At 29.1% G+C, this 60,948-nt stretch overlaps 1 protein-coding gene across 1 annotated transcript; it reads right to left on the bottom strand.

The window, feature by feature from the left end:
* Positions 1 to 408: 408 nt before the first annotated feature.
* On the bottom strand, positions 409 to 35,835 carry LOC107456241 (uncharacterized). Its single transcript, XM_087158496.1, has 3 exons — positions 35,398 to 35,835; positions 4,611 to 4,766; positions 409 to 1,397 (listed from the first exon to the last, which is right to left on the bottom strand). The coding sequence occupies exons 1-3, from the start codon at positions 35,482 to 35,484 to the stop codon at positions 876 to 878; spliced, it is 765 nt and encodes a 254-aa protein (XP_087014622.1). The 5' UTR covers positions 35,485 to 35,835; the 3' UTR covers positions 409 to 875.
* Positions 35,836 to 60,948: the final 25,113 nt, after the last annotated feature.

The following is a 60,948-nucleotide window of genomic DNA, read 5'->3' as shown; positions in this document are numbered from 1 at the left end:
AACATCTTAGATCGACTTCGACTACTTAATGTTTTTATTTTGAAATTCATCCGTTGTAATACAAAAATGGATGTTAAAAAACCATTCTATGAAATATTTGAGTTCTGGTTTTAAGTGAATCATAGTAAACTAATTTTAACTTCTTTAGAAGAGTGAAATGCTTTGTTTGCATAGGTACTTTTGCCAACTACAGTTTTTTTTCTTTTTGTAGTTACCAAAACTGGCACAATATGCAATTCTGTTTGCTGTATGTTCCCATTATAAGTCTAACGTCACAACTAAAAACTTTTATTTCAACATTGCTAAGGTAAATGTTGTTGGTAAGGTAAAATTGATGTTATTTTTTTGTTACTATTCAAACTTCGGAAAAGATAAGACGTAAACACGTAAGAAACAGACGTACGAGTAGACATATAAATATTTTTATTACATTGTTAATGGATTAAAAAAAAAGATTTGTGAAAATTAAGGAAGAATGAATGATGATGAAGAGTTACAGCAAAAATGTCCGGAAATTATGTATGGCAAGAAGTGAGCTAAAAAGGTTTTTATTTTTATTTTCAGCACGCATTTTTTTAAAGTTTTGTTCATTTAATATAAATATGACATTTACACGGGCTTCAGAATACACCACGTTATGATACTAATAGTGGTTGTTTGAAAACATTCATTTAAAAATTTTCTTATTAAATAGCGCCATCTGTTGATGAAAACAGTGACAAATTTCAAAATTCGATGGGAATAAACAACTGGCTTCCCAAGCAGAATCCGTAGATTTCCTAGATCTCCTTCGGTTTTTCTTTACTTGATTTATCAAATCATCGGCTTATTTTTTGACATTTGGGAAATAATCCGCATCTTGAAATTCTTATTAATTAAAGTATTTCCATGTGACGTTTCAGATGTAGAGCTAAGTGATCAGATCTCGAGAAAGCTTTCTCGCAGTTCGCACACTTGAAAGGTCGGTCTCCGGTATGTTTTCTAAAGTGCCTGGTGAGCTCGTCAGAACGAGCAAATTTCCAATCACATCCACGCCACGAGCAGGCATAGGGCTTCTCGCCAGTATGTGTCCTCACATGAGCTTTCAAGTGTGAACTCTTTGTGTAAGTCTTTGTACACCCGGCATGGGAACACTGATGGTAGGTCACTTTTCTCTTCGATGGTCTTCTGCCTCGTCGTGCTTTCTTGAATATTGCAACAGTTGGTTCAACAGTATCGAAATCACTGTAATCAGCTGTTACAGATTCTGGAAAAGTCCTGTGGTAACACTGAAATCGTGAATCCACACTGCTTGACTCCGTGTTTCCGGACATGGAATTTTTGGATGTATCCTGAATGTTTGCTGAAGATGACGGTTCAAGGGTAACGTAGCTGTTGCCTGGCGTTATGAAAGTGGTCTGAAATTGAAAAAGAAAAAGCGAGAAATTAGTATACCAAGAACTATTTAAACGTCCGATATTTTTTGTAAGATTGTTAATAATATTACTATTTTTTTTTAAAGTTTATAACATCAACTATAATATTTAAGTATGATTCACCCTGACTTCCTCATGACGCTTTTCTAAGAGTTTCTTCTGTCTATGCTTGCTCCTGAGTACTCTAACAAAACTTAACAGGCTACATACCGAAGAGACAAGCGCTGAGAAAAAAGCATACAGGTGGCGAATACCTATACTTTTGCGTTAGAATGCGCAGAGGCGATGCACGCATGCTAATGCAAAAGTATGGGAATCTGCCTCTCCTGTGTCTCTTACTTACCGCTTTCTTCCTCAGTGTGTGGCCTGCCTTAAAGGAAATGGTTAGTTGGTAAAGTAGATTTATACAGTCGTCATTCTACGGTTATATTTCAGTGTCTCTGTCATATTTTTGTTTATTCTGAATGATTACTTCAAGAATGATGATTATATTAGTAACAGGAAGGAACAACATGCACTTTTCTGAGTGTGATTAATTTCAAATTTAAGTTTTTTTGCTTCATTCCAATAAAAATTATTGGAAAAAGATAGAATTGCGAGAATTTATGTAAGTGTTTCGAAATTATTTCATTTCGTAAAATCATGTAGAAACATGAAATTTTCTAACTAAATTCAAATTCTTTATTTTAGATTTTAGTTCTACTATAAGTGAAAAAGGTGTTTCTGTCAGATTATAAAATCTTCCATGAAACGAGAAAATAAAATAAAGAAATCTACAATTACAGCGCTTTTAGGAACTTATTCTTTAGTTTATAAGGAGTAATGGTGTATGTGATTCATAATATGCATTTTATAAAACATTGAATTAAATTTTAACTACAAGGAAAATGAAGAGAAAAAAAAGTATTTAAAATAAAAAAATAATTTTCTTTTTGTTGCAAAATGCAATTTTTTGTTCATTAATACACGACATTCTTAAAGAATAAACAGTTGAGAATTTAATTGAATTAAAATAAAACTAATAATGAAACGATTACAATGAAGTACCAAAATTCAATTAAACATAATAAAAGAAAACCATAAGCACATCATTCTAATTAGAAGTTAAGCTTTTTACCATACCGGGGCGCTAAAAGCGCTATGGCCAAAGTGTTGCCATTTTAACTCGCATTAATAAAGAAATTTGCCATCTTCTTTATGCTCTAGCATTAGAGTAAAAACTATAACTTCGTTAAAGTTGAATAATTAAACTTGATCTAACTTGGATCTCAAATTTTACTTTAAAAAAATTATTCTACGTTCAAAAGTAACGACTTGTGCAGTAAAGAGATTACAAAATTTATACTTTAGCATGAGTTTTTTTTTCTACACAGGAATGGTGTCGCATACCTTGAGTGATTTTTTTTAAAAGTAATAATGATTCAAATTAAGAAACTGTATTATTATTAAAAGAAAAAATAACGTTGTTCGAATTAAAGGAATCAGTGAAAATCTGAGGGTGGATGGAAGGATGAGAAAGTGAAAAAGCATGAGGCCGGGCATTGTAGAACAACATTTGTGTTTGTGTACGTCAAAAAGATTCTTTTTTTAGAAGAAAAAAAAACTCTTTTTTTTTCTTTCCTTTTTTGAAATTTTTTGTCTTAGAACAGGACATCCTTCTGAAACTAATACCAGTCGGCATTGAATAATCGTACGCTTACTCACATTATTTACCTGAATATACTAGAAAATGTTTTTCTTTTACTTTTAGTCTTCAATGCATAGGAGATGAAGCTTTTAAAAAGAAATTCAAAGCGAGATTTCTTTAAACGAAGAGCATTGCACAATACGAAAATATAGTCCATACACTGTAAGAATAGTTAATTTTGATGCGGGCGGGGGGGGGGTAATTGTGCTGAAGAATCATCATTGCTCCATTAACGATCTTTAGACATGTTTCTACATATCCCCTATTTTAACTAGATTGTTAAAAAAAAATCTGTCATCTTACTAGAAAATTTCTAGGAAAAAGATTCTATACACTTTTCTAGAAGCGTTACTACATTAAACTTAGTACTCATACTATGTTTTCTAAGTTAAATAAAGTAAATTTACTAGAAAAGTTTATGGAATCTCAGTTACCTGGAGATTTTTTAATAATACTTCAGGTTTTCATTCTTACAGTGAAATGAGTTTTCAGGTATATTAAAGAAATTTAAACTATAGAACAAAAATTAATTAAGTTTAATAAAAAAAAAACATGTAACCGTACTTATTATGACCTTCAATGCAGCTTATTTTTAGGATTATAAAGCAACATAATTTTTTTAAAAAATCTACTTAAAAAAAATTTATGATAAATATCTGTTTCAAAAGTTCTGATAACATGAATCTATTTGAAAAAAATTATTTAAGAATAAATGAAAGAAAAAATTAACACGATTATAAGAATGAAAACAATTAACACGAATCATTGGCTTTGAGTTTTCTAGATTTTGATCAAATTGCATATTTATAAAGATAACCTAAAATGATAGTAATAAATATCTATTTAAAAAGTTATAATAATAAAAACGAAATTAGTTAAGCGTTTTAAGAATTATTATAGACATAAAAATTTATACGAATTAATTTCTAAATTTTGCTAAGATAACATTTTTGTGAAAACATCATTCTTAGTTCATTCCATAAGAGTAATTATAAAATAAAACCCTTCTCTTTCCTTCTATCTTTAATACCTATCTTAACGTTAATGACTCAAAAAATAAAAATTGTTTTTTACCAGAAAAAAAAGTAAGTATAAAGCTTTTTAAATGCAAGAAAGTTCTACAAGAAAAATTAATTTCAAACGATGTATTTTTTCCTATTTTTAGCATATTAATTGATAAGATTTTATTTTTAAGTTTTATAACATGATATTTAAATTTATTTTAAGTCATTTTTATACAGAGTTTAATTCTCGTATTTGTTATTTATTTTCAAAATTAATATTAACACGTTTGGTTAATAATAATTACGTCCACTATGTCAAATTTCATTGAAATATCGTCTTCTCTGAAAAAGTATTTTATATACATTATTTAATCGTTTGGTTTATCCTGTCCTATCAAAATTATATAGGATATAGGATGAAATGTGCAAGCTGCATTTCAGATTGTTCTATTGGATTCTTAGAATAAATATTTTTTGATTATTTAAAATGGTAATAGTACATACATGATAGTTTGTTTTGTCATGATATTCTTGAAAGTTCCTTGTTTTAACGAATGTCGATGAAATATTAATATCTTCATCGAAATATTTTGGTGTTCCATCATCTAGTTCAGTCCATGTATAAGTTGAGTGAAATACACTTTCAAGATCATTTAGAACCTACAAATAAGAAAGTAAGCTAATAATTTTTGTCACATTTTAATAAAACTGTGCATAAAGATAATAGAAGTATAGGCGGCACTACAGCGTACAGCGGGGGTCCCTATTCCTGACGTCATCACGGAAAGTCAAGGGGTGCTTATTTCTGCCCGCCTATAAACCGGAAGTTGCTTATTTCTGCCCGTATACTTATTTCTGCCCGCCTGAAACTTCGTCTGCAGCGTCATGGGGAGCTTATTTCTTTTTTTCTTAAGCCTAATATATTTTTAGTTTCGGTTTCTGTTTTTAATTTAGTTTCGTTTTTTTAAATATTATTTAATTTATTAGTTTATTGAGGGTGGCAACACTTATTATTTTTAATATTAGCTTTTAAGGATGGCAACACTTAGAAACTTTGTTATTTGGGGAGATATTGTATATTATGAAGTTATGACGTCATCTCTAATTACATAACACATAACTGATATCATACTTTTACTCTAGTGGCGCCATCTATGTGAGAATTTTAGAAATAAAATAACTTTAAATCTATTCTAATATTTAAATCTGTTTTAATATTTTTATTAAATATAATTAAGGCTGAGGATCGAACTCACGCCATCAAAAAGCCTTCGTGGGTCAGTAGTTGGATATCATAACCACTGACCCACGAATGCTTGGTTAGATACGTGTTAATAAGTTAAACTTTTGTATTCCGAACACGTGTATAAATGAAAAAAGGATTTGATATCGATATCATCCTGCAGTTTAATCGATATATTTTTCACTTAACCTTTGACAGTTATTAAATATTTATTTCTGCACCTCTTAATGTTATTATAACTTTCTCTGAATGGCAACGGTACTGACCATACACGCGTTAATTATTACAAAATAAATAAATGATATCATACTTTCACTCTAGTGGCACCATCTATGTGGGAATAAAATAACTTTAAATCTATTTTATTATTTAATTTAAATATAATTATTGCTGAGGATTGAACTCATCATGTGGTGATAAGAGATAACGATAAATAGAGGTGGCGAGAGTAAAATTTTTCATTCATCATGGATCTTTTGAAGTTCAAACATCCCTTTACAGCTGTCCTCGCAGGTCCAACAGGTAGTGGTAAAAGTTATTTCATAAAAAATGTGATTGAAAACCAAATGATACAGCCTTTCCCCAAACATGCAGTATGGTGTTATGGCGTTTATCAAAAATTATATGATGAGATGCCTAATGTTGTTTTTCAAGAAGGACTTCCATCCGATTTGAATCAATATTCAGATGCATTAATTGTGATTGATGATCTCATGAGTGAATTGGGAAATGATCCTCAATTGACGAAATTATTTACAAAATTTTCCCACCATAAATCTCTTAGCATTATTTTTGTGGTTCAAAACATTTTTCATAAAGGAAAGGAAATGAGAGAAATATCCTTAAATGCTCATTATCTTGTATTATTTAAGAATCGAAGAGATCAATCGCAAATTACACATTTAGGACGTCAATTGTACCCTCGAAAAGTTAATTTTTTTCAAGAATGTTATGCTGATGCCACATCAAAATCTTATGGTTATTTACTCATTGATTTAAAGTGTGATACGGAAGAATCTTTACGCATGCGTACTGGTATGTTTCCTGGAGATACTTATTATGTGTACCAACCTCGATAACTTTATTTCAACTGTGAATTTCAAAGAAATTAGATGACAACTTTAACCATTGTTTTTGAAGGTTTTCAACTTTTATCAACACCTATAAATAGGACAAGCACTCGAAATTCAAATCATTTGAAAGTAAGATGTCTGTATGTAATGAGCGAACATTAGAGCTCATGAAATTGATCTCTAAAACTAAACATTGCAAGTCTCTTTTAAAAAAGTGTTCAAAAAGTGAAATAAAAACTTTGTATGAGTGTGTATTGAATGTATTGTGTGGTAATATACCACTCACGAAATCTCAGAAAAATAAATTAGCTCCTCATAAAGAAAGTTTAAGAAAACTTTCTAAGAAGAAATTGCCATTGTATAAGAAGAAAAAAATTCTTGTACAGAAAGGAGAAGGATTTTTATCATTTTTATTACCTGCAGCTATTTCTGTCATTAGTTCTTTAATTCATGGAGTACAGTAAGAAATTTGTGCTGGTTCCGGAGGATAGAGTGCAAGTAGCGGAACACTTATCACAATTGGATCAACAAATGAAGAATATTCTACAGAAAAAGGACTTAGCGGATGACGAGAAAGCAACTCTGTATTTACAAATATTGCAGAAGTATACGCACTTTTCAATTTCGAGACCGAATAAACCAGAACCTCAAACCGTTCAGGAGGAAATTACGAACATAGACGATTCTCCAGTAGAGTCTACAGAAGAGATCTCTTCAAATATCAAAAAAGAAACTGAAGACTTGGAGGGAAAAATTCTAACTGCTGTTCCAGTTCGATTTCAAGAAAAAGCTAAAGATATGTACCAATTCTTAAAAAATAATGAATCTCTCCTTTGGAACGCTAAAGGTGAAATTATTCATGAAGATAAAACTGTTCCTGGAAGTAATATAGTAAATCTTATCAATGACTTTTTGCGAAATAGAAAATCAGCTCCAGTGGGGAGAAATGTATTTTTGAAAACATTAAATGATATTCAATTTCCATCACATTTAGATGTAAATAAAAAATTGTATAGTAAAAATAAAATTGTTAAGAAACCTATGATGTATGCCCGCAGAAGTGCTTGGGTGAAACTTTGAATAAAATTTTATTTATTTTATTAAAATGTATTTTGTCTTTATTGATCATTTTTTTCACAGGTGAAAAAGTTTATATTATCAAGGAAAAATTTCACCCTTCATTAATTAATACAAAAAGTTTTAGAAAAATAGATAGAATTTTCTGAAAAACTGGAAATTTCCTTTTTGCAAAAACATAAATATTTTCTTAAAAGATAGAAAATTTTTTATAAAAATAAAAATATTTTCTGAAATATTAGAAAGTTTTGTTAAAAAGTTTGAAATATTTTTACGAAACTAGCAAATTTTTAACAAAAAGTAAAAATATTTTCTTAAAATAGAACATTTTTGTGTAAAAACATAATGTTTTCTTAAAAGGTAGAAACATTTTGTTAAAACGTTTGAAATATTTTTACAAAAATAAAAAAAATATTATCTTAAAAGAGAAATTTTTTGCAAAAACAAATATTTTCATAAAAGATAGAAAGTTTTCCTCAATAATAAAAATATTTTCTGAAAATTTTGTTAAAAGGAAATAAAAATTTTACACTTTTGCCTACATAACAATATTTAAATGTAAAATTTTATAATAATGACATGAGAGACACTAGATTTAGTTTCATTCCTTTTTTATTTTCTAAACACAAATCTTACACCATATTTTTTCTTTACAAATTGATACATCTGAAAATCATTTACATATAATTGATTTGAAATATGATACATAGAATAGCCTTGACAGCGTTTGAGTAAAAAGTAAATACAATATTGTCCACATACATTGGATGTAGGTGATTGAAACACTTTGGAATTCCATAGTACGTCCGTGTAGGAAGCGGTATTCACGTTGTAAAATCCGGGAGGTTTCCCATATGAGTCATAAAACTCTAACTGTCTTTGATCATTCACAAATAACGCTAGCCAGTGAGTTCCAGGTTGTGATGAGTCATCTGAAATCGTGATAGCACATGTGTTTTCTCGGAGACTCGGAAGCGTATCTCTTGAATATACGCCTTGAAAGTAAGGTGTTGTTATCTTATCTTGCGATAAAATGTAGAATAGTTGCAATCCATCCATTCTTCAATTTCCGAAATCGAATAAAATATTTCTTGACTTGTTAATTTCAATCAAATTTTCAAATTCGGCAAAAACGATAACGCATACTGTTTTTTCCAGTGATTTGGCAAATTTCAGTTCTAATCTCAAATTGCTATGCTTAATCAGATTTAAATGTTCTCCTGAACATAGATCTGGGGTGAGATTAAATCCAAATAATGTATTTCCGTTCCTGTAGTCTTCTCTGGAAATAAATATTCCTCTATCTTGACCCATTCGTTCCGTTCCATCAAATAAAGTTTGATAAGCACGAATGTATTGATTTTGTGAAAAGTTGAGTTCCAATGGATTATGGGGGACAGGTTGTCCATCTACATACACTCCAATAAAATTTAAATCAAAATGTTTAAAATCAAAAGGAGATTTTGTCAATGTTCCATGAAAAGCTTCATTATCTACACAACCAATAATAACCTTTTTAGGCATTTGACCCGAAAATATATTATCTTGAATAAAAGACATGCTCCCTTTAGGAATTAAATACACTTTGCATACGACTCGATTAATGGGGTATTTTGCACTTGTTTTCTCGAGTGCTTTAGCATGACCAAGAAGCACTCCAGGGTTCACACGAACTTTTCGAATGAATAAAGAGACATGATCCAATACTACTTTAAATCCTTCAGATCCTTGTAGACAAAATTCTGGTTTGCTTCTTATTAGTTTTATTTTCAAATCCACTAAATTGAGTAAAAGACGTTCTTGATGAAATAAATCTGAATGAATGCAGCCAATCATGTCCACTGTTGCGCTTTCTTTGAAAAAAGCAGTTCTTTTATTTAAACCATCCTCAGAATCTTTATAAAATAACTCAGCAGTTAATTGAGATGTTTTGCTATCATATCCATGGTTTAGGAGAGTTTCAATATAGGCCCTATAGGGATAGGTATTACTTGAATTGGAAACTGTACGATCGTTTAAAGACACATCTACTTGAGAAAATAATGAATGTAGAAATAAATTCACAGGTCCTATAACATCATCTTTAGTGATAGCTGTATTGTTCGTTTTTACTATTTTCGCTTTCACATACAATTGTGTTTGACTGAGATCTATGTAATCTTCTACACTTCCAGAGACATGAAACTCTACGGGAGCATTATCAAAAACGTTAGAAAGAGGATGAAATTGTATCCATTGACCATCTTGAATAACTGTTTGAGTTCCAGGTTAAGTAAAAAGTTCCAATTCCGATTTTACGCACTCAGGAGAATCTTTCAACAAAAATGCCATTTTATGGATCAAAAATGTCACGTCCACTCACTTTGCGTGCTTTAGATGAAATGAATCGTTTTTGCTTCTTACGCTTCCTTTTATAGTTTCCTTTCCCGACCATAGACTGCACTTTATCAATAGCTTTTCGTGCTAGATTTTTTCCACTTTCTTTAGTTCTTGTTTTGACGGCTTCCTCAAAGTTTTCTCCAGATAATACATCAGATGCTACTCGAGTTCCTGTTTTTAAAACTTCTTTTCCAATAGTTTTACCTCCTCTTACTAAAAAGGGTAGTGCTGCTCTAAATAATCGACGAAATATACCACCAAGTCCATAGCCCTTTTGGAAATTAACGCCTTTATAATAGGGCAAACCCGAGCCAATTTGACTCGCATAATGATCTTCGAATTTTTCAGCACAACAAACGTACGGTACACTCATCTTGACGTCTTCTCTTCAAATGAATGATTCAAAAAACGCATCGTACTATTTATAGTATTTGTCTCATGCGGAAATGTAAAACTATAATCACTTTACCACTTTCAAAAGGTACGAAATCACCTGAATTCAATCTGAACTCCACATGGATAGTTTGAAAGGAGTGTCTCGTTAAAGGTAAGTATTGAGGTCTATCATAATACTGGCTAATTGTTTCACCATCATATCCTTTTATTCGAACGATCCGCAGTAAAGGAGCTTGCGTATCTCCGACAATTTGTGGTAAAATTAAATCTGAGTAGACGTAAAAAACGGAAAAATTAGACCACGCGTCAGCCACAAATTCGCTTTTCTGGTTACCCGTAATGATTGCATCACGTTGAAATCCTAACAATTCACCTAACTTTTCTAAATGAAGGCTGCAACCTTGAACGGCGTTAATTTTAACTCGTTTCGTAGCTTTATTGTAATTTATTGTAAATCGACTAGGATTTTTAGGTAAAGCAAGTTGTATAGCTGATACAATATCGAACATTGATTCATAACAGCCCACATCAATTGTTTGCTTAACAGTCGATATGATATTACCGTTACTTATCTTGTAATGAAAATAATTGTTACTTTCATTTACGTTCAGCCAAGAATGCGGATAGATGATTTCAGATAGGCCTACTTCCCATTCCGCTTTTAGATTAACTGGTATCGGTAACTGCGTCTTAAAATGGGAAATTTTGTTGTTAGGAAAAAACTGCATGGAGCTATCAGAGGGTAACGTCACATAGAAAGACATTTTTGAGAATGAGTCTTCATAGGTTAAGTTTCACTATTTATACTTTTTGAATATCACTCACCCAGGCATTAAACTTTTCAGGATAACCTAGAAATTTAACAAAATATTCCGTGCTTCCTCCTTTCTTTCTCTTTTTGATAACTTTTTCTACGGGATAATAGACCGAGTTGACTACTTTTTGTAATTCTTCTCAAGAGTGGCGCTAGACTTAGCCCGACAGGGGGGCTAAGATAATTTTGAAAATAAGCAATAATTTTTAATATACGAAAAATAATTAATCTGACATAGACATATTTGTTCTGATAAAAAATTTATCATGATTCAAATATTAACAAAGAAAAAATATAAAAGTGATATCTAAATAAATAAACAATATATGCACATCCATCATAAGATTCTACAGTGTTCTCAATTAAATATTCTACTCAAACAATGCATCTCAAACAATAAAAAATTTATGCACAACTAGGAAGTACATCCTTTGTGCATCCGGAAGTTGTAATATATTGTGTGGTGGCAACTTTTTTTTAGTTTCGTTTTCTCATTTTATGATAATTTTAACTATTTTCGTGATTATTATTTTTTGCTTATTTCTGCCCTCATGAATATTCATATTTAGTTTTGGTTTTCATTTTATTATTACATTTTAGCAGTGGCAACGATTTTTTTTAGTTTAAATTTATTTTTCTGTTTAAAAGTTATATTAAAAGATTAATTAAAGGTTATATCTAATCACTAATTAGTCATGACGTTTAATTACTCAGGTCTCGTGGTGCCATCTATCGATCTTTTCCGATGATATTTAAGGACTTAGAAACTTCAAAATAACACGTGTTGATATCCTCCGATATTGCAAGTTCACGCAGCCCCCAGCATGTTGACCCACGCCCGAAAACAAGTTGTACTAGTAATATACCAACTGAAAAGGGGAAGCATAAAGGGATGAAGCAAAGTGATCAGGATTGAGGGGGTTGTTAGAACCCGGTTCGATCTCCAGTTGCTTTGACTTGTTCATAAGTGTTGTTGTGTGGAGTTGAGTTTCGTGAAATTATTCGTGTACAATTGTTAAAGATTTTCGTTTCTCATAGCTTTATTTAATATTGTTAGATTTAAACCGAATTTATTATATTGTTAACTCTCAATAGAATTTATTATATCGTTAGTATTACTGGTTCCAATGTATGTTATGAAGTAGTGACGTCATCTTTTATTACACAATAAATAGTGGTGTCATCTATTTGGGAATGTTAGAAATATAATAACCTTAAATCTATTTTAATATTTAAATCTGATTTCTGATTTATTAAATATAATTAAGAGTTCCTAATATTGAAGAGAAAATATTCTTGCTGTAATACAATTCGGAAAACTATTTAATACCTTTATAGGCATTACTATTTAATTTTATGAAAATTATTGCATACCATTATTTTTAACAATGTTTATGAGTGTTAATTTTAACTGTTAGAAATAAATTGTTATTAGAGAAAAAAAATCTGATAATTTCTAAAAAATTTTGAAATAGATTATGAATCGTTTACTTTCATCAGTTTATAGGAAACCTGAACAACCAGGTAGTTTTGGAGGTGTTGATGCAATTTATCATGCTGTAAAAGGTAAAGTGGCAAAAAGTAAAATTAAAAAATGGCTGGAAACTAAAGATTCCTATATTTTACATAAACCAGTAAAGCATAAATTTAAACGAAATAGAGTGATCGTCGGTGGAATAGATGAACAATTTCAAATTGATTTAGTAGATATGCAATCTTTAGCAAAATTTAATAATGGATATAAATATTTGTTAACGTGCATCGATTTTCAAGTAGGTGTCACTGTTCGAATTAGTAAATCAAAACTTACATTTGAGAAAGGATATGAAAATAATTGGACTCGAGAATTATTTATCATAGATAAAATAGTTCATCGAAATCCTGTAGTGTATAAATTGAAAGATTTAATGAATGAATCAATCGAAGGTACCTTTTATGCAGAGAAGAATTACAAAAAGTAGTCAACTCGGTCTATTATCCCGTAGAAAAAGTTATCAAAAAGAGAAAGAAAGGAGGAAGCACGGAATATTTTGTTAAATTTCTAGGTTATCCTGAAAAGTTTAATGCCTGGGTGAGTGATATTCAAAAAGTATAAATAGTGAAACTTAACCTATGAAGACTCATTCTCAAAAATGTCTTTCTATGTGACGTTACCCTCTGATAGCTCCATGCAGTTTTTTCCTAACAACAAAATTTCCCATTTTAAGACGCAGTTACCGATACCAGTTAATCTAAAAGCGGAATGGGAAGTAGGCCTATCTGAAATCATCTATCCGCATTCTTGGCTGAACGTAAATGAAAGTAACAATTATTTTCATTACAAGATAAGTAACGGTAATATCATATCGACTGTTAAGCAAACAATTGATGTGGGCTGTTATGAATCAATGTTCGATATTGTATCAGCTATACAACTTGCTTTACCTAAAAATCCTAGTCGATTTACAATAAATTACAATAAAGCTACGAAACGAGTTAAAATTAACGCCGTTCAAGGTTGCAGCCTTCATTTAGAAAAGTTAGGTGAATTGTTAGGATTTCAACGTGATGCAATCATTACGGGTAACCAGAAAAGCGAATTTGTGGCTGACGCGTGGTCTAATTTTTCCGTTTTTTACGTCTACTCAGATTTAATTTTACCACAAATTGTCGGAGATACGCAAGCTCCTTTACTGCGGATCGTTCGAATAAAAGGATATGATGGTGAAACAATTAGCCAGTATTATGATAGACCTCAATACTTACCTTTAACGAGACACTCCTTTCAAACTATCCATGTGGAGTTCAGATTGAATTCAGGTGATTTCGTACCTTTTGAAAGTGGTAAAGTGATTATAGTTTTACATTTCCGCATGAGACAAATACTATAAATAGTACGATGCGTTTTTTGAATCATTCATTTGAAGAGAAGACGTCAAGATGAGTGTACCGTACGTTTGTTGTGCTGAAAAATTCGAAGATCATTATGCGAGTCAAATTGGCTCGGGTTTGCCCTATTATAAAGGCGTTAATTTCCAAAAGGGCTATGGACTTGGTGGTATATTTCGTCGATTATTTAGAGCAGCACTACCCTTTTTAGTAAGAGGAGGTAAAACTATTGGAAAAGAAGTTTTAAAAACAGGAACTCGAGTAGCATCTGATGTATTATCTGGAGAAAACTTTGAGGAAGCCGTCAAAACAAGAACTAAAGAAAGTGGAAAAAATCTAGCACGAAAAGCTATTGATAAAGTGCAGTCTATGGTCGGGAAAGGAAACTATAAAAGGAAGCGTAAGAAGCAAAAACGATTCATTTCATCTAAAGCACGCAAAGTGAGTGGACGTGACATTTTTGATCCATAAAATGGCATTTTTGTTGAAAGATTCTCCTGAGTGCGTAAAATCGGAATTGGAACTTTTTACTTAACCTGGAACTCAAACAGTTATTCAAGATGGTCAATGGATACAATTTCATACTCTTTCTAACGTTTTTGATAATGCTCCCGTAGAGTTTCATGTCTCTGGAAGTGTAGAAGATTACATAGATCTCAGTCAAACACAATTGTATGTGAAAGCGAAAATAGTAAAAACGAACAATACAGCTATCACTAAAGATGATGTTATAGGACCTGTGAATTTATTTTTACATTCATTATTTTCTCAAGTAGATGTGTCTTTAAACGATCGTACAGTTTCCAATTCAAGTAATACCTATCCCTATAGGGCCTATATTGAAACTCTCCTAAACCATGGATATGATAGCAAAACATCTCAATTAACTGCTGAGTTATTTTATAAAGATTCTGAGGATGGTTTAAATAAAAGAACTGCTTTTTTCAAAGAAAGCGCAACAGTGGACATGATTGGCTGCATTCATTCAGATTTATTTCATCAAGAACGTCTTTTACTCAATTTAGTGGATTTGAAAATAAAACTAATAAGAAGCAAACCAGAATTTTGTCTACAAGGATCTGAAGGATTTAAAGTAGTATTGGATCATGTCTCTTTATTCATTCGAAAAGTTCGTGTGAACCCTGGAGTGCTTCTTGGTCATGCTAAAGCACTCGAGAAAACAAGTGCAAAATACCCCATTAATCGAGTCCTATGCAAAGTGTATTCAATTCCTAAAGGGAGCATGTCTTTTATTCAAGATAATATATTTTCGGGTCAAATGCCTAAAAAGGTTATTATTGGTTGTGTAGATAATGAAGCTTTTCATGGAACATTGACAAAATCTCCTTTTGATTTTAAACATTTTGATTTAAATTTTATTGGAGTGTATGTAGATGGACAACCTGTCCCCCATAATCCATTGGAACTCAACTTTTCACAAAATCAATACATTCGTGCTTATCAAACTTTATTTGATGGAACGGAACGAATGGGTCAAGATAGAGGAATATTTATTTCCAGAGAAGACTACAGGAACGGAAATACATTATTTGGATTTAATCTCTCCCCAGATCTATGTTCAGGAGAACATTTAAATCAGATTAAGCATAGCAATTTGAGATTAGAACTGAAATTTGCCAAATCACTGGAAAAAACAGTATGCGTTATCGTTTTTGCCGAATTTGCAAATTTGATTGAAATTAACAAGTCAAGAAATATTTTATTCGATTTCGGAAATTGAAGAATGGATGGATTGCAACTATTCTACATTTTATCGCAAGATAAGATAACAACACCTTACTTTCAAGGCGTATATTCAAGAGATACGCTTCCGAGTCTCCGAGAAAACACATGTGCTATCACGAATTCAGATGACTCATCACAACCTGGAACTCACTGGCTAGCGTTATTTGTGAATGATCAAAGACGGTTAGAGTTTTATGACTCATATGGGAAACCTCCCGGATTTTACAACGTGAATACCGCTTCCTACACGGACGTACTATGGAATTCCAAAGTGTTTCAATCACCTACATCCAATGTATGTGGACAATATTGTATTTACTTTTTACTCAAACGCTGTCAAGGCTATTCTATGTATCATATTTCAAATCAATTATATGTAAATGATTTTCAGATGTATCAATTTGTAAAGAAAAAATATGGTGTAAGATTTGTGTTTAGAAAATAAAAAAGGAATGAAACTAAATCTAGTGTCTCTCATGTCATTATTATAAAATTTTACATTTAAATATTGTTATGTAGGCAAAAGTGTAAAATTTTTATTTCTTTTTAACAAAATTTTCAGAAAATATTTTTATTATTGAGGAAAACTTTCTATCTTTTATGAAAATATTTGTTTTTGCAAAAAATTTTCTCTTTTAAGATAATATTTTTTTTATTTTTGTAAAAATATTTCAAACGTTTTAACAAAATGTTTCTACCTTTTAAGAAAACATTATGTTTTTACACAAAAATGTTCTATTTTAAGAAAATATTTTTACTTTTTGTTAAAAATTTGCTAGTTTCGTAAAAATATTTCAAACTTTTTAACAAAACTTTCTAATATTTCAGAAAATATTTTTATTTTTATAAAAAATTTTCTATCTTTTAAGAAAATATTTATGTTTTTGCAAAAAGGAAATTTCCAGTTTTTCAGAAAATTCTATCTATTTTTCTAAAACTTTTTGTATTAATTAATGAAGGGTGAAATTTTTCCTTGATAATATAAACTTTTTCACCTGTGAAAAAAATGATCAATAAAGACAAAATACATTTTAATAAAATAAATAAAATTTTATTCAAAGTTTCACCCAAGCACTTCTGCGGGCATACATCATAGGTTTCTTAACAATTTTATTTTTACTATACAATTTTTTATTTACATCTAAATGTGATGGAAATTGAATATCATTTAATGTTTTCAAAAATACATTTCTCCCCACTGGAGCTGATTTTCTATTTCGCAAAAAGTCATTGATAAGATTTACTATATTACTTCCAGGAACAGTTTTATCTTCATGAATAATTTCACCTTTAGCGTTCCAAAGGAGAGATTCATTATTTTTTAAGAATTGGTACATATCTTTAGCTTTTTCTTGAAATCGAACTGGAACAGCAGTTAGAATTTTTCCCTCCAAGTCTTCAGTTTCTTTTTTGATATTTGAAGAGATCTCTTCTGTAGACTCTACTGGAGAATCGTCTATGTTCGTAATTTCCTCCTGAACGGTTTGAGGTTCTGGTTTATTCGGTCTCGAAATTGAAAAGTGCGTATACTTCTGCAATATTTGTAAATACAGAGTTGCTTTCTCGTCATCCGCTAAGTCCTTTTTCTGTAGAATATTCTTCATTTGTTGATCCAATTGTGATAAGTGTTCCGCTACTTGCACTCTATCCTCCGGAACCAGCACAAATTTCTTACTGTACTCCATGAATTAAAGAACTAATGACAGAAATAGCTGCAGGTAATAAAAATGATAAAAATCCTTCTCCTTTCTGTACAAGAATTTTTTTCTTCTTATACAATGGCAATTTCTTCTTAGAAAGTTTTCTTAAACTTTCTTTATGAGGAGCTAATTTATTTTTCTGAGATTTCGTGAGTGGTATATTACCACACAATACATTCAATACACACTCACACAAAGTTTTTATTTCACTTTTTGAACACTTTTTTAAAAGAGACTTGCAATGTTTAGTTTTAGAGATCAATTTCATGATCTCTAATGTTCGCTCATTACATACAGACATCTTACTTTCAAATGATTTGAATTTCGAGGGCTTGTCCTATTTATAGGTGTTGATAAAAGTTGAAAACCTTCAAAAACAATGGTTAAAGTTGTCATCTAATTTCTTTGAAATTCACAGTTGAAATAAAGTTATCGAGGTTGGTACACATAATAAGTATCTCCAGGAAACATACCAGTACGCATGCGTAAAGATTCTTCCGTATCACACTTTAAATCAATGAGTAAATAACCATAAGATTTTGATGTGGCATCAGCATAACATTCTTGAAAAAAATTAACTTTTCGAGGGTACAATTGACGTCCTAAATGTGTAATTTGCGATTGATCTCTTCGATTCTTAAATAATACAAGATAATGAGCATTTAAGGATATTTCTCTCATTTCCTTTCCTTTATGAAAAATGTTTTGAACCACAAAAATAATGCTAAGAGATTTATGGTGGGAAAATTTTGTAAATAATTTCGTCAATTGAGGATCATTTCCCAATTCACTCATGAGATCATCAATCACAATTAATGCATCTGAATATTGATTCAAATCGGATGGAAGTCCTTCTTGAAAAACAACATTAGGCATCTCATCATATAATTTTTGATAAACGCCATAACACCATACTGCATGTTTGGGGAAAGGCTGTATCATTTGGTTTTCAATCACATTTTTTATGAAATAACTTTTACCACTACCTGTTGGACCTGCGAGGACAGCTGTAAAGGTATGTTTGAACTTCAAAAGATCCATGATGAATGAAAAATTTTACTCTCGCCACCTCTATTTATCCTTATCTCTTATCACCACATGATGAGTTCAATCCTCAGCAATAATTATATTTAAATTAAATAATAAAATAGATTTAAAGTTATTTTATTCCCACATAGATGGTGCCACTAGAGTGAAAGTATGATATCATTTATTTATTTTGTAATAATTAACGCGTGTATGGTCAGTACCGTTGCCATCCAGAGAAAGTTATAATAACATTAAGAGGTGCAGAAATAAATATTTAATAACTGTCAAAGGTTAAGTGAAAAATATATCGATTAAACTGCAGGATGATATCGATATCAAATCCTTTTTTCATTTATACACGTGTTCAGAATACAAAAGTTTAACTTATTAACACGTATCTAACCAAGCATTCGTGGGTCAGTGGTTATGATATCCAACTACTGACCCATGAAAGCTTTTTGATGGCGTGAGTTCGATCCTCAGCCTTAATTATATTTAATAAATAATATTAAAACAGATTTAAATATTAAAATAGATTTAAAGTTATTCTCACATAGATGGCGCCACTAGAGTAAAAGTATGATATCATTTATGTGTTATGTAATTAGAGATGACGTCATAACTTCATAATATACAATATCTCCCCAAATAACAAAGTTTCTAAGTGTTGCCATCCTTAAAAGCTAATATTAAAAATAATAAGTGTTGCCACCCTCAATAAACTAATAAATTAAATAATATTTAAAAAAACGAAACTAAATTAAAAACAGAAACCGAAACTAAAAATATATTAGGCTTAAGAAAAAAAGAAATAAGCTCCCCATGACGCTGCAGACGAAGTTTCAGGCGGGCAGAAATAAGTATACGGGCTGAAATAAGCAACTTCCGGTTTATAGGCGGGCAGAAATAAGCACACCTTGACTTTCCGTGATGACGTCAGGAATAGGGACCCCCCGCTGTACGCTGTAGTGCCGCCTATACTACTGATAATAATTTTAGTTTTTGCTTAAGTAGTTAGTAGTAGTTTATAATTTTTGTTTAAATATTTATTTGCAGTAAAAATGTAATATCTTTTACTATGCAGTAAAAATATAATGTATGTTTAAAATATTATAAACGTATTTTCATTGCATGGAGTTTCGAGATTTTTGTCACTTTAAAGGATTTTCCGAGGTAAAAATTCAAGATTACATTTTTTTTATATTTCCCTTGTTTAATATGATAAACGAGTGTTAAAATTAAAATGAAAAACTTTTTGTGCAGTGTTACGTTAATTATTAAGAATCAAAAAGAATGACACTGAATGCTATTTTGGAAATATTTTATGTTAGATAAATTTCATTTCGGAAATAAAAATTTATATGAAATTTAGAAATTAAAAATTTGATTGGGGCATTTTATATAGAATGATCAAACTACAATCAATAGGAAAGTAAAGTTATAAAAAATTGTAAATTGTATTTTATTATTCTTTAAGATTTTAACTTCTTTATATTAAGGTTTAATTTTCTGTTAGAAATATTTCAAGCATTGATAAAAGAATTATATTTACATGTAATAGAATAAATAATTTGTGTGTATGTGTCTATATACCGGAACCGTTGGTTCTAAAAATACGACATTCAGCATGAAGGTAAACAAATTGCTAAGCCCGATTTTCGAATTGTTAATTTTATTTTTTATCCAGCGACATTTGAAAAATGGAATTTTCTCATTGGTTTAGAGGAAACCATAAAAAGTAAACTATAAAAGATTCAGTTTTGTCAATAATTTTGAAGATAACATTCAATGTTTGCTAGCTTATAGCTCTATTAAAAAGGTTGCTTATTGCACGTTCTATAATAAAATTTTTTTATTCGTTATGCTAGGTTATCAGAATGATCAAGATAATCGGTGTAGCATAGCATTTCTAAGATTGCTTGAAATTACGTGTTAATTTTGTTAATAGCTATGCTTTTATATCGTATTACTATGAAACTAAATAATTTAAAATCAACGGTAATTGAAATAAAAAAAAAGTTTTGCACTGAAATTCGAAATTAACAAAGAAATGATAATAATTTTTTGAGGATAAATGTAAAACAAACGCCAATAATATTATTTACGCCAATGATAATTAATTTTAGTAATAGTTAGATAAATATTGAGATGGTAAAATAATAAGCTATGTACTAAAATTCAAAATTAATGGAGAAAAGGTTCTAGTTTGAAGAGTGCGTAAAAAATCAACGTATAATTGACGTCAGTAACGTTAATTAATGCTCTTAATAGGTAGTAATTGAAATAATTAAAAAGTAAACTATGTAAATAGCAAAAATAATGAAGAAAATGTGAATATTTGTTATGGAGAACCGTACAAAGTCGCCACACTATTATTGACAATAATGCATAATTTTGGTTGTTGGCATTACTGGCATCATGGAAGATACAGTTTAAATGTTCCAAATATACTCTTATCTAGGTATAAAGTATTTTATGAATAAAATTTCACGCCTATTACAGTTACATCAATACTGTAGATTTTTATGATCGATACTGAGGAAATGAGTGCTTATTACCCCTGGAAGATATAGGGACAAGGGAAAGTAGCTTGATTGGTAAATTTTAAATATCATGTGTTGCCTAGAGCAACAGCAATTTGCCAGATGATACCTAATAAATTTCATCTTTATTTTGATAGGATGAATGACTAAGTACGTGTTTTGCTTAGTCTAAAAACGTAAAGCATCCGAGAAGGGCAACGAATAATAATAAGACAAACTTTGGAATTATTTTAGCTTTATTTTTGTTTCGGTATTTGTCATTCAGTTTTGTGCATGATTTGTTGTGTTGTTCAGTACTGATTTATTGATTCTTTTTTTTTTTTTTTTTTTTTTTTTACCCCTTACGAAGAACAGGTTTTCAGCTAGTTGTTAAATAAAAAGTAATGACGTCACGCAAAAATAAAGAATCGAATCATTCGAAAATTCAACCGTCAAACGATTAACAATCGTTAATCGTAAAACGATAAACTTCTCAAAAGTTCAAGAACTTTGGAGTGGGCTCCAAGAGTTTCGAGTGGTGGAACTCACCCGAAATAAATAAAAATCAATATTTTCCATTTTAATTCTTTCAAAACATGTGCATTTATGAAGAACTTTTAAAATAGTTATATAATTCGAAAAAATTACGATTAGCATATGACAAAGACCAGTTTTATGCTTTGCGTAGAAATTCAAATTAGTAATTTAAAATCGTGACACAATTATTATTATTATTTTTTTTAGTGTTTGAAGGGAAACACAATAAGATACTTTTAGAGTTAATTATTTTATAGCACGCAAGTAGCAGAAAATTAGATGTCTAACTTTAAGACCAATCCCTATAAAAATTGTAAATGTTTGCAATACATTTATATTTTCTTTATATATATTATATATATTTTATAACCGTCGTTGAACAGCCGACCGAATATTCAGTTTACTACTACTTATCTTCAACTCTAAATCCTGTAATTTTGATCCCAATCCAGAAGAGAAGGGAACTTCTGGATCATGTATTGGCAGAAATTGCCTTCGAGGAAGACTTTTTGATGGAACTTACCCGCAATTGCGTTTCATGGAGAGGAACACCCCGAAGACCTCCCTCATCAGCCTGACGGCAAAGGACTCTAACCCATGATCCGTCTACCACTGAGGATATTTTAAGCCAGGACTGTGATCGGTGCGAGCGGGGTGCGTAATTCGTATCGACCGTCCATCGCTGGGATTCGAACCCGGTTCACCTCCCTGGATGGAGAACGCTCTATCCCTTGAGCCACCACGGCTCTCTCTCTATATATTTAGTCATTGTTTGTTTTCTTTGAGCTAGAATCAGTAGAGCTACTTCCGAATCACTTCAGCTCTTAAGATTTAAATATTCGTTTGTCTGCCGACTTTTCGAAGAATCTAGTTCACAGTTTCTTTAATTCTTAATTTACATAATCCATCATGCAACAATTTCTGTTTTCAATATTTGAAACAATATTCCATGTAGGACAAAATGAACGATCGCTGCTGACCACTGGGCGACTAATGGCAAATGGCGATTAAACAATCGCCACCAGATCGTCAGGTCGGAAATACTCCTCTTGTGCATATTATTATTTCGAATAACTATGGAGTTATTTTGAATGTTTTATTATATTCTAAGAAATACTTTTCTTTTTTTTTTTAATTTTCTTTTCTTTATTTTAGAAATTATTTTTGTAATGTTAACTATATTTTGTGAAATGTTCTAAAAGAATTGATTAACATTATTTATATCAACAATTTTTTAATGGTTTAGAATTTTTAATTCTAAAAAAAGAGGCCACATATTTTTAAAGGTGGCCACTGTTAAATAGAAAATGCTGCAAGTGGCCACTAATAATAGTTAGCAAAATTTCCTTCATTTGCCCAACAATTCTTCACGAAAATGAATATCAGTACTGATTAAAAATTTCACTTATCAAAATACTCGACTTACCAAATTCAGAAGCTTACATCGTGAGTATATTGTTCTTGAGTTGTTAGTGTGTGTATTGATTTTGTGTTTGAAATTGACAAAGTTACAATATTAAACTTCCCAGCGCTAAGGGGAAACTAAAAAACTGGTGAATTCGAAAGAAATTAAATTTGAAAAATCACCGATTTATCAATGTAATAAAAAAGAAAAACATTTCTAATAAAGAATCTCTGTTAAAGATTTCTGTTACAAATAATTTGAATGGTAAAAAGAAGTTGAATTTTGGAGAAAAATTTACTACCAGTTTCTTTTTTTCTCATCACTTATAAGATTAATATTATGTATTATGGCAAGGTCCATTTCGGCTGGGTATCACCGAAATGTATTTTGCGAAAAATATTTAAAAAGGGTTACGGAAAATAAAAAATTTAAAACATTTTAAGTGCTAGTAATGCTTAAAATCAGTTTTTTTGTTTATCTGTTGTATATTTTTCATTTTAAATGAATATTAAGTTTAATTATGAGTAATTTTTTCTTTTCTTATCTTATTAGCATAAAATTCGAGGAGGGATAGTAATTAATCTCTTTTAAAATTTAATCAACAGTTTTGTTATCATATTTTTTAAAAAAAACCACCATATAATTAATTGCTTAAAATAAAACAAAATCGAAAAAAATAAAATAAAACAAGTAGCCTGAAAATTCATCCAAAATGCCATTGCATTGATACTCAAACGACCTTGGAAATCCAGGTAGCAAATTAAGATAACTTGTATTTTTTCAATACTCCAAAGCAGATCCTATTCTATCAGACGACAGCGCAAATTGAAATGAAATTAGAAAATTGCTGTCAAATGCCTTTTTCAATCTTTGATAAATAATTTATGAGACTGCTATTCATCTGTTATTTTAATTCATCACATATTCGACGCACGTAAACCTGAACTTTTTTTAATCTCCAATAGAACTTGGGGGGATTATTTTTACTATTATTTTATTCTGAGGATTAAGTTTCAACAGTGTTTAGGAAGAAGTAAGACTTTCTTTCGTACCCTCAATAGAATTATCACATTTTATTAATTTCTTTTGCGTCTAATGATTGTGTATCACGCTATATTATCGAATGATATTTTTCGATTATGTTGACCAATTTGTCATATTAATGTCCATGAAATTGATAGTCGCCAGAAAGTCATTTGTGTTTTCTTCATTATCTTATTAAATTTTAATCGGGACAGCAACGATTTGTCAATTTTGTTTCTGGAAGTACAGAAATTGTTATGGGTCATTGCTCAAAATATTTGTTTGCTCAGCAATATTAAGAATATAACATTCGTTAGTTCAGCAGCACTTTGATTTACACTGAATAACAAATCTTTTGTTGCGTTTATACAAATAACTTGATCTTGCCTGATCCGGATGTGGTGATTTCGAAACTGAAATTAGTTTTGTTCCTAAAGCTACAGAATTTTTTTTCATTGACACTTTTAGCCTAATTTTTGCTTGAATATACAAGTTTAAAAGCATAATTTATATGTTTAATTACGAATATTTCTTCATTTTTTTTTTAAATACAATTAGCTGGTTAAAGGGAAAAGCATTATAAAAGCACAAATCAAGTTTAGAAATGGACATACTATAGTTTCGGCTCTCTAACGCTCTGAACAAGAACCTTCCTCAGTCTCTAAACACCAAAATGTTATTTCTAGCACTAAATATGAGTGTGCAAGACGTCAAATGACACTTCTCAGTGCAATTAGTAGTTAAGTGCTTAAGCACTGGGGATGGTTCTTGTTTCATTTCTTGTCACCATTTTTGAATTTTATTCACGTTGTTTTTCACATTAGTCTATAAAGCTCAAAACATACCCTATCCTTTTGTGAATTAACTGAGCTTTATAAATTTTAATTAAATTTACCCTAGAAACAAACGATTTTTATAATTGTCATAAATGACATTAATGTTTTAAACCAATTGCCAGATTTCTCATCTGTATTTCTGAAATCATTCAACATAGTTCGTTTTAAGTTTAATTTTGAAAGTTAACAATCAACAACTCATTTCAAATTGGTAATTTTAATATGGTATTTCATATGGTAATTTTAAATTTAGTTTTAATAGTTAACCTAAAGCAACTCAATTCATTCATTTTATTTTGCTGCATAATTTTTAATTTTTCTTTTTTCTTTTCGTATTATGATATTATAATAAGTTATTAGAATATTTAAAAGTGCCAATAAGTTATAGAGTAGTCCGGTAAGCCAGTAAGTTATAGAGTAGTAATTAATAAAATTTTTTAAGATTTAATATTAATGGCAGTTGTTGTAATTACTATTGTTGAGAATAAAGAATAGTCTGTTAGCATAAACACACATAAGAAACAACATGCAATCTCTATTAATATATCGAATAATGATTTAAACATTTTGTGAAAAAAAAAGACTATTTATTATTTATTCAATGATGTTTATACAATTAGTATTCATGCCATAAAATTGGCTATCATGCTGTGAGGCTCACTGTCTAAAATTAGCAACAGAAATGAAGAAACATAATTTTCATCTTAAATTATCATCACAAAAAAAGACATTTTCGTGATCTATAATTGAAGTTACGAACTCAATGAACAAAATGTCCTGTTCACGAGTTAATTTCTATTGTGATATCTGGTGTATTGGCTTATTGAATACATATTCCAGAATTTTTAACCACACAATTATAATGTCTTTGGGTTAGTCACCATTTTCAAAATCTTCACAATATTGATCGACAGCGGAAAAATATTTCATGAAGCACATTGAACACCATGTCCTGTCAATGTGTTAGGGTTTTTTGGCGTCAAAATCAGGAAAATCTCCACAATATTGACCACAGAGAAAATATTTTATGCAGCACATTAAACACAATGTCCTGTCAATGTGCTAAGCATTTTTTTAATGTCAAATTCGGGAAAATCTCCACAATATTGTCCGCAGAGAAAATATTTATGCAGCACATTAAACATAATGTCCTGTCAACGTGCTAGGTTTTTTTTTATTTGTATCAAAACCACTTATGTATCACAATCGGGAAAGGGTCAAAATCGAGTGAGTGTCTAAATCGGGTAAGAGTCAAAATAGGTTAAATGTCATAATCGGAATTTTTGGAAAACTTTTCAACGTATCTATAATAAGGAACTTTTGTTCCGTTTCTCTCTTTCACACTTTTGGAAATCTCTCATCATCCGTTTGTAGTGTTCAGTTGAAATTCCCATAAAATTGAAATCATGTTTTACAGGCCTATTCTTCTTGATGTCAAGTACAGCCCGTCCTATAATAACATAATCTCTGATCTTTAAGGGGAACTTTTCGAATTTAACATTCCTTATAGTTTCCTCAGTTTTTTTATCCAATTTCTTATCAAGAGCCTCTGAAGCTCTGTCGTTTTCAACAGTTTTCTGCTCAGCAAGAACATCGTTCCAGTCTCTTAACTGGAACTCATTATCAATTTCATCTGCAGTGTTTTTCTCTAAAACTTCTTCAACATATTTAGCAGTTTCCTCAACCACTGCAGTTTCATTATCCCATTTCTTAACCAGAGCCTCTGCAGCTCTGCTTCTTTCAACCATTTCCTGCTCGTCAAGAACTTCGTTCCAATCTCTCAACTGAAATTTATAATCAATTTCAGCATTTCCTTCATTTGCAGTGTTGTTCTGTACCACTTCCGCAACATATTTAACTACTTCCTCATCCACTGCATTCTTTTCATCCAATTGCTCATCCAGAGCCTCTGCAGAGCTGTTTTCCTCAATCGTTTCTTGCTCAGCAAGAACCTCGTTCCAGTCCCTCAACTGGAACTTATCTTTATCCTTCTTTCCCTTGGAACTAAATTAAAATACAATCTGAATTTGTCTTACTCTTACCTATAACTAAAATATTTAAATCAAACTAAAAAAATGGTTTAAATATATTTCTAATCCTTTCGTAAATTATAAAGCTAATATTCATAATTTGATTTTTAACTATTAACTTTAAGGTAAAAAAATTATTGATGTTGCAAATACTTTCTCAACTAGAAAGAGGATTTGTATTTAGATTTTTAATGTTTTTGCACATTATGAAGATAATTTTCATTTGTGTCTAATAATAGAAAAAATTATATCGTTAGAAGAAGAATCGTCAGAAAAAAAAAATCAGTTTAAAGTTAACACACTGCAATTCTTAGAAGGTTAAAAAAATTCTAGAAAAATTACCGCTTTGTATGGTAATCAGATTCCTGGTTAAAAAAACATATTTATGATTAATAAAACCTAAACATTTTTTCAAAAATTATATAACCATATTTGATTGTTATTTTTACCGAAATCATCACCAGAGGGTTTCGGTAAAAAGTTACCGAATTTTTGTTGTTCCCTAAGAGCATGAAGAATGGTAAATTTTACCATATTTTGATAGTTCATACCCTACTTTTTTTGTGTGGTGATTAACTGATATTACATATTATTGATAATTTTCTTGGCGTAAAGACATAACTTTCACAATAATATAATTAAATTTATTTATTATCAAATTCAAAATATTTTGTTGTTATTTTTGAGTTGAAAAGCTTATTTATACTTTGCTTCAACTTTTTTACTGTAGAATTTAGTCCGTATTTCATGAATAAATAAAATCTAATCTTTAAGAAAGTTTTTCTAGACATTACAAAAAAATTAAGCTAACAAAATTATAAAATAACAAGTTTATTATCAGAAAATACGTGTTTGAATTTTAGTTCAAAAAAAAAAGAACCTTAGAAACAAAATTATAGTTTAAGGTGAATGAAAGGGATGTTGCTAAGAAGTAATAATAAGTAAAGAAAACTAAATAATAATAAAATAATTATTGCAGAATATGAAAGAAACTGAAGACATACTTTGTGTTAATGAAAGTACAGTAAGTATGACTCGCCAATTAAACTGAATTTTTAACCATAAATTGAACTTTAAAGCTAGAATAAAGGATTGCACAAGTTATTTAGCCTTTCCTGGAACGCTTATAATTATAATTGCATGTAATATTTTCTTAATTATTAATGTATTTGAAATATTACATCAATAGTCATTTGTAATAAGCGTTTTTATCAGTTTTTATTTGAAATATTCATATGTCAGTCATTTTTATGAATTTCTTAAAAAATCATGAAAAAAGTTATATTGTTTTTTATTTGATGACTTTATAGATTTGCATTCAGCAAATATTTTAATATACGCACTTGTAAAGAGATTTTTTTCCTCGAAGAAAAATTGTGCTGTTTTAATGGAATTCTGCAGTGTGCTTATCATTTTATGAATTTTACAACTTTACCAAATGAAACAAATTGCTTTAAGAAAAAAACATTATTGGAGTAGTTTTTCAGTTTCTTTTTTAATAATCAAAATAGTATTAAAACAATTCGATGTCAGTGCTAATAGGTTAAATTGAATTTGATAAAAGTTTGTAATTATTACATCAATATCTAAATAAAATTAATACATCACTACCTTTAGATAGTGTTTATATATATATATATATATATATATATATATATATATATATATATATATATATATATATATATATATATATATATATATATATATATATATATATATATATATATATATATATATATATATATATATATATATATATATATACAGGGTGCGTAGCCAAATCTTTGAATCAAAAATAAGCACTTTTTAAAAACTTTTCAAGCACTTTACAAAAATTTTCAAGCACTCAAAAAATTCATATTCAATCAGTGATATCATTGAAAAACAAAAACTTTTTATAAACAGTTTTAGCGTTAGAAAAAAAACCCAAAAAGAAACGGACGTAAATCGAATCAATCAGTACTTTCCCACATCATCGAGTGAATTCAACTTGACCCTGAACTCAGAACAAAAGTACCTGCACCCCCTACGTGAAAAAAGTGCTAGAAGTAAAATAAAATAAACAATAATAAAATTAAAATGTATTAAAAAGAAAAACATTGTATAAGGATCGGATATTCTCCATCCGAATTGGAGCTCTAGGGTTTCGGTTTCAAGTGTGCGCGCATGCGCAAGTCATAACGTGGGTACGACATGAAGTCGGCGTGCATGATTACGTAGCAAACACCCCATTTTTCGTGAAATGCATGGGATCCACCAGATATCACTGATGGAGAAAAAAGATTATTCGGGAAAAAAAGCACTTTTTAAAAACGCCAGTTGAAAAATGCACCTTTAAAAGCTTTTAAAAACGAAATCCCCAAAAAAGCACCTTTAAGTACTTTTTACAAACGCTACGCACCCTGATATATATATATATATATGTATACAGATAAAGTATAAGTAGTTTATAGCAATTTCTTTAAGTAAAACTAAACGGTAAATGTAATAAATTTGGTGACAATAATGCACATAAAAAATAACTATTACTTAGAGTAATTTAACTTTTACTTAAATTTAAGTTAAAATTTTAAACAACTATATATCAATTTTCGCTACTTAAAATTATCAAATACTCATTACTTACAGCTTTTTTCGAATATATTTCAATAGTTTAGACATTTTATTTCAAAATGAATTCTTAACTCAAGAAACACAACCAATTTTCTCAAGAGTTTAACAAGAAATGGATTCCTTTAATTGTTGAAATGAGATTTCGTTCTAATTCGCATTGTTAACTTGGAAACTATGGTATTAACATTGTTGTAATACCGAAATATGATTCAAACAAATTGTTATAGAACATAATTAATTTCTTTTCGTTTGTTTAAAAGTAAATACGAATTAGGTTTTTCTGTCTGTTGTTGATATTAGTTTTATTAATGTGAAAGACATGGAGTTATATAATATGCTATATTGTTGTTAATATTCCAAAAAAAAGTCGCATTTACATCATTAAATATGAATTTTTTTGAAAGATGATTACTTTTCGTCTATTAAAAAGTAAATTATGGTAGTACTTGAAATTAAGTCACATGTACCAGCACGTATCTTTTAGCACTTAATATAAAATTCATTGTTTCTTAACACACAAATTAGAATAGTTATTTTATTCTGATGAATCATTACACACTAAAAAAAAGCATGTTTCAAACAAAATCGATGAAGGAATGGTTTAAATAATGGACATTTTGGTTAGTATTACTAGAATTACGGTAGCTTTATTTTATCAGAAATGTTTTTACCATAAAGTACGATAATTTTACAAGAATTTTTCTTTCTTCGTGCAAGAATAATTAAGTGTCTCTCACTAAATAGATATTCCCAAGAAACTGAAGCGGTTAGATATTATTGGATTAAAAACTTCCTTCGCTTCAAAAATATACTAATTGGACATAACACTAGACATATTTCAAGCGCTCAAAAATAAGTGCCCATTTTCAAAATTGGTAAGACGTGAATGAGAAGAAACAAAAGCTGCCAGTGAAAAATTGAAAAATAAAGGTGAGAACTAGAAAAACTACTGTGGCCGTGAGGTTCAAAGCAGAGTTAAATGCATTTCTACGAGCTATGGTAGGTGGGTACTTTATTTACGTCGACTAGAACTGCACAATGGGCTATTGGGTGACGGTATGGGAAACATCCCTGATGATGATCCGAAGACATACCATCACCATTTTGATCCTCTGCAGGGGGGATGGCTCCCCTGGTTTGTAAGCCCGACGACTTGAGTGCTAACTCTTGCACTTTCCGGTAGAGCAGTTTAACGTGGACCCATACCATGCATCCTCCGTCCCTACGGATACTGATCAAAGTAGTCACCCACCCGCTTACTGACCTCAGTCAGTGATGTTTGACTTCGATGTTCTACTAGAAACAGTGTCCTTACGATCCGTCCACTGGGGGACTAACGAGCTATGGAGAGGGGGAAGTGATGTCATTAATATAATAAAATCGGAACTTGGGAAGACAATTAAGGTTAAATAAAAGAATCACCGGAGAGAGAGAGTGAAAGATAGGCGCTTTTGTTAATTTGATAGCCGTACTAAATGATGTCTGATTTAGAAAGGTGTTTCCGCGGGGATGGATTTCGTTGCAATTTTAATCCTGATGATGTACATTAACTCCCCAAGAAGTTTTTCAACATTTCCACCATATAACGTTTTTGAACTTGTACATTTCGACAAGACTAAAAATGACATTAAAAAAACTATAGCGTGGAGAGAGAGAGAGAAACCGTTTGCAAATTTGAAATCAGAGATACGAAACTGCCTGAAATTCGTTGAAAAAGTCTCATGTAACAGGAAAAAAAAAAGAAAAAAAAACATTGTGCCCAGAGTGAAAAACTATATATTTGTATACAAATTATATAGTTTTTCAGGTCATCAAAAATAAATTAGTAAATGCTTTTTATTTAAGTGAAATGAATATTATTGTTTAATTAAACTTGCTTATCTGAATAGTTAAATTTAAAAAAAATAATGACGGATAATTTTTTATGAATGATTCTTCTTTTACTTTATAAGGCAACACATTTAATTATTTTGAAGTTTATCGCAAAACGTGACATAATTTACTTTCTGCATAAGTAGTTAATTTAAGTAAGTGTATAAATTTTTTAAATATTTCTTTTATTAAATATAAATTATAAAAAGATTGGACACGCGTTTAACAGCTCCTTTAAATTTTCTTTCATTTTGGTTATCTTTGGTTATCATCACCTTTCTTTTAAATTATCCAAATTTTAAATTATAATTTATAGAAAAATTTTAATTCATATATTGGTAGTTTCTTATGTTGTTTGATTTTTTTTCCATCTTTCAATTGTTTTTTCCTTTACTGTAGAAAAATAATTTCCAATTATAAGTACATTAGCTGAATGAGTATGAAGGAAACATTCAGGAAAAAAGAGGGAGAACAGTCTCTTCTAGAACAGATTCTGATGCAACTTTTTTTTTCGTATTTAATACAGCTATAAAATAATCTCATAGAATTTATTTTTCCATTTTATTCAGTAAATGTTTTTAGTGAAATTATAATCGAAAAATGAAGTTTTAAGTCTCACATAATTAAGCTATTAAAAATAGTCTAAACACACTTAATCTTGTTTTATTTTTGAAGATAGGATCCAACTAGTGAATATGTTTAATTTCGTGACCTCATAATTTGAAACGAACACAGAAGATAAAAGAAATTCTTAACGAAATATTTTACTAAAGCATATCCTTCATCAGGTTAGGATAGTTGCATCCAATATGAAAAGCGCCGAAATAACCACCGAAATGATTTTGCGTGTTTTAATTCCAGTTTGTAAGATAACGTGGGTGTAATCCCCTCGGGGGGGGGCGTGAATATGATATTTAAAGACGCAACCTAGTATCTGGAATTTTTGAGAAAATCTAACCTAAATTTGTTTACATCAACAATTTATGTAACAACTTCAATGTTTGGCCTGCTAACTGCTCTATTAAGATTCTAATCCAAAATCTTAGCAATTTAATTTTCAAATTATGCCACGAAAACCTGCACATGAAATAAATTCTGTCTTAGCTAAAATTAGAACCTGTATCATGATCAACTGCTCTCTAACTACTTTTCAATGTTATATAGCTATTACTAGAGTGTCGCGGTGGGAATTTTTATGAATTATCATTTTTTTCTTCTAAAAATCTGTGAGTTTTTCAAAATGTTACGATTTGAGGTAATTTTTTTTAAAAATTTGATGTTGTTTTGTAATGTATTACTTATACTTCAATGGCAATTTGTTCTTCTTGGAACTTCAAAATTTATAATAGATAATTAAAAAAAAAGCTTAACAACGAACAGAAAAAATCAATAGAAAAATGGAATTTTTAAGAGAACTTTCTTTTATTTATTTTATCTATTGCATATTTTATTTTAATGAATTTATAGCGTTTTTTTTTTATTTATCTTTATCTTTACTATAGAAATATAATTTCTAGTATGCACAGTAGATTTGTTTGGCATGTTGGTGCAATTTATTTTTAAAATTTGGCAGTTAATTAGTTTGCATTGTATTAATTTGGTAGGTCTGAGGACTAATGAATTAACGATCAATGAATCAGACGTTGAGGTAGGAAAACTGATCCAGTTTTGGAAATTTAAGACAGAACGGCTACCTAAATAGCCGTTCTGCAGTTCTTCTTTGAAATTTATGAGTACTCGATGTTTGTCAACATCGAGGACGCTGTCGTACCACGGGTGAATTATTTTATGGCAAATCCTGTTTCGCCTCCATTGGTAATTTAAACTTCAGAGAAAAGTAAGTTTAGATAAACCTAGAGTAAATGATTAAAGTTTCTATGCTAAAAGAATGCTTTTGTTATATGAAAATACAAACAAATTATTGCAAGATAACTTCCCCATTGTGTAATGAGTAATCCCATTATCATTTGATTGCAGTTTGGTATATCTAAAAAACCTCTTCAGCTTTTGAAAATGTATCGTTTATTCTAGATTAATCTGAACTTAATTTTTCTATAAGTTATATTTTAAATTACTTACGTATACAAATAATTTTAAAATTTGCCACAAGGGCTTTCTCACACGGTAAAGCGTCGTATCGTTTTTGAAACATGCAAACGTGTTTAGCGCGATAAAAGACGAAACATATACAAAAATAATTATAAAATTTTGACCAAAAATTCTCTTCATCTGAATAAAAAAGTTAATATTGTGTTAAATTGAAAAAAAATTTTTTTTAACCCTTAATTTTAGATGCTTTTATTCTTTTATTTCTCGAGAAACTCCCATCACGCTTGGTAATTTTTTTCCCGCAACAACTTTGCAACCCTAGTTATAGGTGTGGGAATTGGCTATAAAAATTGTCTTAGCTCTGAAGTTTAAAGGACAGTTTCCTCAATCCTCGCTGAATTCCGAGTTCACGGTTTGCGAGAAGCTCAACGTTCATTTTAGTCGTTAATCTATGATAGGTGCATTCTGGGGTTAAGAGCAGAGTGATATCTGTTTCAAACACAAATAATATATAAAAACAGTAAAAATCTATAATTCGAATCTATAAAATGAATATTTATTATAACAACAATTTTAGATTGTTAAATAAAACTTATCATTTTTCAAAACCAATTATCTACCATTAAGTTATCAATATAAGCTAGATTAAATACTTAAAACTTTTAAGAACTGCTTTACATTTGACTGCAAATTTTTGAAAATTCACAGAGGATAACTCCCCAATAAGGTTAAACTTTTTACTTCGAGCTTGATTAGAATGTGCGGAAATTTTGTTGAATTCGCTTTGGTTTTACAGACATTTCGAAGCAAAATGTACGCACATGAAAAGTAATGTGCTAACTTAGTTTTACGCAACAATTAAGCAAAATATTGAGTTACAACTCAATTGTAAGCAGATATACGACCACAATGTGTTAAACTATTTCTATTATTTTTTCCACAATCTAATAAGATATATTTTCAACAGCGGTAACTTTATAGATCCATGTACAAATAACTACTCTTTTTTTTTTTTTGGCCTAAAGTATCGCTTATTTAAGAATCTGCTGCACTGATTTTAGATAAGAATTTATTTTTGTTACTCTCATCATGATACACATTTAAACAATTTTTTTAATTTACAAATGCTCTAAATAAATTATTTAAGCAAAAAATTTCTAGAATTTTCTATTTAAATGTGAATAAGTTTCTAAAATTCGATTTAGTAATTTCCCAGAAAAACAATCTTTAAGTTAACTAATTTAACAATGAGTGGTTGGGCAGCAATCATGAAACTGTTCTGATTCAGTAGCATTGTTATTTTTTTTTTTATTGTTTATCCTGTGAGATTTCTGGAAATGAATAAAAATGAAACGCATTAAGTTGAGAACTCTGCATTTAACCATTCCCCCCCCCCAAGTACTTGAGGGGAAAATATTTTAAATTTATTTAAAAAAAATTAATTTATAATATACTCACTTTTTATTTTAAACTATTTATTTTGAGCCTGGAAAACTTTGAAATGTTTTTAACTATGGGAAAGTCAATAAAAGTAAAAACATTTTCAAATATCATATTTTAATTGTTTTGTTTAGTATTTTTGATTATAAAATAAAATGTATCATTTAATTTTTAATTAGTTTAAAAAAGGCAATACTTCTTGACACATTTTACGTTTGTTTTAAGAATATTAATATGTTAAAAATTTTAAAATGCTTTAATTACCTTAGTCGAACAAAAACACATTTTAAATATCGCACATTTAATACCACTCTCTTGGATATTATATCAATGAATTTTTTTTTTCATGTTTGACTTGATTTCATCATTTCAATTTTTAAGGGTAATAAGTTTTTTGTTTCAAGTTTGATTTTTTTATTACAATTTCGCAGTAGATATTTATAATATTATATATTGCAGCAAAATTTTTTATTATTAGTTCGATTTGTTAATTTATCAAATTTTTTTTGTATATCAACAATATCCTCTAGACAATTATGTATATAATGCATTTTTTCTTGCGTACAATGTTTTTCAAGGGTAAAAACAAAACATATCGTTATATGTATTAAACAAATAATAATAATGTGGGCTTACTTCTTGAAATTCCATTGTTGTGGCGACACTTTTCCTCTCGCTGAAAATGCAGGGGAAAAAGCATTTGTTTTCAACTACTGTTTCCATATCGTAATTTGAAAATATTTCTTATTTTTAGATTAAAAAGCGAACGTTAAATGAATTTTTACAGCATTCTATAATGCTACTTCATAAAACTTTAAGGATTAATGAAAACTGTGGATTACAAGACTAAAGAAGTATCAAGAACTTTAAAATTATGTTTCACTGATCCCATATTTAACTCAAGGAAGGAACAAGTTCTAAAAATCTTCCTTTTATAAAGTTCTATAACAAAAGTCATTAAAAAAATAAAAGATTATTATTATTTTAGAAAAACAACTTGAAAAGGTGGGAACGTCAAAATAGAGAAAGCTGTTCCTAAGATCTTCACTATCAAAAAGATGTAATTTGTAAAGTGTGTGAATGAAGATATTTTTTTCTTCTTTAAGTTTTCCGACAAGTTACGTGATTTGATCTGGGCGGGATTTACTTTTCATTTACAAGTCGTATAACCAATCAGAAGATGGAATTGATAAAGGGTCTGTTAAATTACTATAATGTTATAATTTTCTCCGTAATCTTGTAAATTTTTTCCCTCAGAGTCCTTCTGATATGGCTCAGGTACTTTTAAGAGACGCTTCGTAAAATTTTACCTGTTGAATAATATTGATTAAAATTCTCATTCACAGGCGAAAAATTTTTCGAAAAGCATGAAACTAAATTAATTTTTTTTTAAAAAAAAAGATGTAAAGAATACCTGTTTCAAAACAATAAAATTCTTCATGATAAACACTTATATTTGAAAAATGCAAACAAGGGTACAAAAGCAAATGACATGCGACCAAAATGGGTTTTCCATAATGAATTTTCCATAAAATGAAAATGAGAGCGGATTCCCGTTCTTGCTAAGGTGTTGAACTTATTTATTACCTTAATAAAATTACAAAATTTGAGCAAAATAGGTCGAATATTCTCAGAGAAATCGACTATTAAATATGTGACTTTTTTAAAATTTGATTTCTCAGGAACTATTCGTCCGATCTCATTCAAATTTTGTTTTTTGCGTTATACAATTTATTCTGTAAGCATTTCTAAACTTTACAATTCAAAATTTCTTCTACTCTTATTAAATAATAACTAATTATTAAAAATTATTTTCTGCCTGAAATTATATTTGGATAAATGAATTTTATAATTGTGTGCAAATATTTTTCAATTCACTTAAGAAATTCTCGAGACATTACGAAATACGCAAAAACTGAAATAACATGAAGAGGTTTAAAATATCCTCTGCTCTTCTAACCTAACTATTGAGACACTATTTGCCAGATTGTGGCAGAGATCATAATCCGTAATTTCGTAACTAAAAATATCGTCTGTGTTAATTAATTATCATATTCGGTCAACCCCTCGAACCATTAGGACTGAAAAATCTGATCATTAGGTTAAAAGTTGTTCAATATGTTTCGTTTGGATTTTGAGCACTGTATACATTTCATGGTTTCAGAATCATGAATGAAAAATTACAGATCTATTTTTCTCTTCGTTATAAATTATTTTTATATCAGGTCCTTTTTTTAAAAAAAATTCTTTAATCATCACTCTCCCTCTATTATATACAGAAAGTGCAAAAATCAAAAATAAAATAAATAACTGCAAAAGAGCTGAATCTTAATAATTTTTGATCCTGTAATCTATTTTTACTTACTCTTAATAGTTCGAGGGTATTAACCCTAAATATTTGGTATTAACCCTAAATATGATAACCCTAAATATATGTTGCAAACTTAGTTATAAAACTTATTTTGTTTTACGTTACGAAATCATACACAAAAACAGACTTTTTTTGAAAAACCATATTTTTTTTGATGGATTTGCAGGATTCTTGATCCTTTAAACTAGGAATATAATAGACGCAAACTAGGAATATAGTCTTAATAGTTTAGTCGAAAGTTAGGACCCGTTGACGTTACTTTCACCTTTTCGCCGTATCTCTGAAATTATTGAAGCTAATCAAATAATTTTTCTAAAGATAATTCCTCGTAAAATTATTTTTCATAAGTATTCGTTATTTGATTCACTTATTGATCAAAAAGTTTAAAATTGCAATGAGGAATACAATTTTTTACATGTATTAAATCTAGTAATTTTAAATAACAATATTTTAAATAACAATAATAACAGAAATAAGACTTAAAAACAACTTATATAAGATAGCGGCCCTCCTGCCTAGACTATAAGAATCATATTTTCCAGCTTGTGGCATCCCCCCTCAATATTCTGAGGGTCAAGAATCGAAATCCGAGAAACAAAAAATTACGTTTATTCAGAAAAAGTGCTCTTTTGTATCTGATTTCGCAACTTTAAATATCGCTTACAGTATCTAATGAGCATATTCGAGATTAGGACTAGAATATTTAAGATCGGGTCTTCGTACGTGATAATCCGATCATTAGATCAAGAGTTTCGATGGTGTCCACTACTTTTTATTTGCACATTGAATATTCGTATTTCCTAATTATTTTATTATCATTTCAATTTTTAAAAACGCTGCATTTTTTCCCCTTTATTATAATTCTTTTGTATCATGCATCTTTACTTCTGTCTCAGAAGCTGGGTAACTGGGGGCAAGTTTCTCCCCGACTTGTATTTTTATGGATCACTGGAAAAAATATTTGCAATTGTTTTTCAAGACTTTTATGTATTTTTCTAGTTTATTTTCCCTCGGGGTCACACCCACATTTGGTGCCCTTTTCTTAATTCCCAATAACTCTTTGACGCAGATGGGGCACTGGCGTCCCTTTCACTGATTTTTTTTTCTGACTCTCTAATTACTAGTAAAGATATATTTTGATATTTTTTAATTATAAAAAACAGCCTAACACTTAATAAAAAAAGTTGTTAGATTATCAGAATTATATTCGCACTAAAATATAAAATCCAAAAATAATTAGATAGAAAAAAAATTTGTTTTCATTGTTATGCAAAATTTTATCAATAATTGATTTTGCATATTAAAGTAATTTCATTGATGAATAACTGTTTCTCTTAGATCTAAATGTCAGCAATTTTTGAAAACTCCTGTTTGGGCTTTAGCCGTGTTTGGAAAATTTGACCTTTAACGCAGAAAAAGACACCGGCATTTCACTATTGTATTTCATAACCATAAATTATTAAAATGCTAAATGTAAAATGTTTGACTTATTTTGGCCTAATTAATACAAAATAGTGTGAAAAGTATAAAAAATATGTTTAGTAAAAATTCTACGTCAAAGGGAAAAACATCTTAAAACAACCTAAATCCAAACGAAATGTTGTTTTGAATCATAGCGAATCTTTTTTTTTTCTTCTTAAAAATGGTGTCGCTAAAAAAATGTTGCATAATTACATTAAAGTAGGTTTTTATTTTCCTTTCTAAAGTACCGTTGTTATTGAACATCGCAAATTTATTTTTTATGGCCCCCGCAATTTTTTTAAGATTCAGTTTATGTTACACCTACATTAAAGGTAGGGCATTTCCTGCATTACTCTCACTTTTGATATTATTTAAGTACTTAATAACCTTTTCTATTTAACGTCGACATCTCTATAGTATATTTGAATGGGGAGAGGCACTTTTCATTTACTGCGCCTGCTGAGAGGCTTGGCTTTTATTACTCTAAAATAACGCAAGTATATAAAAAAAAAATTAAACAAGTATGTATAATTTTATTTCATAAAGTTGTAACATTTGTGAAATTCAAAATAAAAATCAAATAAATAAAAAAATTTTGTATACTATTATAAAAAGGAATTTTATATTTTCTTAAGATACAACTTGTGTGACTGAGTAATTCATGCGTAGGTTTAGTAAATTACAATTAATGGATAGGTATTATGATATGTTCTGAATGTAGGAATACGAAAAAGAAGATACGTAAAAAAAATTTGATTATGTTTATTTCTAAGAGGGCTCAACCTCCGCCTTATTGGATTTCAGGTTAAATTTCTTTTGGCATTTTTTTGATATTTTTTGCACTCTACAAACTTTTCATGAACTTGGGATTATTAGACAGCAAAACCTACTACCTTTTAAAAAAGGTAAAAATTAAAAGAATCGTTTTATTAGATTTGATAATTTTAAGAACTTCTTTCCTCAAAATTTCAAAGCAATAAAATGAAAAGATTAGTGGTTTTGGGTAAATAATATGTATAAACTACGCGTTTATCAGCTTTTAGACTTATAAAAATCTAATTTTATTACAGTCTGAAACCGATTTGGATTACGCTAGAAAATTCTTTAACGTTAATTGCATCAAAACAAAGATACTCCTCAAAAATGAAAAAAACAGGCAACTATATACTTTTAATTACCTATCAAAAACAGTTGATCGTAGAATTGTACTGGCAAAGTTCTGCTAGGAAAAATGAATAGAGAATCTAAAATGTCGATTGTGATTAGGTGGCGGCCTTGCATTCTACACTATATCGAAAGATACTGCGAAATAAAGTAAATATCCATCATCTGTTAATTTGTGAAAATTAAATAAAGAGGATTGAAAGCCTATTTAGAATTTCCTCTCACCGTTTCCACCCCTTCAACAGATGATTTCGGTCCAGTGATGAAGGGCCTCTTAAGATTTTATAATTTATTTTGATTTTTCTCCTTAATTTATGAACTTTATAACTTATTTGAGGTTAAAATTTTTAAAATTTACCTTATAATGCAATAGTTGCTTAACATTGAATGCATGATAATCGCAAATTAAAAGTAATACAGAAAACAATATCGAAATAAGTATTTTAAGTAAAACCATATATTTATATATATCTTTATAAATCGCATTCAAAATCCACCCCTATGTGTGAAATAGATTAACAAATATCATGCTGGTAGTTGAGTATTAAGAAGATTTTGGGTGGGAAATCTTTTCTTTCAGTTAAAAAAAATTAATACTGAATTGATACAAATAACATATATAGCATATGTAATATTTCATGATATGATTATAATCAGACTTAATATAATGAACAACTAACATAAAACTATTTACTGAAACTTATAATTTATTTATTTTTTTTAAATTTTAAGACATCTTTCATTTTAAGTACCTCGTCATTTTTCCAAGTGCAAGTTAATATGAAATTTTGAAATGCTAGTCAAGTTATTATTAATAGATGATGTAGTGCATTCAATAAATAATAATAAAAATGCATGCTATAGGCGTAGAATAAGGTTTTGCTATTCATAAGACATAAATTTATTTTTTAATTAAGTAAACCTGCAATTATTTATATGTCAATTTACAAGACAGCGCTGGGAATTTTTTTTAAATTGCATTCGCTATTAGATTGCGGTAATTACTAAGGCGATTTCTTCTACTAAAGATATTATTTGGCGAACCAAATAAAAATTAACAGGATTAACACGGATTCATATAATTCTTCAATATTAATTGATGTAAAGCCGCCATGACGTCAGGAATGTTCCCGGTGGAACAAATTTAATTAATATGGACAAGTCAAAATGGAAAAGAGGACAAATACTTAAAAATTTATAAAATCATCGCCTTAATTTTGTCTAAATTAAAGACGATGACTCAAGTTTCCCATCACTTATGAATGAAGATATTATTCGAAATAATAAAAACAATTTCAAAAAAAGCAGTTTGGAATAAGTAGGTATATTAGTTATTACTTATGTAGAATTTCATTAAAAACACCAATTGAACATACATTGTTGATAGTTTTATCTCTAAATTTTTTTTTTTTTTTTTTTTTTTTTTAACAAACAAATATAACTTTATTGAGAACAAAAACACATAAATACAAAGAATATATATTCGTCGTCAAGAGGAAAATCCTGTCCAGGCGACAAAGAAAAGTAATACAATAAATTTAAAATAGAAATTTAAAAAAAAAAAGAAAAATACAATCATAAATTGCTCATCATAAGACGTCATATATTGTTGAACACTGTAATAATAGAAAACAAAAAAAAATGCATGAAACTATATATATAAAAAAATAAATAAATAAATAAAAAAAATAACAAAGGTAACATAAGAAATTCGTTTGGATTGGCACAAGACTGGTATAAAAAATCAAATGCTTCCTTTAAAGTGAAAAATAGAGATCTAAATCGTCAATGTTCATCACAAATTGAAATAAAGCACGCTTAAAAGAAGAATATATTTTGATGTTTTGCAACTGAAATGGTAATTTATTATATAATTTAGGTGCTAAGTAAAAAAACTGTTTTCGTGAAATTTCTTTTGTAAAGAAGGGAATCTCATACATTTCAGTTGGTCTCCTTTCAGACACATTAGTTTTTAATTTGCATATTAATTTATTGTTGTGTAAATAGAGTAAAATACGAAAAAATACATTATGGCGAAATGGTAATAGGTTAATTCTTGTATATATATTGGTAGTAGTTACACTTGAATTATTTATATTTAGAGAATTAATAATCTTGAAGCATTTATTCTGAACTGAGATTAAGGGAAGTAAATTAGTTTTATATTCACCGCCATATATTATCGCACCATAATTAATTAAAGAATAAAACCAGGAGTAATAGAGTGCTTTCACAAAATTAAAATGAATTTTATTCTTAAGGTGATAAAATTTAACTAAAACGAAACGCAATTTTTTAACTAAATTGTTAATATGTGTTTTCCATTTTAAATTAGAATCGATATATAGTCCTAAATATTTGATATTGTTTACAGATTGTAGAATATAGCATTGACAATTTTCATTAGTACTTTTGCAGGAGAGAGAGTGAAATTTTAAATTTAAGTTAAATTCTGATTTTCTTAAACTGAAATAAATATATTTAGTTTTATTTAGATTTAAATTTAAGTCATTTATTGTAAACCATTTTGAAATTATGCGTAAATCAGATTGAATTTGAAAAATTAGTTGATTTAAATCAGTGCAAGAATACAAAATTACGGAATAATCAGCATACGTTATTATCTTACCAAAAAGTTTGAGTTGACAAAAGTCATTGATGAATATAATAATTTAGATTTATAATTTGAGATCAATCAATAATCTCAAGTTTCAATTACAGTTTGGTTAATATTAAAATATATTCATTGGGATACTAATAAATTGATTACATAAGAATTAATTTCGAAATTAATATACTTTTTGTCTCTTAAAGTGTCACCATTCTTCAAACTATGAGCTAAAGAAAGTAAGTAAATTGAAGGTCGTAAAAAAAAAAAAAAAAAAAAAAAGAGATTCTTGTAGATGAAAAATAATGTCGATGAAATAGGGACGCCGCGGTAGCTAGTTGATGGTTATCTCTCTTTATTGATGCTGAAACATGACCCTAGGATATAATTTTTCACACCTTATGCCAGCTAAGCTCATTGCTAATGCCCCTTGTTTTGAGAGAGGGGGCAGAGGGCGAGAGCAAATTACGTGATTTGGTTTGCTGAAAAAGTCAAAATGATTAACACATTCACACCGAGAATTCTCGTTTCACGGGCAAATAAGAATTTTTACTAGTTTTTGTGCAATCGTAAAAAAAAAAAAAAAAAAAAGAATCTTAAAAGTGGTATTAAAACTATTTTATTTTCACACACTTTTTCAAAGAAATATCTCAGTCGTTGTTTCCACAAATCAAAATGATTCTGAAGATATGTATTCAGTATTATGATAACTAGACGGAAAAAAAAAAAACATAATATGAAGATGCAGCTATCGCGACAAGTTTGTGCTAGCTGAAGACGCTACGCCTTTTTCTTATTAATTTGTCGCTATCCATGAATTTTTTTTTTAATTGCATATGCTGTTGTTTACTCTACTAGTCTTTGAACAAACGAGTACTATGATATTGTCACAGTGTTGTATGAGATCTAAAATTTATTTTGACCCTAATGATTTTAAACTATTTTTATTTACAGTTCAAAAGCGTTATATTTACTCATTAAGAAATGAACGTAGAGTTTAAAGCATAGAACAATGAAACATTTTATTTTTAGTCTAGCACCGACGGACTTGCATAGTGGTCAAGGAGTTGGCCTTATACCAGGCACAACCAAATAAATTTAATATAATTTTTATTTAAGTATTTCTTAAAATATCTATTAGCTACTATTTCCTGAAATTTTTTTATTCATTTAAAATAGTATAACTTCTTTCTTTGTAAAAAAAAAAGGATATTTGAAAGACTTTTCATTTGAAAATTACGAGTAACTTTAAGTAATTATTAAGTTGTATATAATTTTATAACTCTTTAAAATAATTAGAATTATGCTTTAAGTTTGTTTGAATCATTTTAATGGTCTCATTTAGCTCATTTTGTAGTGAAGCAAGGTACCTGAGAATCTGGGTTTCACAAAAGATCAGAACACTTTTCCTTCATATCACATAAAATTAAATAGCTGCAAATAAATATTCAGATGCTAATAGTAATTGTTGACCTATTCTTATAGAAGCAAATTTTAAAAGTTGAAGATTTTTAAAAATTACTTACCAATGCTTTAAAAACAGCTTCTCAAAATGAAAATGGTGCACTTTAACTGCTAAAAAAATTCTTTCATTGGATTTGTAGGATTAGTAGAGTGAAATATGTTAATAAAGGAAAGAAACAAAAATTTATAATGATATTAAAATAAATGAGCCTTGTTCACAGTGGAAGTTTAATATCTAACCTCTAATCTCTACGTTTTGCATACATATAAGCAAAGATAGATATAGAAAAGCAAATAACGTCAAAGCGGGAAAGGGGTTAAACAAATGATTCGTAAGTATTAGAATTACATAAATAACTGAATTATTGTAATGTATTTGTTAATGTAATCCACACTAGTTGTTAAATCTATGCATTTTTGCCCCAAATCAGTACATAACTTATTATATTCTATTGATTTGTATGATGCTGCACAAATGGAATTCCATAATTTAAGAAAGTTATTGCAAGAGTTGATTTTTTTCTTCATTTCAGGCTTCATTCTTTATTTTTCTTAAGTAAATATGTATGTTTACACATAGGTACCCTAGTAGACCTGAAAATTTAAATTTTCAGTCAGTTGTCAGTGGTTGGCATTATCTAATGAATTAGTAGTCACGTTTTGCTTACTTCTTTTTGCTTGGATTAAATTTTATTTAAAAAAAATCATATTAAAAATTATTTTCCGTTATAAGAAGTTAATTCAACAACAAAAAGAATATTAATATGTGACGAAATGTGGTTGTGGTTGAACATGCTGACTTCATGTAAAATATTTGGGGAGGCAAAATATATTAAATATATACATTACAAGTTTGAAATATGTGAATCGCCAAAGATCTCTCCTTCCACGTGAATCTTTCCTTGACAAATTGATCGATTCTGAAGGATCAAAATTTTAAATGGTAACGTTGGAAATTTTAATGAAAATTTCGGTTTCCATAATTTCTTTATATATAAATGTACCTTTATCATCAAACGATTTTTTTAAAAAATGGCACGAAAAAGATTGTCTGGTTGTTTATTTAATTTAACTCGCCACTTTTTTTTTTAATTAACTCGGTACTTTTTTTATTGACTCGCCACGTGGCGCTTAGTTATTTTCAGGTCCATACCCTAGTCATATTTTTTTCATTTTACTTTGATCTCCCTTTCATTTTTTGCGTTACTCTTTGCATCAATCATACTTTTATCGATCGCTCACGTACGTACGTCACGATTTAATAGTACTCATAAGCGATCCTTCAAAACGCAGAAGAAGCGTCAACAAAGTCATCTGTAGGTGCTAAAATATAAATATTTATCAGATAATTTCCAAAAATGAAAATTATAGGTTTTGTTGATGATTGGCGTAAAATATGGTAATACCAGCGAACTTTTCAATCCATAGAGTGTAATAAACTAAATAGCTTGAGTGCCGTCGAAAAATCAAATTATCGGTTTTGTGATTAAGTCCTGAAAACAATCTGCCAATTAATTGGCGAGTGTTTCGAAAAGACCTGCCAACTCAAAAGAATAATATGGCATGACAAGAAAATTAGATGCTGGAAAAAATGTCATTACTATAATAATGAATTCCATCCATTTAATACAGAAACATAAATGAACAATCCTGGATTACAAATCATAGATTTATTCAAATGTGTTCCTACTCTTTCATTTTAATGGTTTTTCACGTTAATAGCAGGTGATGAAGAAAGTCTGTCAGTCAGTTAATGAAATAAAAGTATAAATTTTTTTTCGTAGGGTAAGGAGGAAAAAGTTCGTGTTTGTAAACTGGAATGGTAGCGTTATGTCTCTATCGAGATTAATTTGTGTTATAACTCCTAATTTTAGATTCATTTTTTTCGTCATTTTCTTTAATTATTATTATTTTTAATCTGACATACGATATTCATTATTTTTAAGACATTTATGACTTTTGAGTTTACGCTTATCACTGCTGAACTCCGTAGAATTGTAATCTTGAACACAATTTAGAAGACAAGGGAACTCCTGGATCAAGTATTGAAAGAAAATTGCCTTCGTGGTGGACATTTTGATGGAAAAAACTGTTTTTGCGTTTAAATGGAGAGGAAAACTCATGTTGTTAGCCAAACGGCAAGGGATCTCTAACCTATGATCCATCTACCACTTAGGGTATTGTACGCCTACACTGCGGTCGATACAAGCCGGGTCTGGAATTCATATCAACTAGAGCAATCGCTGATTGATAACCGATTTAAAACCGGGGCACCTGATTTGGAGGCGAGCGTTCTATCCCCTGAGCCACAATGGCTCTAAATTTAGATTTGACTAAAGTCATAGTTATTAAATTAAAACCAATGAGTTAAAAGAATCAGATTTAGCTTTATGTCCTGGTGCATTACACTTAAAGCACTTAATGTCATATTTTGGGTTTTCTATTTTCTTAATATATGGTCCCTTATTATTTTGAAATTTATTTTTGTCTAAGTCACTTTTAATTTTTTCATAAATTTTAAGTGTTTGTTTAAATTCAAAAAGATTATTGGCTCCATAAAGAATTGATTTATTATTTGTTTGGTCTGGTATTCCTTGAATTATGTAAGTGATTAGAGCTAAGTCATCAATATCTCTTTGAGTAGCAATTTCTTTCACTTTAAGGAAATACTCTTGAAGAGTTTCATTATACCTTTGCTTTCTTTTTTGCTACATTGCATGTACTTCTGCACTATTACAATTAAGTTCAAATTCTTCAAGCAAAAGATTTTTTAATTTTTCATATGAATTTTACTTCTAATCAATGTTAATGCACTACCCTTTAAGCATCTTTTTGCAAGTAAAAACTTTTGCATTTCTGAAAGCTTAAATAAATTTGCATGAGTTTCAAAATTTTCAATCCAAGAATTAATATTTTCATGTTCATTTCCTTTGAACATTGGAGTAACTGCTTCAACATCAGCGAAATTAACTATTAATTTTGTTTCTGATTCTCTATTATTTATGTCATTACAAGAATTTTGACTATAGGATTCCTTATCTTCATTAACACCAATTTTTGCACAGATAGAATTTAAACTAACTTGTGTAAATTGACTTGCATAAGTTTTAATTGGTAAATGTGGTTCAAAATCAGTTTGAGTTTGTTTACTTTCAAACTGATTAGTTTCATCCTCATCTTCAGAGGGATTTTCCATTACTACAGAATTTTTTAAGTAATCAAAATCACATAAGCAAGTTGAAACATGTTTTGCAATTTCCTTTTTATTTCCCTCACTGGAAATATTTGGAATGTTTGAAATTTTGACTAATTCCGAAAAATTAAAAGTATTACAAATTTCTTTCAGTTTGTTAGAAAATTCTTCATCATTTAGTTCAAAAGAAAATTCTGAAAAATTCAGTATTTTATTACGATTTAATCAAGATAAATCTTTGGGAAATAAAAGTTTGAATAATAACTTAATTTTATTTGCCGTCACTATTTTAATTGACGTTTAAACCACATTTATTTCCTTCAAAAATATTTTAAATGCACAATAAATACAATATTATATCATAATTTTAAAAAAAAGCAATATGAACACTAGAAATGCAATCTAATCATTAATAAAATACTATACTCAATTATTCAGAATAAAATATTTAGGTCATTTGACCTACGTAATCATAAATTTATCACTACTAATTATAAAGAGAAAAAAAAATATCACTCGATTTTAACACTTTTCCATTTGTAAACAACACTTCGACTTTCATTTTTGTGAAGAGAAGGAGGAAAAAAAAAATCATTTTCTTATGAAAGGAACTTTTAATAAAGAAGCAAAATTTTTGGAGGCCTTACAATACGCGCACATACGTAGCTTTTCGGGATTTTCACTTTTTCACAAACTTGAGCACTAAGCAATTGTAGGGTCAACTCAATGGATGGGACACACATCAACTCAACTGGTTTCAGGGGACAATCTCGATCCAACATCAGCATTCCACTAGCGACGAGGTACATGTAGTTGGCGATGGGATGAGGAATCCTTCCTTTCCTTCTACGCTTTTTTCACCGCCTATGAAGCAAATTCTCCCCCCCCCCGGTGGGTGATGGGATGAGGTTATCCGAAGTCACAGCCGGCCTCTAAAGAACTGCGTAAGTTTCCTCCTCAAGCAACTATCCTGACATCTTATAATAACAGGGTTACAACCCCGTTATTTTTGGATTGCCATAGTTAAATTAGGAGAATTCAGAAGGCCATAATTCTTTACAAGCTTTTATTGAATTGTTCGATGGTAGAAGCAGAAGTCGCGCCCACTCTCCCAGATGGAGGGGGGGGACACAAATACAGACAAATCTGACGAAGTTTAGTTAATGTACATCATACGGCAAAAGACACGCGAAAACCATTGCTCCTTCATTATATACTAACAGAAAAGAATGTGAAAAGGCTCAGTCAATGCATAGTTTGTAACTCTACGCATCATCGAAAATCATTTAATTCTTCCTAATATGGAAGGGAAAGAGGACAAGATTCTAAAAATAACTCCTCCTTTGAAATATAAATCTAATTATCATTCAATGGTATGTTTTCAGCCTTGAAGTCCCGAAATAGAATTTCTGCACCTATTCTTTACCAAAGACATTTTATGAAAACGAAAGAGTTTTAATGTTGTTATTAATACAAAAGTATTTATAATTTTTGCAATATATATATATATATATATATATATATATATATATATATATATATATATATATATATATATATATTTGAACACTCTTTCCCGCAAAAATATCGCAATAAGCTTATAATTTGCGTAAATTACTTTAGTTATTATATGCAATAATTGCATTTAATTTCGCAAATCTATCTCAAATACTCATGGAGAAGTGGAGATTTTTACATAAAAAAAATAAATTTTTTACCTTACGTTTTCTTATTATTAGTTGTAGATTGCAATAAAACATACATACAATAAAATCAAGCAAAATATTTTGAGCAATTTCAATTAATTACAAAATTATCGTTTAAAAAGTTGAGAAAATTCTTTAAAATAATAATAAAATAATTATAATTTGAGTATTGCCGTAAATCAATTTACAGGTTTATAAATATTTTTATGTATTTGTAAATACATTCATTCATCCAACTATTCTCTAAAATTTCCTTCATTGATTCACCCCTAAACAAATTCATTGTTATTTATTGTTGACTTGTATTAATTCACTTATTCACTGATTGGTGTCCATTCATTCCGCACTTTATTCACTCTCTTTATCTAAAAGTGTTTATGATATCAGGGGCGTTTAATATGAGCATTCAAAGTAGCTCTTTTATATTTTTCCATAATTTTGATGTTGAATAGTATTTGGTTACTTAAGAAAAAGTCCTATTTGAATATCATGAAAATTTAAAAAAGTTTCTAGTATTTTACTATGTAGTTTCTTGAAAGAAAGCTCTGAATGGTAAGGGGTTTTGTACTACTAAGCAAGATTTAGTAAAAATAACCCCAGCATTACAGAGGGTTCGATTATAGTATGCTTCCTTACCCATGATTTCATTCCATATACCATCTCATTTTATTGTCCGGACAATCACAAAACTTCACTTTCACGATCACTTTTAAAAAGCATCAAAGTTACTTGGAAAATTGCTAGAAACTTTTTAAAGTTTCAAGATATGCGAATCGAACCTATAAGTAACCAAGTTATCGGGTCAAAATAACTAATAGTTACCAAATACGAATCACAACAAAATAATGAATTTTTTCTTAAATGTTTCGTGCGTATGAGCAGTATGAAAAGACTACTTTAAATGCTCAGTTCTAGTACAATTTTTACCTAACTCTTTTTAAATAATATTTTTGTTACTAATTAAAAATTACTCCTAAAATTTTGCTTAATTTTATTACATATTTCTACAGTTATAGAGAGAAAACCTAAGGCAAGAAATTTCCTGTTTTCCCTGAATATTTAAGCTAGGTTAACGAAATTTTGTGCAGTTATTGCACATGATAATCAAATTAACTGATTCAAATCGTAAGCTTATTGCTGTATTTTTTGGTGCAGGATGTTCAAAAAACATAAATTTATTTTCGCTCATAATTTATTGCCTCTGAAAGTTTTAAATTTTATTGATAAGTATGAGTAGGGTTCATGTATGGCGACCTGGCTACAATTGGGCACTTCAATAAGAAGAAGACCTCCCATACCCTCACATGTGATCTATGGCGCCAACTAAGCAAAATGGCGTATTAAAGTTGAGATAAGCTTCACTACATAAATTAGAATATTAATTAAAGATAAGTTCATTAAATACAGAGTCATATATCGAATGAGTTGAAACATAATTAATTCTCGTCTATTTCTTAGATTTATTATTTGTTTATGTATTTTATTGTAACCGTGATATATTTTTGTTTTGCGTACCTGGCAACTTCGATGCATGATTGGTTTGTTTATGTTCCAAGTGGCTTCGTGCCTGTTTTTGTGTTAAAACTCTGTGTAAATAAATAAATAGTGAAAAACTTTAAATCTTTGTGAAAGAATTTAAAATGTGTCATTTAAGATAATTTGATACTTGATGGGCTTGGCTGCTTACTCGAAGCAGAATGGAAGGAACAGTTGCTAATGTAAACAAATGCCACGTTTCAACAACAATAGGAATCGAGATACCCACACTACGACCTATTGTCGCCAAATGTTCCCCAAGTGTCGATAAAATCCCACGCATGGGTGACATAAATTTGCCGTTTTTAAATAAGTTTGCAATTTACAAAATAATAATGAAAAATATTTTTTTGCATCGAATTCCCTGCATTAAAAAAAATTTTTTTTTGTTCAATGCGTGATAGGAAATATAAATTTGTGGTATTCAAAAAGGAATAACAAGAGTGCCTATACAACAAGAGTGCCAAGAGTGTTTTTTAAAAATTTAAACGATGAAATTTTAAATTTACACGCTGTGCTGTGCTTTGTATTCATGTACTGACATTATAATTGCTCATCAATAAATAATATTACATCAATAAGTGTTATTTTCTGCTCTTTTAGATTTGACTTTATTTAAAATTTTAATATTTTTACAAATTATATTCAAAATTTTATAATTTTTAAATAATTATATTTCAATGTAATAGTTTTTCAGTTCTTACTTTCTTTGTTTTCCTCATTTATTTATTTATTTGGTCTCAACATTCTAATCTCTACATTGAATCTATTTATTAAAATTATTTTAGCTTTTTTTTACATTTAATTTTCATAAATACTTAACTTCAATTTTTATGGCCTAATGAACCTAAAAAGTTTTAGAGTGTTTTATATGGCTATTAATAGCTTTGATGTGTACCATAACATGAATTATGGAGTTGTAGAGTTTAATTTTTTCCTCAAGTTTGTCAAACATAATAAGTTTTTGGACCACTTTATGAATACCTAAGTGGTCCTAAAGGACACTAAATTTTCCTTGCTGGTGTGAACCCAACTTATAACCTAAACTATCGTATGATCTATCACATGATCTAAACACCTCTTAAGTTATAAAATAATTCCCGAAGTATTTCTTGAGAAATTTTAAACGTTTCCAAAAGATGAAAATGTCTCTTCGATTATTGTAACTCTGTTACGAAATTAACTGAAATACTAGCGAATTACAAAATAAAAGTGCCTCACCTTGCACCTACAATTATCACTTACATTTATCACGTTAAGATCACGATGGTGATAAAATAGATTCTTGAAGTTGAAATTTTAACATATTAAAAATTGCGCATCTCAATTTTTTATCAATAAATATAGTGTTTGATCAATAAAAATGATTGATAAAGTAAATGTTTTCTTCTGTATCTCAAATTTTTCTCAAATCTTTATTTTCTTCTATATTTCAAACTCCTTTTTTCATTAAACAGTACTAAAAACATAAACAAGAATAATTAATAACAGTAAATAATTTAATAAATAACAGTAAATAATTTCGAACAGTACCGGAGTCTCCAAAGTTAGTTAAAGTTCAAGTTTCCTAAAGTAATATTCCTGACTTTAATTTTAACCTTATATCATTTAGTAAAATCATCAAATAACGACATAAAGGCGTTGTGTCCATCTATGTGGTTAAACAAGTGTTAAAATGCTGCAGGGGATAATGTGAGACGTCGCGAGAAAAGTCTTCCATCTTTCCAGAAAAAGAGGAGGTTTCTGTCCTTGTCATCCTTCCCGCGATCGTTGAAAAGAAGGCGTGAAATTTCTAATCTAATAAAAACCTAATTTACTGCCCTCTCACCTCAACTCATTTCTAAAAGGTGAAGCATGCAAGGAATAATTTAAAAGTTAGGAATTATTTCTTATAATTAGCGTTTGTATGCGTTTGATTTTAACATTTTATCAATGGTAATTGATTAAAAAAAATCCACAATTTAAGTGCCCTTACACTTGAATCAAAGCTATAATTTTCAACTATATATGTTATCTTGAAGCTTTAGAACTGAGAAATAACTAAAATATTTTTTTCCAATGCCCACCCGATTGACTCTCGTCATTCAGGTATCGGCAGGTTTGTTGGCCACTGTTTCAATGTTACCCTATTAGATGGGCCAACATTAGGTGCTCCCATAGCACGGACAGATAGTACAGAGAAGAAAAGAACATCCATGCCTTAGTGCCCGGGACTCGAACCTAGGACCTTCCGAATGTGAGGTCAGCTCCCTGACCACTAAGCAGTCCGGTAGCCAATAACTAGAAGATTTAAAAAGTTATTAAAAAAATTTAAAGATTGCCAATTTGGCGACATCTTTTATCATATATAAAAATTATCAAAATCCATATGCCTCATTGTCAATTTTTAGCAAATTTTTATGATCCCAAAAATAATGCTGTATTGGTTTAAGTTTTTAAGCATTGAAACATTAGAACATAAACGCTCTTCATTTTCTCAGAACAGCGGCTTTCTTCCATATTGACGTCTAGTGTCATTTTCTGATAAAACATCCAGTGAGCTAGATATAGCTGCAACTTTCGGCCCGATAGATTTTGACCTAAAGCTCATGAATAACTGTTTCAAATTCATAGTAGTTACGAAAATAGCATATTATTCACATAAATAAAATTCTCAAAATTCTCATTGCTCAAATTTTCACAAATTCTCTTAGATAAAATTCTCAAAATTTGCTTGATATCATAGGCGCAGCGCGAAGAAAAAAAAAATTTTTTTTTTGGGGGGGGGGGCACAAGAATTTATTTTTAGAATCGGCTTATATATATATTTTTTAAAAAGTTGACATTAATATGTCGCCTTTTGATTTCAGTAACATTTTAATCTTACTATGATAAATTTATATGAAAATAAAGAAAAACTTCAAAAACATAAATAAATTTTAAAATTTTTTATTGAAATTTTAATATGAATTGAATGATGAATCAGAAAATGTAATAATTAGACAAATTTCCATCATATCCTAATTTTTTTCATTTAATGAAGATAATATACCCATAATATTATTTTTTTTTATAATACCTACTCCAAAAAAATGACATCATTTCAAGAGATATTTACGAAATCAAATTTAATCTAATAATATATTTATTTAACCTTTAGAGCAAAACTATTTATTGCTGCAAAGTTCGTTAAAAATAACTACTAAAAATGTTTTATAACTTAAACGAAAGTAATAACTAAAATTGCAGTCAATATGCGAGCACAATTATTTATACTGAAACCAACATGCATAAAATTCCCAAGCGTGTAAGAACCGTTTGAATAAAATATACAAAAATGAAAGAAATGGAGTTATTTCAGTTTACATTTGAAAAAGAATTGTGAGATTTTAAAGGATCCATCTAATTTTGCTTAAATTAAACACTAAACATACATTTCAGTCCTTTAAATGCTTTGATACAGGAAACAACTTTGACTAAAATCATTCTTCTTGAAGATTAGGCGAAATGATTGGTCAACATTTTGAGTCCTTCAGGTTCCATTAATTGTTTCGTTATTTCTTGCTCTCCATAGTCATTAGAGGTAGTCCAGATTTGAAGTGAAAAATAGACTTGAAAATGCAGTTGTCGCATATTACATGGGACTTTTGTAGTTTCGGAAAGATAGAAACTTTATTTTTGATCCATAATTTTCCTCTTTTAAATATAACAAAAGGTATAAGAAAACTTAATTTTAAAATAAGACGGCAACTTTTATATCCTTTTCATTGACATTAGGGAGTGAATGAATTAAAGTAAGTGATATTAAGTCATACAATTCATAAATAAAATATTATAATTTGAGAAGAAAGGCATTTCAAAACGAAAAGTATTTATTTAAAAATAAATATAAAAAAGAAGACAATTATTTACTTTGGTTTTTAGACAATTATAACAACTGACATTTATGCACGTAAGAATCAAATTATTCAAAAATATGCCAAATACTTGAACAAAAGCAGTAAATGTGGGCGTTTCAATTATGTAACTAAACTTTTTAAAATAAAATTAAAGTAAACATTACTAGAGAAGTAAAAAATTATAAAACTTTGTTCAGTAAATTCTTATTTAGATAATTAAATTCAATTATGTCTTCAAAAGACTAAAAATAAACAACCAAAGGAAAAAAAAAACGTCGAATGAACAAAACCCTAATCAATAAAAAAAAAAGCCGAAATTGATATTACGAGGAGCACCGAGACATTTCTACTCCATTCTTATTTTAATTTAACAATTTGGCTAGATTAGTGGCGGCTTTGACTGAATTATGAACATTCATAGCTAATTATACCCTTTTATTTCTCCCATAAGTATAAATAATTGTATGGTAATACATTTTTCTCATAAAAACTTTAACTTTTAAATAGTTTAATATAAATAAACTATTTTTATGGGGATATTTGTTGTATTGAAAGGACAGGATTTTATTTCTTCCCTACCATCTGCAATTATTATTTATTCTCTTTTTGTTTTGATTTAACATATAAATTAAAAACATCTACTAACTGATACTTTATCCAGATAAAATTAGTAAGTATACCGGTAAAAGTGACTAGTTAATAAAAGTAACTATAAAATTAGTAAAATAAAATTGCATTTTATTATTAGACAATAATGCTATTAACGCAATTTAAATAAATGATTTTTGTTTAATCTTAAAATGAAAATATTTCACTTACTTTAAAAGAAATTATTTTTGTTAAAAAAGGAAAAAAAAAGAGAAATTTAAAAAAAAAAAAACTTTTCCTTATGAGTGTTAAAATTCAAATTTTAAGTGAAACAAACGATCTTGTTTTGAGAGACTTAACTTGTGGACAAGTACATTCCAGAAAATGGGTGCATTACCAAAGTCTTAATTAGTAATCAACGACACTTTTCACCCTTTTAAAAAAATAGACCTTCCCCTGCTTTCCCCTTTTATCATCAGCCACAAGTTAGTACACGGAATAAAAATGTCTATATAGCATCTTAAAGCAGACGATTATAAAGTCAATATTTTAAAATCTCTTTTTTTTAAGGTGACCTTATATCTTTGATGAACAAACCAAACTAACCAACAAAAAATAATAATAATGTGAAATAATGTAACAGAGGGAAAAGATATAAATAAAAAAAATATAATAGTGGATGTAATAATCTAAATTTTTGTTCAGCCATTAAAAAAAGTTTTTTTTTTTTAAATATGCAATCTATTGCGGAAAAATTCGCATGTTGGCAAAACATTAGGGGAGACGGACGTGCCCTTCCATGCCCCCTGACACAATGGCTATGCTAATGCTTTGAGTGATGCAGTTATCATTAGCCGAAATTATCATCTAGAATAATATGCTTTTACATTGAAATTATTGCATTCTAAAATGTATTAAATTTGACATACACCGAATCCTTGCTTTAATTGAATAATGAATACCGAAAATTGTCCCCCAGGAACTATGATTGTTAATTATGTTTAAAATTAGCTGAATACTAACTACTAATTCATAATTGCAAGTCTCGTCAGATTTTTTTAAAATTTCATTAAACCTATAAATTTATTTATTGAATAAAATACCTGCAACAATTTTATTTATTTAGCATAAAATTTTATTTATTAAATAAAACAGTACGTCTTGTTCATTCGTCATTTTCCTGTTTTTTGTGAACTTTTATAAAAGTGATTTTTTTACAGAAGATACGACTGACAAGAATACAGACAAAATTGGTTTTTAGTCAAACTTCTATGCGACGCAAATTTAAAAAAGAACTCTTAAGGAATCGGCAATTAGTAACTGACAACTCTGACGAAATATAATCAAAACACCAGTTTTGAATATCTCCTGACATCTGGAAGTCAGAATCCATTTGGAAGTGTCACATCTTTATGAATGAATAGGATCTTTTATGAATTCATTGAGACTAATGCAATCTATGAATGCACCTGATAAATTCATCTGTATTAAATAACTCATCAATACCCTGATCATGTGAACATAATAGAAGTTATTTTCAACGCTAAAAGAAAAGAAATGGATTATTTCTTGGGTAACAATTTGATTTATTCTATTGTGCCTTCGGCGCCTAAGTGTCGCGCTGGATAAAAAAATTAATAATAATAAAGAATTAGATCTTATCCCTTGAGGTTATCACTTATTAATGATGGACATGGTGCAATCTGTGAAGGAACACCTCCGAATCGCGATCTATATCAATTTAGAATAGCTTCATACATCAGTTTGACACATCAATGTGTGAGGTTCGGGGAATGCTATGAGGGTATAGCTTATTAATTTCATAGGTATATAATGTTGGATGTCTCTTAAAAATTGCCCAACTAAATAGTAATAATATTTAGACTTGAAACACGTTCATTCGTGCATTTTAACCCTAAATTTTTATGTTGAAGAAAAAAAATTGTGCAACTGAATATAGAGACTTTAGGCAGGTCTATACAAATAGTTTTACCCTGTATTTTTATGTTGGAAAAACAGAGTGGTAATAATATTTAGACTTGGGAAACGTTTATACGAATATTTTAACCCAGCATTTTCATGTTGGAAAATTGTTCAACTACAGTCCCTAGCTAAATTATTCGACGCACTGTAGTTTTTACATAGTTACATGTTGTGCATGAGTTTATCTGCAATACTTTTATAATTAGACATACATGTATTGGGTAAAAGCAGGGCTCGAAAAACGGCCCGTCCGCCCGTCCTCGGCGGTCAAAAATTCCCCGCGGACAACGAATTTCTCGAATCCGACGTCCGCGCGGACGGCCATTCTCCCGTTAATGTTCGTGATACATTCTCAATTTTTGTTATCCTACAAAAGTCTAGCTCCTCACTTCTAAAATGACCCTCTAATCTAGATATACAGCAACATACTGCGTATGGAGGAATTGATGTTTTCTCTGTCTGGGAGTACTGTAGTGGTTGAAAGGGGCTCTTCAGCAATAAACTTACAAAAAAAAAAAATAACACATTACGTACCTTAAACAAGTAGAGTTATAAACGCAATTATGAATCTCTACCTAAATGGAAAACCCCTTTCAGATTTCTGTGCAGAAACCTCAGTAAATCATTGACTTGATTGTGGAACTGGCATACGTCATATTTGATTCATTTAATAAACGCAGTACCCTCGGATAAATCGACATTCCAGATAACATGACCTTTGTCATTTAAATTATTTCATGAAAGAAATACTAGGTTACTATTAGTAACCTAGTATATACTATATAATGTAATGCGTATTACTGTGTAATGTAATCCTAGTAACTACTAATTCATTGTGCAATGTATATAAATGTTTGTAATAAATAAGAGAAAATTATATTTTTATTTATTTAGAAGCGACGGGTTAGTTTCAAAGGAGGATGGGTACATTGTTCAACAAGCCGTCCTCGGGGACGGGTAAAATTTCGGAGTTTTTCCAAGCCCTGGGTAAAAGTTATTTTTATTCAGGAGATTTTAAATATATTTTCTATTCGTATTTATTTTTAAAGTATTGAATTGCAATGTTAACCAATTGATACACTAACGTAGGGGTGCACAACCTTTCTGAGTGAAGGGCCACTTGCACAGCAGGTTGACTAACGAAGGGCTGCATATGCATTAAGTCATGTTAACTACAAATGTAGTAATGTTTATTTAAACATTAGTGTTCTATATTTTTTATCAATAAACTTAGTAATATATTTGTAAAAAATTAAAGGTGTTCAATTATTAGAATTCATTCGAAAATTTAAAAAAACTAATACTTTTTTTTAAAAAAAAATCGCTATTTTTATTATATGAACAATAGATTTGTCAAAATAAATACATAAACATTGGAGAAAAGAAATGTTTTTTTATCATATCACGCAATACAAAAATTCATTTTAGAATTAAATTCTAATAAAAAAAAACTGCAATGCCCACATAATGACAGTAGGGAAAAAAATTCAGTACATAATTAGGTAATATAAACTCAAATTAAGTATTTTAACTGAAGAAAATAGATAGGTTTTAAGCAGAAGCCTAAAATAAAAACAAAACTGTGATAGTTCAAAATAAAATTCAATACTTATTTGGTAATATATTTTATTATTTCATTTTATTAATTATTCGATTTTCTTATATCGTAAACATTTTCTTTTTTTTTTTATCGAAAAAGATCACTTAAGCAACAAAAAATTTAAATCAAAACTACAAACAGTAAGCAGTATAAAAATTCACGTTCTCCGCCTCTTTATGAATTTTTCAAGTTACAATAACATTGCATTTAAATTAGGGATGTAACGAGTATTTGGCCCTTCAGTGAAAAATTCAGTTGGTTGAATGATCAGGCAAATATTTGGCAGAATATTTTTTAGAAATGTATTTTTTTAAGTTTTTTTTAGAATTTATATAGATGTGATAAAGAATTATATAAAATCGTATTTTAATTATATTACGGTATTGTTTATTATAAGAAATAGTTTTTACACGGATTTCTTAAATTTTAAAATCCATGTTTCTGCACATGACTTGCAAATTTATCTTCTAGAAGAAAAATGGAAAAGCGAAATTTGAAGAATTGAAATTAGATAACTTTATACTGAACAACAAGTTTTTTCCCTTCTGCTTTTTTTAAAAAAAATTATAATCAGCCAAGTCAATTTCGTCATTTTTTCGATACTTTTAATTCTAAGAATTGAGAAGGATTTTTTTCTCCATTTTTGCTGTTTTTATTTTAACGAAACTTTTAACAAAAAGTCTCATACTATTAATTTATTATCTCTTATAAATAACCAGTAATATAGAAAAGTGTGATTTTCAGTGCTAAAGTTTTGTTTTAGGAATTTGTTTATTTATATGTATATATATATATATATATATATATATATATATATATATATATATATATATATATATATATATATATATATATATATATATATATATATATATATATATATATATATATATATATATATTACAAATTTATAATCAGTACAAACTGAAATTTCATCTGACTTTTACCTTTTATAAAATTAAGCTGGAATACATATTTAATGGTCTTCCATGTTTTTATAATACGATTAGTAGAAAGTGAAATTAAAATTATGTATAATTATAAAGAGTATCAGTTACTCGTCCCATTTTTGAAATATTTAACCTTAGAAAAAAGACTGCATTTTTAGATAAATCTTAACTTTATAACTTTAAAAAGCAAATTAATTTGGAAATTATAAAAAAGCATGTATAAAAAGTTTTAGCCTATTTTTTTAAAACCAGAAAATAAAACTTTGAATTTGTTAATTGTTGTTTAATGTGTGGCGTCATCAAAGACTCATCACATCGAACGTCACACAGAACGTCATCTTCATTAAAATGCAACGCGGTTGGAAGAAACCGATCTCTCAAGATGCAAATCAGCTTTCCCGGACTGCGCGTGCCTGCACTCAAGAAGGATAAAAACCAGCTCACCGACGATCAGTATGCCACTTCGACTTCAGCTCTCCCCCGGAGATGTGTGCAGTACCTAAGACACCTTGTCCCGAATTACTGATGTCTTCCCACTTACTCTGATGATAGACTTTATTTTGTACAACTCTTTTTAGTATTTTAGTTGTTTATGAAGGAAATAAACTAAGTTATAGTTATAAAATGTCTGGTATCTTCCACATCCTTCCAAACACTAAAAATGTATCACTTAAAAGAAAATGTTTTTTCATTTGTTTTCAATACTTTTAAACATGATTAAAAGAAACAAAATAAATTATATTCAAATAAAATCTTGAAAATAATATTTAAAAAATCTTAAAAGTGATATTTTAATTTTTAACTGTTTTTTAATGATGATAAACTTTCTCCAAATAGTTAAAAATTGTCTGCAGATGCTAAGAGTAAACTTAAAAAAAAAGATCCATTTTTTAATTTATTATTATTATTATACTGAAGATTCAAAGTGTTTACATTTCTCACTTAGATGGTGATACACTTTTACGAGTTTTGTAGCTTTATCTATTCCTAATCTTTTCCTATCATTATCTAATCCTTTCTTTACCTCATTTATCTATTCCTATCTTTATCTATTCCTAAACTCTACACCAAACTGAAGGTTGAAAAGTGTCTTTCGATAGAGACAGAGAATGCTGGTGCTGAGTGTAAAGAAAAATGAATTGGCAGAAATTTTGTGGAAGCTTGGAATTTTCTTTTTTTTTTTTTTTTGCCATAATTTCCCACTATTTTTTGAGGACAACTGTAGAAGAATAACAGCGTTAAGCATCAATGATTTTGGAAAGTATTCAGGATCCGTAATTTTGAATGGCATAACACCTGGTAAAAATTCTGGATGATGCTTAGAGAGACAGTTTTCTGCTAATTGCTCTTGTTCATCATTTAAAAATTGTCCCCTTGTTTCGGGATCCAGGATGCATATGCTAATAAATGAGGTGGCTGAACAGCCTGGTGGAATCTTTTTACAAAATGTTTATGGGGATCCAATTCATCACACGATAGTAAGTTAATTCATAACAGCTTCTGAAATTGAAATGTTCTCTGATTGTAGCTTTTTTTAAACTTCAAAAACAATTGATATCTTTTTTTTCCAAATTGATTGTTTATTGGTAAAGCCCAACATTATTTAATATTTTTGACATGTAATTATTAGATTCATTTTGATGTTCAAGAGCAATCTCTTAATATTTATGATAATTATTGGCAAA

This window comes from Parasteatoda tepidariorum, chromosome 3 (genome assembly GCF_982258835.1).
Source record: "Parasteatoda tepidariorum strain Cologne lab strain chromosome 3, Ptep-v5.0, whole genome shotgun sequence".
In the NCBI taxonomy this organism is placed as follows: domain Eukaryota; kingdom Metazoa; phylum Arthropoda; class Arachnida; order Araneae; family Theridiidae; genus Parasteatoda; species Parasteatoda tepidariorum.
The sequence above is the reverse complement of the archived record's forward strand: the minus strand, read 5'-3'. Positions and strand labels throughout refer to the sequence as shown.

Bases quoted from the DNA above. Each gene is read 5' to 3' on its own strand.
- LOC107456241 (XM_087158496.1), bottom strand. From the start codon at position 35,484: ATGGAAACAGTAGTTGAAAACAAATGCTTTTTCCCCTGCATTTTCAGC. The intron at 4,767-35,397 runs GTAAGCCCACAT...TCTTATTTGTAG, and splicing joins CAACAATGGAATTTCAAGAA to GTTCTAAATGATCTTGAAAG. The intron at 1,398-4,610 runs GTATGTACTATT...TTTCAATTTCAG, and splicing joins ATGACAAAACAAACTATCAT to ACCACTTTCATAACGCCAGG.